This window comes from Achroia grisella, unplaced genomic scaffold, assembly GCF_030625045.1.
Source record: "Achroia grisella isolate CSIRO2021 unplaced genomic scaffold, CSIRO_AGI_Agris_v1 utg1573, whole genome shotgun sequence".
NCBI lineage: Eukaryota > Metazoa > Arthropoda > Insecta > Lepidoptera > Pyralidae > Achroia > Achroia grisella.
In genome coordinates, this window is record NW_026712655.1 from 1,247,367 (window position 1) to 1,319,455 (window position 72,089).

The window sequence follows — 72,089 nt, forward strand, 5'->3', positions numbered from 1 at the left end:
GATCGGAATTGAACTCTATTTGCAATCATAGACTGAAGTGCCATTCGCTGAATATTTAAATATTTTCAAACTAAGTTAAATTTGAAATAAATTTAGAGAATGGTATTTCAGAATCTGCTTAATACATTTACTTTATTTTTAAATATTATATTCAAATGGAACCCTAAATTACATACTTTAATAACATGTCTGCGTAAGTATATCTTATTTTTTTTCTATAAAGCTGTTTGATAGAAATCTGTAGTAGTAATTTAAAGTAAGGAATATACTCGTGAATGTAGTTTTTTTCTAGGGGAGTTTTTTAATTAACTATAATCGGAAAGGTAGCATTTCCTACTTTTGCAAAATAAAAAAGATTAATCAAAATATACAGTTGGAGAGTTTCTTAATTATTGCGCAAGTCATCTCAAGTTGCAGAACAGGACGGTGAGAATAGTGACTAAAACTTGTAAAAGTGTACAAGTGGCAAAATATATCCTACATGAATAACTGATTTTGATATTGCCGTTGGGGTATTTAAACACCAAATAAAAATAACTCATTCCACTCACTGCATTAGTACCGCATCAGGGGAACTATCATAATTTATTCTACATCACGATTATATCCTTACTTTTAAATACATAATTTCTCACATATTATGCAGAAAGATAATTATAGTCTCGTACATATATGTTAAAGAAGGAAAAATTTCGTAGAAGAGGATCCAACATCAAAATAGATAAACAGGTACTTCAATCATTGTGATATGTACTAGTGGAAATTTGAGAATGTTATCTTAATATTTGTAATGAATTTATTATATTTGGTAACGACAGCAAATACCGAAAATATTAATACGTATATGAATAATATTGATCCAAAAATTTCATAAGACCTCATTACGCTATACAAGCGGGACTGTTCAAAAGTGCAACAATACTTATCGGTATCTATAATATTTTTGGCATTATATCAGTGAATAACAAAAAAAGCAACATTACACAAAAGGCAGATAAAATAATGATAAATATTATAATTATACAAAACTGGCAATCTGTTTTCTCCTGCAATATAAAATCGCTCGCACCTTTTTACTTTACAGTAATATTTATTTTTCCATTATAAATTCGATTGTTCTAGATATTATTCAACCTGCCTTCCGCTCATTATAGTCAAGATACAAAGATAGCAAATTCTTGAGCAAGTTATTATCAGCCTTTGAAATTCATATTCTTATATATTCATACCTTCCGTGTAACATATGAAACAGAACTATACCGTATCCTACGCACCAATTTATATTCAGGAAACATTGGCATACCTACGGTTTATGCGAATTAAATCATAACACACTAAAAAAACATTTTCTGGTTTTTTTTTCTTCAGTATAGAATTGAAATATCTTTGCAATAAGTGTCGATCAAAATAATATTATCTATTTGAAGACTGCATATTTTTATACAATTCTAATAAGTAAGATATATTGAGTAAACACAAATACCACACAACAAATAAGTGTTCCTTATTTTGTATAATACGCATACGTAGAATATAATTAGACGAACGCGTAATGAAAAATTTCTTACTTTCTCGACACAATCAGTAAAATTATATTGTGCGATTTAGTCCGAAATAAAACAAAATCCAAATAAATCATTAATTGATACAATAAATATTAAATTATCTATAGCAAATAAATGCTTTTCACAATGTTGAAAGATATACGACACAGATATTAATACAGATAAAAAACCCCACCAAGTATTTTAAAACAAATGTGGTGCTTTAATAATGTGAAATTATTATTATAGTGAATTTGTAGTTACAAAAATATTGAATATTTGATATTAATATAAAGTTTGAAAATACATTTTTTTTCATATTCATTCACATTGGTTAGATATAAAATTTGATAATCCAATTAGAAGTAACAGGTGTAGACGCAATTATTGTCAAAACATTTATACTACCGAGAGGAAGCTCATTGACTTGAAGTTTGTAATGGTTTGTTCAGACGGCGACAATTTTGCAGCGCTAAATTCTATCCGCCTGCGTTGTTATATAAAGAATGCATTGTCTTCACCAATTTTCGCTCAAATTTATCACTAAATATATAATTTTGCACCAGTGATCTTTGCCTTTTTATTGGCATTCTACAAGACTACTCATTGGGAATCTGGGAAAGATGGGGCTTCAAAACTAATACAATGCCAGGAATCGACCTATAATATATCACGAAATCAATCGTAGACGGTGAGATTTTGAGCTGTCAAAATTGTTACCGGCAAAAGCGGTATAAATAGCTATTCTTCTCTGAAAGCACGAAATGTGATGATTAAAGATAATATATAAAAAGCGTAGGCCACATACATCACTAAGAGAATAATGGATGCAGAACAAAACAAAACAAATCTAAGGTAGTCGTGATTTAATATTGAGTAGTATAAAGCAACTCCATCACGTTCATACGGTTATAATGTAAAATGTTTTTAAATCAAAGGACATTTACGTCAACATTATTATTGTAATTTCAATTTGAAGATTTAATTTTTCATTTTAATTATAAAAAAAATAAACTATAGCTACATAAACGATGGCCTTGATATTTGCATGGCAAGATTAATCATCAACATGATAAGAAAATTTAACAACCGCAAGAAATAGTTTGTTAAAACAAATGTAATTGACGATCTTATAAGGAATCATTATTTTTCTCAAATAGGATACTAGGGACATCCATTGTCTACACATTCCTGTTGTGTCACATATAACATGTCTACTTTGGTTCCTTATGTATTTCTCTGTTTATTGCAAACAATATAGAACATATACCGACAATGCCCAAATTTTATTGACAGATGACCTAAATGTCTAACATTAAGTAATTTTAGACATATACATTTAAAATTACAACGATTATTTGTTATTCGTATTATGTAAGGTCAAATGTGGTCAGGTCGAGTGTTAATATCATATTTTTAACACGATACGTATAGTTAACATTGACTACCCTATCTGCGATTACAAAAGAGAGCACAATAATTATAGATAGATAAACGGGAATGCCTTCTCCCTGCTGTTTATTTTAGTTTATAAAAAGCCATGTGACTTACAATAAAATGACACACAATGTTATTACTAAAAATGGAGTACAAGCATTAGTTGGCAACAAAATAGTTAATTAATATTTTGGCTTCTTATGAACATTGTTTCTAATAATCATATCACTTTGTAAACACAAAAATAAATGTACCACAATACCAAGTAATTACTAAATACACACTTACTGGGTAAAAAAAAAACCAATAAAAAGTAATCATGCTCATATTATAAAACATTACACAACAATTTAACATAAAAAATCTAGCTAATACTCTAAAATTAACCACATCCATATTTTCAACAGACCTCTTCATTAAACTTTAATACATTTGTTTTTCTAACTTTTATATTTACATACAACGTGGAAAAGGTATTCAACATTCGGAACGAAAATAATTATTTACATTCTAAATATTTTCTAAATATAAATGCTAAATGTGTATGTACCGCCGTACATTAGCTAAACTAGTGATGGCCTCACATTTATAAGACGCCAATCGTTGCACGAAAACGGTACATATTCAACGCTTAAAATAATAATTTGTATATATCCAATTCGTATTCAACGTAAACCGCAATAATATTAATATTTCTATATTATTGGTTTGCAATGTTTACCTTTTTAAACATACCTTTTAGGTTGCTATAATAAATTATAACTCTTTTATAAATACGTAGTGTTCTGTGACTTCGTACTTTTGTAGATCGCCATATATTGATGATAATTAAACGGCAATAATAAAAAAAAAACTACGACACAACGCCATTTGTTGTTTACTTAATTATTTAAAATAGTAGGCGGCGTATTGAAGACAACATTTGTAAATTTTATTGATAGTCATAGATATACAATTCAAATATATATATGGCTCCTTTGACATATTCATTATCGCCATATAGCCCATTTTATACCGTTACAATATTATTTATCATACAAAACCTTGTTTTACTACTGTGCAGTGCCAACTAGTGTTGTAGCTAGTAGCCCGTCCCAGCTTCGCTTGGGTGCCCATATTTTTTTGAGAATTGTATATATTATAATAGTGACACAGGCTAATACCATGGCGTTTAATCGAAATCGATGGGCGTAGGCGTCATGACGTCAACGATAATATCCTCCATGTTGGGCAGTACGAGAACCTTTTCGAATTCCTTACTGAGCTTCTGTTCGATCCAGTTGGAGATGTGAGCGAAGCGTAGAGTTCGTGCGCCCACCGCCGGCCGCGCTTTTAGCACCAGGTGTGGGTTTGTGCTAAACCTGCCGTATTATTATATGAAATTAATAATAATAATAATTTATTCAGCTTAGTAACACTTAGTACTTAATACACAGTTCAAAATATATAAGAACTAAAAACTAATATTGCGCTATAAACTGAAAGGACCTCAACTCAGCTACTGTATCGGTGCAGCGCTGATTTTTTATATAAAGACAGATATAAATAAGTTTCGCTCTCCTTTTGGGAAAGTTTGTTTATCTCTAATGGGAAATATTGTTACATTTTTATGAATATAGAATAGCAGACTTAGGGCTACTTTAGGACTAGATGTTGTTCCTTGTATCCTGTAATTTACTGCCTTAACTAGACCCTTCAACAGAAACACATCTTAAAAAGCAAGCTGTTGCAAAACTGAAATATATGAGACTTAGGTAGCCACGTAGACGTTTTAGAAAATCCGGCGTTGTATATAATTTCTTCGACAATCGAATATTGCCAATTCTAGGACTAAGGTTGTCATAACAAACAGAAGTGTATTTATAGCTATATTGGTTACAATTAGAGATTAGTAAGTTTTTATTCGTTTTAAACGTTCATTAAAAAATACGCACCCGATCCAAATCCGATCATGTGGCGGAGGTGGCAGGTTTACAGCGAGTCGGCCCTCCAATCCTTGCAGTTCGAGTTGAAGTTTGATGTCTGTGTTGGACAAGCCTTCCATTGCCCGTTTCACGTACTTATAATCCGTCACCTACACATATATTTTATAAATACATACTACGATTTTATATTGTTGTGTTATTATAAAAACCGGTCAAGAAAATGTCAAACACACGACAATAATATTTTTATAGGTAGATCAAAATATAAATTCTTATATTTAGCATCTTCGTTTTAGTTTTTTTTTTATTTTGTTATACCTAGTGTTTTTGTTGTTTAAAGTAATGTAATTTTATTAGAAATGTTGAAATTAAAAATCAGATAACTTAGGTATATACAAAAATACAATAGAAAATGTCTTGTTTTACAAAAGCAGTTCAAAATAAAATAAATAAAATAGTTTTTTTCGATATATCTAAAAGTTTTACCTGTTGAAAATATTTATTTGTTGCTATTTTATCAACCATTCTTAAAAACTTCTTTTTCGATGAACCTCCTTCAGTTGTTGTAGACCTAAAAGAAATTAAAGACAATGTATTAAAAGTGACAAATAAAAAAGCGGTATAGGGTTCAAAATAATAATTTAATATTGGCAGTTAATATTTACATTGATACGTCGTACGTTTTATTTATATAAATTATTATAGGACTATTTATAGTCGTTTAAAGTAAAAAAGTAATACTATTCCATTAGGGTTATACTCTATCCTATATGCATGTTTCTGAATAATATAAAAATAATATATTGCAGTAACAGAAAGTTCAATAAGCATCATATCAATGAATTATTATTATTAATAATAATAATAGTAATTATAACTTTGACAACTAAATGTAATGTCCTGTACGTAATAAAATACGACTTACGCAGTATCCGAGAGTGGTATGTTATCGGCGCTGTCAACAGGTTGTAGCGGCGGACTCTCGTCGTCGCTACTTGACTCGGCTGAATCTTCCACTTCCGAATCATATATAGCTGGTTTCCGTTTCTGTATAAGTAGAAAGAGAGACAATTTTAAACCATTTCCGATCGGATGTTTTGGTATACTAGTTTTGGTCGAATGTTATTTATAATAATGACGGTAGATTTGACATATCATAAGAGTCTATAATAGACCTATATGAATACAGATATTTTAAATTTGAATATAATCAAGGAGACGATGATTGCTTGTGAATGATATCAGACAGTTTACTATAGTCTGATTAATAACATAACCCTATGTATAGGGACACGCTATCATAGTCTATTCTTGGGTTGTTAATTAGTCTAAACGATACTAACCCTCAATTGTTTTTCAGAGAACACAACGCCAGTCACCGACGTATTCAAATCGTTTTCTACAACGTTTTCGTTATTTGCTAATAGTTGGTCTTCTAACGTCAAATCTGTAATAATTAATGAATAATCTCTGTAATTATCATTAGAAACATAGAAGTTCTCAATAAAAAAGGAAATATTGTAATGTTTTCAAGAAACATAACTGTATATATAAATAATTTCTAAAATGACTAAGATATATTATAAAAATAATAATAATTCCTACAGTGCTATATAGTCCCAAGCTAAGTAGAGCTTGTATTATAGGTACTAGACAACTATTATAAATACACAGATATACACATTTCGTATTCAATGAAAGAAGTAACTGACATTGTAATAGATTAGTTTGGACACTGACTCTTCTTGAGTTTTATTACACTCTAGGGAAGAATATCTATAGTAGTAGTAAACAGTAAAGGAACAAATGCACACTATTTTTTCCGCTAGAGCTTCATTACACTCAAGAATAAATCTAACTATAGTACATGCAGTCCTCGTCTTACGGCACGTTAGGTTCTCGAAATACACGACGTAAGTCGAGACATATTTTTTCATATGTTTACATGTAAAACTCAAGAGTTAGGATCTAAACTAACCGAAAGAACTTAACAAGCATGTGCGGGGTTATCCCTGCTCGACTGATCCCGCGCTTCGCCGGCCTCACGGACATTGACCTCCCGACAAGTCAATTATCTTATGCCGGAAATCGAAACAATTGACGTACGTTAGTGTCAAAACATTGTTCGACGTAACTTGAAAAGACGCAAGTCGAGGATTGCTGGTATATAGTAGAGCAACAAATCCTAAAACACTGACTCTTCTCCTTGAGCTTCATGAGGTTGAGCTGCGTGAGTATGGTGATGTACGCGCCGCCGTCGTAGCGCAGGTCGGCGTCGAGCCACACGCCGCGGTCGTCGCAGCGCGGCGCCGCCACGCCCTGCACCAGCGGACACGCGCCCCGCAGCGACAGCTCCGTCACCACCAGCGGCGACATGAACGCCGGCAGCTACCGTACCATCATACACAATCAACTGCTGCCATTCGACACATTCTTTTATGCACGACCAGGACCGCGCGTGATTTAGTATAGGAAAGTCAGCGCGCGCGATCGTTACGGATTGTATTTTACTTATTTTTTGTCATCACTCTTTCGTGCGTGATAGCGGTGATCAAACGCTTTCAAGTTATTACACTTTCTTTTAAAATTTATTTTTTATTCCACATATTTTATTTTCAAAAACACATGCAAGATTTATAAATAACTATCTTATCTCTTTCTTATTAACTAATTGTCTCTTTGCTCTATAATCAGATGTCCTCCATATTTTTTATATTAATTGAATATTATAAAAAAGCGCTAAAGAATACACTTTTGTCGCTCACTTTTGATATGTCCTGTGACTTTTAGACAATTAGACATTATATTGTGTATCAAACGACACAATGGCATAAACGAGAGGCTAAATGCTATATGATATGATGTAACAAACGGTTATAGTTAATCGTTCTCATACACCGTCTCATATATATGTAAAATGGTAATTAATAAAGATTAATAATAATATACGTAGTCTAGTTATATAGCGTAATAAACTATGCTTTAAAGAGGATGATATGATAATATAAAGATATTATAAAACTTTATCTTGACAACAACAATTCTCAGAATATTATCTAACGTTAGTCGAGTATGTGCACTTTAAAATATGTATCAATTTCAAATTATGTCTATGCAATTGATTATTTCAAGAGTATATACATCTATTATGGCAAATTGATACAAATAATTTATTAGAAAATCTTTCAAAGTTCTATAAACTGTATGTAAATTGTTGACGAACATATAACAAACTATTGTATATCTATTATAGTTAGAATAGGTTTAGATATTAATAGTCACTACATACCTTGAGGGTGTTTAATTTCCTCTGAATGCGGCTTTGTAGTTTGGTGATCATGATGGGATCCCGCATCACGTCAAATACGAGTCGCGCCAACAGTGTGTTCACCCATGATATTTCAGCCGGCAGCGAGCGGCACTCGCACTCCCGGGTACCGCTTTTTGCCTGTTCGTATTGGTTTATTACAATGTGTAGTAAAATATATAACTATTGAATGTATTACATGGTACCTTAGTCCCAAACCAAGCAGACCGGGACGATACAATAGACAGATATACACACAGATTTTTACGTACTATCGGATTACATTTTGCATAATAAGCAAAAAAGCTGACATTACACCTGACGGTAAGTGGCACGTGGATAAGTAATACATAAATGCCCTGGTACCACTCACATTTTGAGGATTCCAGAGGGCTAAGATATCATGCTTTAGTATCTGTAATGATGAAAGCTTGTCATGAGTATAATTAATATCATGTATCTGATATCATAATATCACATACATTTCGATAATGAATTCTATGAACTTATATGAATATTTCTGCTCTCTATCAATATTTTACCAAGTTTTGCTATGATTATTAAAATTTAGTTAATTAACAATACCAATTCATGGGACTATTCGTTAGGTAATATGCATGAGCAACACACTTCAGTTTTTCTCTTCTTTTTATTCTTAGAACGCTCATGAGGTGTCGGTTCTATCTGACACGTAACGCCCACATCCGATGTCTGTTTGTATGCTGTGTCGTGCGACTAAAAAATTGTGATATTTAATTATTATAAGAAGCTATGTACAGTTTCATATACCGGATGACTTTTACCGTGCGAAAATAAATGTACATATTAATACATAGGTACATGATTGTGAAGTTATAAACATTTATTATTTATGGTCTTTGGCGGATGTCCGTTTCATTGTTTAAACTGTTCTCTGGCCTGAAACTTAGTTTCAGTCCGTCACTATCGTGTCATTGCAGATTACTACTTACTGTATTTTTAGCAATAAATAGAAATGGCTCTCTACTGATAGTAATGGTACTTTAGTTGACTACCACTATAACGATTTTATTGTATACAGCATATATTCTTCACTTTCTCCAAACGGCAAGAAAAGTCATCCGGTATAATAAAACATTAATATAAATGTTTACCTGTATAATTTTGAGAAGATATGGCCAAAAATTCTTCTCGTATGTCTCCATATCGAGCGACAATGGCTGTGATGATGTTGTTATCGTCACACCTTCTGATACCGTGTCGTTTGTTTTATTCTGCAACGATATAAATATATTATAATATATAGATAGGTATAAGAATTACACTACATTAATCTTACTATTTGTGAGTAATATGTAATTACGTTATAACATATATCTGACTCTACTTTACCAAACTTTGTTTTTAAACTATTACTGGTTGCAATATATTAAATAGTTAGAATAGAAAATATTAAATAAACATATACAACTGATTAAATTAAGTAATATTTAAGATTTAATGGACAGCACTGACAAATGAAGTGGAAAGGAAAAGCATGATTGACCATGTGTAAATGGTACATATCAAGTGAATTGAACGTTCATGACAAACAGTATATAATATTAATATATAGTACATCAGTATGTATCAGTGACATAGTATTATTGTTATTGGTACTAAACTTACAGTAGTCTTGGCGAATGCAACGGTGTCCTTCTCCGATAGCTTATAAACTGCCATTTCGATTCCGTCCTTGCTCTCTGTTACTGGCTCGCTGACCGACTTGTCTTCAGCTGCAGATGTGTCAGCAGATGCATTCGCCTCTGATATGGCTATGTTCAGTCGCCGAAACCTTATATAAAAGTATACGAATAAAAGTTTAATTAAACATTATAATATTTAATTAAATAGAATATTTTTTCATAATAATTTAATTAAATAGAATATTTTTATGTAATTAGAATAGCAAGCTAGCTGACGGTCCAGCTATTGATATGTCGTAGCCATCACCTATGTACATGACTTACACAGATATACATCATGCGTTGTTATTCTTGGAGAGTCCGAACTAAGATGTGATCCCCGTATTCTGTAATTTTACTGTCATATACTTCAAACAAAACACTTCTTACAAAACAAGTTCCTAGGCGGCTAAAATGGGTGAGACAGATGACACCAAATGATGACTTTATTCAAAGATAATTAAAATGAGTAAGAATTGAGTATAAGATCAAATGCTAATGGTCCTCTCTGCCTAGTGTCCTTCTCTGTAAGGGATCTGGAGCAAAAATAGATATATAGATAGGATAATTGTATTAGGCATAGGTTCATAGAAAATACTCAAAGACGTATACAGCCATATAGAAAAGTATAGATACATATATAAATATTTATCTTGTATAATGTATCTTTCAAATAATGAAAGATTTTTCAAATTGGTGTACGGTTTTCAGAGGTTATCATCCAGCTTTGAATAATCATAATAATTAACAAATTGTGAAAAAAATATATGTATCTAAGTAACATAAATACAATAGAGATTTTAAATATGACTGAAGCCTATTCAATTATTAAATTCAATGTCTATATAATTCTTCATTACAAAATGAAATCAGTATTGTATCACAATTATTATAAACCGTTTAATCATTTATTGGATGTTTAAAAGTAACAATTTATTGTTTATGTAATAATCACATAGAAGTGTAATCTCATGAATTTGCAGGAAGGAAGGAAAAATATTATATTACATTACAGTAAATTTAAACTCTGCTACAATATACGCTAAGTCGCAGGTACAAAGTACTATCAAGATTATAATGAGTATTCCGACATTGAACCAAAAGAGTAATAATCGTAATATAGCAGACCATTCATGCTTATCGCGGCCGGTGCGTGTGAAAAAGTACAAGTGTGAATGTTTGTCCTTGGAATGCTTCACGTGCACGCTCCATTCGCCCTCTACATTGCCTTCGGTCGCCGTATCCAATTCCTAGAACAAACACATATAGAATTTATTATAAAAAATATACATAAATATCCAGTCACGATTGTTATGTCAGATGAATTAATCTGAGATTGTAAACCAAATATTGCCTTCGAATACAACGTGCGAACCTACGGCATATATATACAATTAATTATTATCAGTGATTTCATCACAAGAGAGTCAGTTAGAAATATAAATTAACACACTAAGTTGATGATTTCGGCCATATTCGAATTCAAACTCCGTTTATTTAACTATCTTAAAGTCCTATCCGTCAGACAGGAGTTGGTCTTCAACCGATCCATAAGTCCATACGCGGGTTAAAAATATCCTTCGCCCCTATTTTAGACCGTGAAGACCAGAATGGATGAAGGACGGAACACAGCATTTGACTATAAGATCAATTTACCTAATTAAGAATTAAATAAAAAGAATGATTTATTTAGTTTCATAAGAGAATAGAATCGAAACAATCTTTTATTTAAATAAAATATTAAGTTTTGAGTAGTCTGCTTTTTTATACTATATAAGTATATGTTCACACGCGATAATCAAATTAACGTTCAGCTCAATATTTTCTATTACTACTTTTCAAAGATTATTTTATATCGATACTTTGTCTAAAAATAACAGTTGCACAGATTAAAATAAATCCATTTTACTTACCGCTTCTTCTAGGAACTCCTTGATCCTGCTCAATTCGTTGTCATCCAAATCTTCATCGTCTTCCTTCGTACTGGTGGCCGATTTGCTGGTAAGATCCATTTCCGCGTCAAAGAATGACGGCTCCTCAAAGTGGATCGCCCTCTCTGATGGTGTTTGACCTTCGTTGGGCTCTGTACATGTCGACACGCTGTCCGTCTTTTTATCTATATCGTATACAAGATTTATATTGTACACTACTGACTGACTCACGTGACTTCGTCTGCGCCACATATTGTTCGGTGCTTTATGTTACCATGACAATATATTATGGATAATATTAGAAAATAATATTATGGAAAATACATACATTATTTTTAATTCTAATAGAATTACCTGCTCATAATAGTTATCAAACTTACCTCTTTGTATTTTTCTAACAAATCTATGTCGTAGGCCTTCTTTTCCCGTTTCTCCTTCAGAATGTGATGCACTAAAATAATATATTAATTTTTAAAATATATGGAAGGATAGAGAACATATACTATATTTGGATAACCAAACATTGAATATAATTATGTAAACTAAATGTAACGTAGACAAAAAAGTTAAATTGTTCATTCATATGTTACTAATTCATATGCAATTTGAATGCATTCACTCAATTTGACAATACAAGATTGTGAGAAAAAAACAATTATACTTATTAGATCAATCTAATACATAAATGACTCTGACTCGATAAATCTCATTAAATTAGACTATCATACGCACGGAACCCTAGAACAACAATAGTGAAGAATATCAGTGTTCCCAACGTGGGGCCCACACCCTACAGGGGGCGATTCAAAAATGAACTCTTTATAAAAATGTATTTAGAATTTTAATAAAGATATAGAATTTTAGAAAGGCTAAGGAGGCATGGCTCTTAATAGGTTGGGAAACACTGGTCTAGATAATCTTTGTCGTACACAAAGATACCCGACATGTAAACGAGTAGTAGACAAAAACAATAGTCACTAATTTAATTTGCGACACATTTGAATGATAAGGTGCTGCCATTGTCATTTATCAATCGCATAATGTAAATATACATACAAAGTATCTTATATTTTTATTGTTTGTGCTTAACTTTTGTGTTCATTTATTATCACACCCTAATTTCCTTCTAACCCAATTGAACCACCTACAGTTTCCTTGGACTGTCCGTTTAATATTATCACTAGGTACAATAGCTGGAAAGTGGGAACTGTATATGTTCATATACAGCCCAGTTTTTAACGATTAACCAATGTGACGACGACGCTAGTCGTAGTAACAATTAAGTGTTAATTAATAATTTTCATTAAATATCTTTAAATTATAATAATAAATTAAAACAATTTACATATCGCCATTTAATTGAAAGCAAACCATTTAATAGACATCTGATAGAAATACTTAACATTAACATATAACATTTTACATTTTTGTAATACTCATAGAAAACAGCCAAACCAGTACAAATACGACTATAAGTATTTGTACTGGTTTGGCTGTTTTTTATGAATATAAAATATTTGCATCGTCCAAGAAATCATCGGAGGAATGGTGGTGTGCGAAAATCCGCTAAACCACCGATGTTGTCAAATATAATATTAGTATTCCAATCTTGTTACCTCTTGTCTCGTCTTCTCCATACAAACTTCCTCTTCTTCTCCGGACTAGTGTTAGTGTCAATACTTTCAACTTCGTGCTGTATTTGCTGATCTTTACTTTTCTTATCCGACCCGCCCTCAGCCTTCTTTTCTGCATTCTCTTTTTCTAATACTTGAATCTTCTCTTTTTCATTGAGTATTATACAGATTGGATATTTTTTGCTCCATTGTCTATAACATAATATTTACGTTCAAGTAATCCTGTAAAATTATGGATACCTTACAAAAAAAGAGCAATGTAGTTTTTTTTTATGTAATGGAATAGTTGATGGATCGCATCAGATTTACACAACCAAAAATAATAACATTCATTAAGAAATGTAACAATTTATAACTTGTTAACAAAGTCCTTTCCCTTCATATCATCTAAAATTATTTGAATTCATATTAAAATAGTACGAATGTGTTATATTATTGTAGGTAATAAAGATAATTTAGTATAAAAAATGCATAATCTGTTTGACTATGCTTAGCATATTTAGTAAACAATTTTATCGTTTTATCAAAATTATTCATTTTAAGTAAGACCGTTTTAATGCAATGTTATTTAGATAACATGAAGTACATACTATTAAAACTGTTAAAGAAATATAGCACGTCTCTTGAACAAATTTACATAAATAAAAATGGAAAAGTATGTATTTCCATACTAATGTATACTATTGTTATAAATAGGAATGTAAATATTTTTTTTGTAAACCACACTAACTTGATCACTTCACGGAAAGAATGTATGAATATTTTTAATTTTGACTATAGTCTTTCTAAAAAGTGTTGAGCTGCCTAAAAACTATTTATTGTGTTTAGGCACAGTATCACTACATACTCAATAGATATAAGGCATAAATTATACAGACATACGTAATTGATTAAACAATATATTAATGTACAACAAAAACATAGAACAAAAACATATCGTGTATAGTAGATAATAGATTCGGACAAGTATAGACGGTCATTAACCCAATTGTTTTCGGTTGAGCAGTTCGCGAGCGAAGGTTACCTAAGGCATGACAATGAACGTCTTAAACTAGACTTTAGAAGTAGAGTTTACCCGATAAACGTTGTACTAAATACATAGTTAAGTAACATTGAATATTTTAAATTAAAATAAACATTCTAGGCATAAAATTAAAATAAGTTATCGTTTTTCCTGTTTTATTTATATACAACTTTTATAATTATTTATTTCTGAACATCATTGTATTCAAATTGTCAAGTTAAGAGATATTTTTCTATTTTAATACTTGATTTATACTAAAATTATAAAAAAGAAAAAGTATGATTTCGTTATTTATTGACTTATATTAATAAATAAACAACAAATAACATAAATAAGTCTTTAAACTTGGTGTAAAATGTAATGTTATGTAATGGTATGTTATCAGCGAAGAACAAAGTATTCTACGCGAGTAGCGCCGCGGGTACCGGTAGTTTCTAATTCAACGTAAACATAATTCTGACTGTACAGTTTTAATCCTATAATGTAATTAACAATACATTTTCTTCATCATATGAGATTCATGCATATATTTGGTTAATGTTAGTTTTAAGGAATCTACATACGAGTACAGGGTTGACCTCGCCAGTTTGCTTCTTGTTAAGTCAAACAAAATAAAAACATAACAATATCGTTATCTATTCTATAATAAAGATAGACAGGTGAAATCAAATCAGTAAGAATGTGGAGTTATGGTTTTCACTATTATTCAATTTTAGTCGAAAATATTAATTTTTTTTTAAAGTTTATTTTAGATTCTAATTATATTTTCAGTAAATGTGATGTAGATTTAACTATAAAATTCTGAAATAAGATTTCACAATTTTTTTTTAAAGAATTCTACAAAATTATTGCTATTGCTTTATATTTTAACCAAAGTATCTTAACTTGAAATCGATTAGATAACGCTCCACGAACTATTGCAATGTATGAGAATTGAAAAGAAATAGATGACCATAATGATTTCAACGTAATTTAAACTTTAATTGCAGATGATAAAGCACAAATTTGGCTTGTGTCGCAATAAAAGAAACTAAATATCAAGAAAAAATCAAACTACAAGTGAGGCGAATATCTCTGCCATTTGCAACGCTATTACGAGACACCTATCAAGTGGTATTGCTCATTGACTCAATTGTGATATCTAAGGATACGGACGAATGAAACGCGGTCAGTCCGGATAATTCCAGACCTGTACTTATGCTACGCTTCTTGGGCACCAGAAAGTTGATAGGATGAGGATGAAGTCAAGTTAATTAGCCCATCGCAGTGAATTCAACAGGGATTAGCCATAATACTTTCCAGGGGACTGCATGGAGGTTAATCAGTTAGGCTATAGAGGGACAAGTGGCCAATAGTAAAAATCCTTTATAAATAAGTAACAACTCTTCTAAATACCTTCTTCGCACAAGTCCTTTAGGTAATAATATGACTCGTGCTCCAGTCAGGTTATACAGTCTATGCTGGTAAAACACAATATTTTCAATCTTTTCATCCCACAACGCTTTCTTTGGCACTTTCGTTTTTGTGTACGATATTCTCAAGTTGCAACCTGTTGAAGTTCAATAACAATATTTTAAAATAATAACAGCCATTTCTGCTTGACCAGAAACTCTTCATACTCTTATAATTATACCTTTTAGTTATATACATTCTATACATATTCCAAATGAATATAGTCTATTATAGTATGTATGTTAGGCAGAACGCTAATTTTCATATACACTTGTCAATGACAATAAAATTAAATTACTCACCTTCCAGTTTCATAAATGCTGTTGTTGTCTTATTAATATGGTACGCATATGGATCGTAGTCTGGGAATCTGTAGTGATTTATCCAGCCCTGTGAAAATATTCAATAATTTATAATTGTCGATTATATTAAATACACATAGTTATAGTATACAAAATTGAATCAATAAAGTGTCAAAATTAGGCAACACTAGCTGACCAGCGCAACTTCGTCTGCATAACACTTACTTGACATTTATCATTATATTTCGCCCAATTTACATAATATCTTTTTAAGTTATAGCCTATGTTTTATTCTGATGTATAAGTTATATTACTGTAAAGTTATTAGTGAAAAGGTAACGAACATTCATAATTATAAACTTTTGCGTTTTAACATTGGTAAGATACAATAAAGCAATATCATTGCATTTTTAAAAATTATAATGTGTTTGCAAGAATTTTATATCTTTACATTGTAATACTGCGAATTTTGTCCTAATAGCGTACTAAGGTGTTCCCCAGATTTCAATCAACAACAATATCTCTCTAAAGATAAGCTACGTCATTTCCCGTTACTATATAATCCTTACTAATATTATAAATGCGAAAGTAACTCTGTCTGTCTGTCTCGCTTTCACGCTAAAACTACTAAACCGATATGATTTGATGAATGACATTTGGTACACACATAGATTAGACCCTGAGAAAGGACATAGGCTACTTTATAATGCGAAATAAGGGTTGTAAGAGGTTGAAAGGGGAGATGAAAGTTTGTATGGAAAATCGACATTATTGGTAGCTAGAACAATGACACTTTTTTGTAGTATTTTGGTTTAGGTTATTGAATATTTTTTCTTTATTTGGTCAAGGCCACTATAACACGCGGACGACGTCGCGGGCACAGCTAGTTTAATATAATTGGAATAATAGTTTTGCATTTCTTACCTCATACTTCTTTAACGGCGTATGCTCCTTGACAGAAGGTATAATATACGACACAGGCACAGTACTGTTACATTTCAAGTGGAAGAAACTATTTTTTTTTGGTTCATCGGTAAAGTAATTATCTAATAACCACTGCTTGAGATTGCTAGCAAAACAAAAGAACCATATACCTAATATAAATCCATTCCAAACATTCCATTTAGGAAATAAAACATAGTTTACGAGTAATAAAAATGTTAAGAAATACATAGAAAAATTTAGGAAATAAGTCTTTTGTTTAGGCTCGTGTGATTTAAGATTGCTCTTGCTTGGAGGCAGACTATTTGGCGCGGGCGGCGTTCGTTTAGGACTATTCTCTATAGACTTGGTGCCCTGTAGATTTTCTCCTTCCATATGCGTGATATCGCCAAAACCATCTGTTGTATCTTCTAAAGCCTCAACACCAGACTCTACATCCATCAAATTGCCATCATTTAGGAAGTCTTTTGAAATGTCAGCTGAATCACTGTGAACTGAAAAATATTTTGAGCCTTACTGTCTGGGTAACAGTCATCAAATTTGATTACTACACAAGTATTGTAAGTGATGATGTAAAATGTCAGTAACAGTTGTTGATTTCTACAACAAAATAGAAAACAACCTAGTTTTCTATTTTGTTGTAGAAATCAATGTCTGAATAATCATACCTAAATTTTTGTGTGTATCATCACTGGAATCTGAATAGTTTTTGGTATCGACAGGAAGACTTGATTCGCGTTCTGCCGCTTTTGCAGTTATGGGCTGGGTCATCTCAGACAAATTCTGCATGCTACTATCAAGCGAGGACACCTAATATGTGATAGATAATTACTGAATTAGTTTCAATATCATTGCTTTTATGTAACTAAAATGGCAATCAAGTACGGCAAAGAAGCTGATGGTCCATCGGGTAGTATATGCCAACAATATATATGAAAATCGCCAGGGATACATGTGTCCCCCATAGTACATACCCCTCAGGCATTGCTATTCTGGAAAACTAACATATTATGGCTAAATACCCTCTAATTTCACTGAGACTGACACATCTCACTTTTCAACCATAACAAAGTTTATAAAGAAGCTGGTTTATGGTTCATTTAAATGGATGAGTCAGAGGATTTATACACAGTCTACCTCTATAAATCTATGGCTATATAAGAATCTATGGCACATCAATAAAAGTGAGAGTAGGATGAGGTAGCAGACCAGTGATCATACCTATAGCCATAAATAATGTATAATGGATGTATAAGATATATAATGGAGACATTTTAATATATTATAATAGAGCACACAAAAGAAGCAGGGGCAGGACCAAAAGATGGGAAGATGACATTAGGAAGGTAGCAGGGAAAGTTTGGATTCAGAGTGCAAGGAACCGAACCCTATGGAAATACTTGGAGGAGGCCTATGTCACATGACAGATTGTTGGCATTCAGATGTGGAAAAAAATAAAATAAAATAAAACTACTAAATTATAGACTAACAGGACCACAGTTACTGCTGTGAATTTGTAATGTTAACAGTAAATAAAGGCTTTTATTATTATTATATATATAAATACAATGTTATACATGTATTATAGAGAACATAGATTTGACGAAGGATGTAAACTCTAGAGCTGCACTGCACTAATTTAAGAAATTCTCTGACATTCTATGACAAACAAAAACAAATTTATGAAAGAATGTATTTATTTGTCATTAGTAGAAAAGGTTTGTTATCAATATAATATATGTATAGCTATTGTTCTATGAAGTATGATGGTAATAGAACATTTAATTTATATATGATTAGCTAATGTGGTCTTTACGGTCTTAGACTAAATATGAACATGAATAATATTACCAGGAATGGGAGGTTTTTAAATTAAATGAATTTTTTTACCTGGTTGTCAGTGTCCCCAATGCTCTGCTGATCAGAATCTTTGATGGCTGAATTTTCTTCTGAATCAGACATAGAATTGTCTCTAGGGACACTTTTCTCTTTTGTTTCTATTGGAAATAAAACACAATTTAAGAATTGCTGTATATTAGTACCTGGATAATTAAGAATGCTCAAGATTTTATTACTTTCTTCAAATAATTACACCTCAAGTATACAATCAACTTTCATTGGATTTAAAATGTTTCAGGACAAGTGTTTAAACCTAGACTAAGGTTTTAGCTGTTTGAAAATGTATTTTATGATATAAACTAATATTTTTGTACAATAACTTAAATTGAAAACATGTAATAATATCATTCGTAGACATTCTTCATTATGATATAATGTAAAATCATAAACCACAACCCTTGTAAATTGTTGCCCAATAGGGTGTGATTGTTGATCTATTGTATATATATTGTTATACCACCTACAAATTAATAAATCCACACAGTTAGCGATAAAGATTATATTCTATTGTATGCAGGGTAGACTTATATGTGATAAACTAAAAAAGAAAAATTTGTCTTGTCCAACTGATCATTTTTTCTAATTAGACGAGGATTATATTTACTTCTGGTAACATGTTTAAGCCAGTATACAAAACATCAACAAACACTATTATTAGCAGGTTAAAACCAGTGTTAAAAACTACTTACCATCAACAGACCGTGTCTTCATATCTTCTACTGCCTGAGCTATTTTGAATTTGAAATCATGGAATATCTTCCATGTTTCATTACTTTCTTTTGCATCTGGGGCTGCTTCAGAGGTGCTTCTCTTTCCCAAACGGTTTAAATATTCCTTCATGGGGGAAGATGTCACTTCCTTAGGTGGTTTTGGCTCATCTATTTGCTTAGAATCTACAGGTTTCACATCTTCATTCTTTTCTGAAGGTTTCTCTGCCCTAATAGACTTGAAATATTTTTCTAAAATAGATGCAGACTTGTCACCACGCTTAGGACTAGCATTTTCACTCTGGGTGCTAGATGGTGCATCACATTGAGGTGTGGGAGGATCATCATCACTAATACTATACAGTTCTTCCAGTTGTTCATTATTTGCATTGTATTTAAATGATAGGGATGCATTAGTTGACTTCCCTGGGAAATGGCAGATAAACATTATAATTCTAAAAATATTGGACTGTTAAGAAAATATCTTTAAATGATACATTATAATAATACATTTACATCGTATAAGAAACAAAAAAGATCTAATACGAGAATTAAAGTGGAAATGAATATACTATTGTTTGTTACCGTCTTTGTTGTTAAATATACATTGATGTATATACAAACTCATCAAGAGAACGTACACAACTAGTTTTAAAATTAATTGAATAATTGCGCAATAGTGGGATAATGAAGCAAGTAGATGAGACTTATAAAAATGTGGCCATATGTTGAGCAATTTCGAAACAAATTGTTGTCAACATACCTGCGCCGGAGACCTCCATAGTCGAAAACAAATGACAAATTCCAAATACTACATACTCTGGAAATTGTAAAATAAATATAAAGGAATATCACAATTCACACTCAAAATATTATTCTTAATTATCTCGATTATGATTCATAAATATCAATATTCAATTCGTTTAAAATTAATAGAGTTAGTACTATGAGTATGACAAGAAAATGATAGTAGTAACTAAATTGGTAAACAGTAACTGATTGACGTCTGCCTGACGTAACAGACAGTGACTGCACAGTCACGTCACACGTCAGCACATTATCTTCAATAGTAAATTACTCTGTATGACTTTTTTTTCTTTTTGTTTTTCTTAACCTTTCCACTGATACATTCACCTAGAAGAATACTCTCCTAAAAAAACCTTTGCAGATTTTTATGGATGATAAGATGAGCATGATGTCATGTTAGTTAGCCTCGCGCAGTTACAAATTTATCACGATGGTTTTCAGGGAGAATCACGTGGAGGTCAACCTGACAATGTACCATGCATTGTTTGCAATGGGGACATTGGTCACATCACTATTCCCCCAGGAGTGTGTAGTTTGGTTGATACCAATATTGTCACAGTGGTTGTTTAATTTCAAAAACTTCTTTTATAAATTAATCTTCATTTTATATTTAGCAATTGAAATTTTGAAATACTTTTAACCAAAATATTAATTAATATATATTATTATTATTGAACAACTACATTGATTTAATTAGAATTGTATTTCACTAATAATTAATTAATATTTAAAATTTATTTTTAAATACATCTAAATCCAATGACGGTTATGATATTATTTAATATATATATTTAGTATTTTTATTTAGTTGTCAGAATATAATTTCGAGACAAGAATATAAGAAACTAGCTACTTACAATGGCATCCACAAATACTATCTCACTCATGTCATGAGTATATTAGCACCTTAATAATTTTCAATCCAATACATCTTTTTTAACTCAATACATCTTTTTTGTCAATCAATTCGGAAGTACTCTATGATAATCTCAGTGTTCTGACGTCTGTCGTTTTGATTTTGTCAGGTGTCATATTAGTGAATAATGCAATATTATTAATAATCGCAGAGTACATTTTTATATCAACTTATATTATATTAATTTTAATGCTGTTCGCTATTCTTTAATGTTTATCTATTTTAGTGTTATTGTGAATAATGGGCTGCTCACAATTTAAGTGTTTTTATTGTGATTAATATTGTACCGATGATGAAGTTATTGTTTATTACGTTGTTTATTTTCGGATCTTGCGGCTTTGTGTCGCTAGAGGCTAAAGGCGAACAGGTGAGAATCTTGAGAGCCACACTAATTATACATAAATTGTAGTAAGGAAATGGATTTCACAATTAAATTATTTCATGCTGTTTATCACAGGATAGTACGGAGTTGTCTCAGGTGTTGGATGATCGACCACTTTTATTTGCCACGTTAGGGGGCGGCATGGTTGCTGTGGAACTTCTCACAGGAAATATTATATGGAAACTTAAAGACGGTAATTTTATATACCAATTGTTTCTCAAGGTATACATATATATGTATGGTCATAGATTTTTGATCTAAATACTATATATTTTTATAATTAGTTATTTGAATGTAATAGGTAACCGTAACTAGCCACAGCTTTACTGGCATAAGCATACACAAAAAACAGTAGAAATCAGAATAATTAGCTAATTTATAGCATATTGGGATCCATGACCTGAAAATTATTTAAGTAATTTAGGAGATTGACCCATATTAATATATATATATCACAATATAAAAGAAAGGATGTAAAAACAAAACAAAAGGGTGAATGATACAATTGATAGAAATTTTGAGTAATACTATTAATAATAATAATAACACTGAACAATTCCCACAGTGCCAAGTCCCAAACTAAGCAGAGTTGGCATTATAGGTACTGAACAATTGGTTATAATACATACATAAACTATGATTTTTTAAATATGTAACATACAAAGAAATTTTGCAAATCAATACAAACAATTGTACTCATGTATACGATTGTTTGTATCAAGACAAGAAACATCAGAAGTAATGTGTTATGCTAAACTTCTAGACCACAGAGGCTGTGGGAACAAGAGACTTCGTAAAGATATGTATGGGAATTTAACTTAATTTTTATGTCTTTATAAAAGTATACTATTTGGAAGTAGTTGGATAAAGAAATGTAATATTTATTGTCTGTATGTACATATGAGCAAATTTCACAGCATAACAAATGGCCTATATGCTTTGATGGATTGTAACAATAATTATTAATACACATATTTTTAGTTTAATTGGAGGAAAAGTGCAGAAAATTATGAATAAAAAATACTTAATGTAGTTTTTATATATTAAAACATACACACTACCATATATTTAATGTTAAATTAATTATGGTAGAGTTTCAACCAATGGGTGACCTCTAGTATATAGTTATTATGCATACTATATGACCTCGGTCACACAAACTCAATAATAAAAAGGGGCAATAATATTTTTATATAACCTGTTGTTTAATGCATGCATGAGTTATATAACTTTTTTACGTAAGTTAGTATTGTACTATTGTATTTATGAGGCCTTGTTGCAAATACACATTTCACTAGTGTATTTGAATTTTAATTATTTACATTTCTTTAAATATGACATTTCAATGTTGACACTGGTTTTACTTTGTACTTTTTTTATTGTTTGTAGTGTTTTTTTTACTATACCTGTAAAGCAAGACTTTGGATTAGTCCTTAGGAATATAGAAAATATACATTAGAAAAGTGATATTGTAAAACAAAACACAGCAAGTGAGATCACATTGCGGGTGATGGTGCATTAGGTTTGTTAATAACATAAATATATAAAGCTCATTTTCTTTTCAAGAACCGGTGGTGAAAGTCCCCAGTCAGCATGCAAACCTGATGCCGCAGTTCTTGCCTGATCCTCGGCATGGCTTTCTGTATATGTATGGGCCGCGTGGCGACCAGCAAATGCTTAAGAAATTGCCCTTCACGATTCCTGAGCTGGTGGCAAATGCCCCATGTCGCTCTACAGAAGGCATATTGTATACAGGGAAGAAAAGTGACACATGGTTCAGACTAGATCCTTTAACTGGTTCAAGGGAACATGTTTCAGGTAAGAGTTTTAGTAATATTGTAAACATTACCAGGTAAATTATAATATTCTTTTAGTAGGTATATTCATATCAATATCAATATCATCAATATAAATATATTAAAAATATAACTGATCCTGACCTGTCTGTGCTTGGAAGGTATGAGGAAAACTGTTATTATCAACGTAATAAGAAACTCAAAATATTTTTTTGTCTTTTTGTCTATTTGTTTGTGTGTTTTAGTTGCGATTTTGGACAATGTATAAGCTTATTTAAAATTAGTATTTGTTTTATTCTAGTCGGTTTACAAATAAAAAAGTTATATTATTACAAAGCACCAGGCTTCATTTAGTATGTAATATGAGTGTGACTTGATGATCAAGGACTATTACTTCTATATGACGGAAGGATGTTATTTTTTCTACATTACACATGTTTTCTTTATGTACTGCCCTTGTTGGGAACAAGTTGCCTTTCATTTATATAGTAGTATCTCATCTTTCAAACAAAAACAGCCTGTTATACAAATTGCTAGGTAGCAGTACTTTCTACAAACTATCTCTGTAGTCAGTGTATGTCAATTTGCAATTAATCATGAGATCGTAGGGAGCAGATGCAGTTGTATAAGAGCCATGAATCTCTGGAGTCCTCTGGAATGGCAATATATGAGTGGTATTGCGGGTGACATGATAACGTGATGTATGTAATGCTGTTCATGTATATGCGCCGTTTAGCGCCTACCATCAGGTGTTTGCCTTTCCAATTATATAACAGGAATGCCTATTTGTAGGTTTCGATAAATCCAAGATATTCAAAAGCGACGACGAGGAGACGTGCGGCACAGACAAAAGTCGAGGCATATATGTTGCTCGCACAGAATATAACATTCTCATGCATGACTCCAAAGATTCAAATCAAAAATGGAACGTTACCTTCTTTGATTATACGTCTCATGCTATGGGAAAAGAGATGCTAAACGATTATGGTAAGAAACATATAAATATCTTATAGTTTCATATATTTTTGAAGTAACGCAAGAATAAACCTTTATAACTGTTTACACAAATGGATAACTAAACAACCTTTACATGTCTACATTTCCATGGACATAGGGCGGGTCTACCGTCGAATGAGTATAATTTTTATAGGTGTTGTCATAACCTAGGTAGTCAGTCAGAATTATTAATAGTTATGTAATTTTTTTGATGTCGTCCAGATTCGAACTTCGATCTTTCGATGTCACCACTAAGCTACAATACACTAAAGTCTTATGAAATATGTTAATTTGGTATAATAGTCGGCATCGATTAATTTTCCGTCTGTATATTTATATAATTTTCCATCCATATTTGATTAGTAATATTTACTTTATGCAAACTAACCATGAAGTGAGTGTATTGAATATTCGCATATTAGCTACAATTCATTATAAATTAATATTGCAAGAAATTTATATTATTGTATGTGAAGTTAGACATAGCTGATTTAATTTAGTTTCGTGTAAACATAAACTAGAGAGATTTTTTTGTTTTCCAAAAAATGTTGGCTTTATATTTTGTTACATGATATTTGCCTCTTTTGTCTTTAAATGTTTATCCTCAATATGTTACTTTATCTGGCCCATAATACATTTTTGTAAATCTTAATTATTATTTGAAAAAATCCTACATTATATTTAGTCAAGTTTTTACTACAATCTAAGTACTATTTATAACTATATTTTGACTGCCTAGTTTTTATTGTGTTGTACATATATATTTTGAAGTTTTGTATGTATTCGAATCGATTAATATTTATTTTGGTGATACATAATTTTCCAATTTCCAACATTGGTAATCTCTTTATCAGGCATAATACATTTCACGTCGACTTCAAATGGACGGGTAATGTCATTTGACCGTAAAACGGGCGACCTCGTGTGGTCACATAACTTCGAGACACCCATCGTGGCCGCGTATCTGCTAGACAGGGAAGGCCTTATATCAGTACCTTTCAACTCTATCGGGGATGACACCCTGGATCACATTATGGAGGATGCAAATACATTGAGTAAAGGTCAGGGAATAAAAAACTCTAACATCGAACTGTAGTAAGTACAAATTTATGATCATAGAAATTATTTACATTTAATTACCCATGAATCATGATCATGTTGTACACATATGAGACGTCATAATTTTGCAAATATAATATAAAAGTAAATATCTGTCAGTTACTTTCAATCTGTTTGTAACACGAATTGATAACAAGTGCATTATAAAATTTATCGGATACCTATAATAATTCATAAAATATTTTTTTTTACATATGCGGTCATAGACTACCGTAATACCTATTCACATGACCGCAAATAGGCTGAAGACCAATTTTGATTTTACGGTTACTTTTCCTTTTTAAATAAGTCACGTTATCCTTTTAAATATATTATCAATATTTGTTCGAAATTGTGTAAAATATAAGTAATAGCACTATAAAAAATCGAATTCAGAACATCAGGTTTTATAGCTCGTTGAAAATATTGTCTGACAATATTCTCAACGATTTCAATTAACCAAGTAGATAGGAAATTAACATAATAATATATGTGGAAACAATTTGCCTATGTATAATATCATAATACACTATCTATGTTTTGGAGATGGTTTGTTATCAGATTGTATCAGTTACGTTAATTTCAGCCCTACATTGTATGTAGGCGAGCACAACCATGGCCTTTACGCACTATCGTCACTAGTAGACAAGAATACTGTTACTATATCAACTGGACATACGCAGCCATTGTTGATCGAGGGCCCTGTGTCTGAGGATGCGAATAGCGAAGCGCTTAGACAGGAAGCATTTACAAATGTCCATTATCAATTAAACGACTTAAATTTGCATGTATCAGCACCGTATTTATTGTTGGGACACTACAAAGTCCCTGAACTGACGACCTCCTGGATTCCTCAGCTGCCAAATACGCACTTTTTGAATACGCGCCAACCGAAAAGTGATGCAATCAAATTAATTAATGGGCAAGTTCACTCTGACGCAGATAAGGATGTGGAAAACGAAACTAATCTGAAATCTAATTCAATCAGCGTGTCCGTACAAACAGATGAGTTATTTGAAAAATTAAATTTTAGACCTGATTTATGGTACAAACAGGGCTACATATGGCTCCACCAGCAGGAGAATAAAGTATTGAAAGTGGTCCTCATCATATTGGTCGGATTGGTCATCACGCTGTTTTGGTATCTGAGATATCAGGTAAATATGATAGCGTTGTTTGATATGGATGTATATCAGTTGGTAATTACTCTTATAGAATTTTGTTGTCCGCCCTCCACGCTATTTCACACGTGCCTGCGTTGTATAATGACACATACGGCATGCTAGGATGGAGATTATTTTTTGTAAAACATTGCAATCTCGTTAGTGTAACTTATCGCGTAATATATAAGTCATATTTTTCTTTGCTCGGTTTTCTGCTTGTAATTTGATATGTACAATGATAAAACTGTCAACTGCATATAATCGTCCATTTTTTATAAATAGTCTGATGACGACTCTACTTTTAGATTAGGCACTCGGGTCATTATTTCGTTTTAGGGTTGGATTTGCCTACATTTTAATATCCCTAGCACATTTCAATTCATCCTATTAAATTAAAATGAGGTAATGTTTTAGTTAATTTTTATCATTACTCGAATATTACAAAGTATTAATCAATTTATAGAAAGATATTTGTCACATGAGTAGCTAAAACTATTATTTCGAGTCTCTTTTATACATAAATAAAAATACCGGCACCATCTGGAAAAAAATGTTTTCATTGTAGCATACCATTGGTACAAAGTCAACATCTGTTGTTTAAAATTCACGTCATTCTGTGGGTACATTACATGGTAATTTCCTCTAGTTGTTTTAGCAGCTGTGCTTAATTGACTCATAATGGTGATGTGGAAATTGAAAGTAGTTGAATTTAAGCAAAAGTGGCTATTTAATCAGTATTAATTAATTAGGTATATTTTTATGGATATATATGCCATAGTTTATCCGTCTCGCTAACGATATACCCTGGCAGAACACCAGTGGAGAATGATATGGTGAGGATGAAGATAGGTCAGTTAGCCTATCGTAGCGAAATTATTAGTATATAACCTCAATGCTATTCAGGGGGACCGCGTAGAGTTCAACCTTACAGTATATTACTTGCAATGGGGCCACTAGTCACTAGTGTTGACAATCCTCTTCATCCATATTATTTAGGTATTACAATTACAATATTAACTACTTAATACTATTTTGTACTGTCTGTTTTTCACGCAATAGTTAATAATTTGAGAAAAATATGATTCTATTCAGACGTAGGCCTTATTTACACTATTTCTATTTATTTAAATTTAGATGTTATATGACAAATATCATTTTAGTTTAATTACAATACCTATAAAATAACTTCAATAAATTGATAATGAACAGTAGATTCTATATTTTAGTTATCAAGTGTTTATACAGATATTTAGTTAGTCCTTAATTTTAGTTATGTTACATTCATAACTAAGATTGTATTATTACTAATACGATTGTTGTTCTGGAAAAAACATAATCGCTTCAATGTATTCCATATAAGAATTGAATTTAGAATCTTTCACCGGGTAATAGTATTTGCAATGTACCTCTTCTTAATTCTTAAATCTTACTAATATTATAAACGCGGAAGTTTGTGAGTGTGGATGGATGGATGTTAGTTGGTCATTCACGCAAAAACTATCAAATGGATTTTAATGACATGGAATCAGAATAACATGGAGGCTATAAATTTCACGCGGAAGATACTTGAAGCACATCTCGTTGAAGAATACATGAATTGCTAAGTAAAATCCTTACAAAACTTGATACGTCGAGATGAGTCGACCCTTCGTACAGAGTCGAAATATCGGTATCTCATAAATAACATAATTACGATAAATATCCCGTTTATATAATAATAATGTGTACAATTGTAAATAACCGTAAAAAAGTTTAAAATAGTTTTTATCAAAACGGTACGGTTTCAGAGGTGTAAAATAAAATTGAAATCTAAAACTAGGTACATATGTATTTTGTATTCATCATGTATGCCTATTTAATATTATCTTTATCACGACATAAACCATGAAAAAATATGATTGCTTGTGGCTAACCGTACAAACTATGCCAGTAGGTACATTAATGTAAAACGTTTTAATGGCATTGACGTACCATATATTTATACGGTTATATTTCAATATCTATGTTGCTCATGAAGGTTTCTGAATTACATTGTATGAAGTGAAAACAATATAATAATTATCTTTATGAAATTACTCGAGTAATATAATTTTGGTAATAATATTGAATTAAATTTTGAATAGAAATTAATTAAACTGTTTCTTAAAACTGTTATTAAATCAATAAAAAATTTAGTCCTTTAAATCAGTATTTGTGTGTTCTGTGAGATTTTTCAGATTTATCATGCATTTAGCATGATTGCTTCTCATTTACTTTTTGGCATTTACTTGCATTTCATAACTAACTGGGATATTAAATAGACAACAATTTTATCTCTAACCACGTGGCCGGCCCTTAATTAATTTTATAACATAGTTATACTTTATAGACTAAAGGAATCAGGTATATGTTAACAAAAAGATAGTATGATATCTATAAGATTAACAGTAATCTGTGTATTTGTTACATATAAGTAGGTATTGTAATTTAACCTAGATACGATTGGAATATTCTACGCGTTAGTTGCAACGCGATAAGATGGATTATGATAGTCAAGTTGAAAAACCCGTAAAATGAGACAATTACATTCAATATATCAGTACGCTGATCATATTAAACCATTACACTGGTCATATTAAAGATTTAGCAAATTTATATTGACGCATTCTGTCAACATATTGTGTTTATTATAAAACACAATATGTTGACAGAATGCGTGGGTTTTGATGTTTAGAAAGTATACATGAAGTAAGGTTCCTAATGAGATACATCAAGTGCCAATGATAAGTGAGACAAAGAAAATTAAAGAAAGGTTGGCTGCCTTACTGCCTTAAAAATACGTATGTCAGGCAAAAGATAAACGACATAATTATGTCTTTGGTTTCGTTTTAAGGGATGATGTTAAAAACGGGGACATACTGAAAATAGGAATATAAACACATTTGGTGTTCTGTTGTGTCTGTCATTGGGAGCGAAGTCTCAAATATATGTAAAGCCATACGTCCTTCTCCTCTATTGTCATTATATGTACATGTAATGCGTAGAAATGAATAAAAGTGAGATAAGGGAAAGAAGATGAAAATATATGACTTCTTTAAATTTTATAGTGAAATTCACAATATTTAATAAGGCTATTATTTTGTACTATAATAAGAATAAAACCTATTCGATAACCTACGTATAAAGAGGTCATTCCTTCTTAAAAGGAGGGCAACGCACTTGCTAGGTAACAAACATACACTCTTCCGTATTTATAGTATTTAGGTTATTACTATAAAATGCCTTAAATTAGCCTTTATATTACAGGCTCGCGAGTTCCAGCAATTGTCACAAGGTGGCTCCCGAGGGTCCACTGCCTCGACATCCTCCAACGGGGAAGTGACAGGCCAACTTGTCGAGGTTGGTGACGGGGAAGTGCGCATTGGCAGGATAAGTTTCCATACCGATCAGGTCTTGGGAAAAGGCTGCGAGGGTACCTTTGTGTACAGGCAAGTTTATGTTTGTATTAGAGTTTGCAGTCGTCAATTTAAAATGGTTGTCTAGCGATTTTAAAAAATCATACATATGACATATTATATAGTTATTTTTAAACTTTCGTGTTTAATATACAATATTTAAAATATTAACCGGGTTTTGACACTTGAGATGACTGGAGTAACAGCGATGAAAAAACTGCTGTCATGTATCTACATTGATAGATGACAGAAGTTTTTTCATCTACCGTCACAAGATTGTTCAACGAAACTCGCGACCACGTGAATCGTCGAGATAGGTTAATAATTTAAATCATTTATTTTATTTATTCTTTAAAGCACAATATAACTTCTACAAAGGCGAGCTTAATGCCGTATGACATTCTCCACTTTAGGTATATAGAAAGCGTTGTGGGGCAGTTATGTTGAAAAGCAATCACAAAGTAACTAATAAATATTATATAATATATATGAAATGCAAATAAATATATACATATAATAATATATATAGTACCTGATATTACATAATGTCATACTGAATAAATAAATACATTTATGCTAAGTATAGATAAATATAATACTAATACAATGCAATATAGTTATAACTCGTTTTGGTGACTCAAGAGAAAATTAAATAATTTCTTTTTAAAAATGGGCTTATTCGATGCTTAATAATGTATGACATATTATTCTTTGGAAAACATAAAATATAGCACAAGCACTGTTTTTCGGGGCTTATTTTTATGTCATGTGTTGCTATTAAGTGCAATGGTCTAAATCATTCTGCAATAGTAATAATTACAATTGTAATACAATATTTTTTTTATTGAATGAAAAATATTTCAATTAATATTAAAAATGACTCTGGACAGTTCACATAGAGCCATCCCAGAGAATACAAAAAAGCAGAGTAAAAATACTTATATAATTTTTTTTTGGAAATCCTTACATAATATATTTAGGAAACATCCAGACTAATACATTCATACTCATGAGTATAAATGTTTTGCATCGTGCAAGGAATCGAACCCGCGCCCATCGGGAGTAAAGCGGTGTGCTAAACCGCTACCATCGAGGTTGTCCTAAATAAATACAGCTTCTATAGGTAATTGTATTATTATATAATTATATATTTTTAAATAATTCGTGTTGTAGGGGTACATTTGATAAGCGTGACGTAGCAGTGAAGAGACTGTTGCCTGAATGCTTCACGTTCGCCGACCGCGAGGTGACGCTGCTGCGCGAGTCGGACGCACATGCTCACGTTGTACGCTACTACTGTACCGAGCGTGACAAGCAGTTTAGGTATGTTGCACATCTATGAGACATAAATATTTGAAGTTTAATACTCGTTAATGTAGAGTTTGATGCCGTTCTAATTCTCAAACTAGCGTGAGCTGTATATCAGAAGTCAGTTGCTGCCCAATAACAAGGATTTTAAAGTGTTAAGTTTGTCATGTATACCATACTAGTGACCTGCTTTTGCTTCGCATTGGTATATGGAGTATGTGACAGAGTTTGTGTATGCATTTTAATTATATATCAGTTAATTATGCCAGTAATTTTAGAAAGAAGTAACTAGCTGATAGTTATAAAAATATGTGATGAATGGTAAAAAATATAAATGAATATTAGTTATTAACATAATTTGTTCATCAAGTCGCAATATATAATCATTATTTCTTTTATATTTCAAGGTACATTGCATTAGAGCTGTGCTCAGCTACTTTACAAGACTATGTGGAGAAAAAGTTAAATTTTGAGTGTCGGATAGATGGTGTGGAAGTGTTAAGACAAGCTACTATGGGATTGTCCCATTTGCATTCCATGGATATAGGTATGTACACTGTTCATATTATATTTATACCTATTTAGATATCAAATGCTCAAATCAATCAATCAATCTAAATATATTTATTCATTTAGGTCTATTCAAGCAAAGAAGACAAGAAATTCAGCTGTTATTCATTTCAATGTACATATTTACAAAAATAACGATTCATTTTTATATCAAAATTAGGGAGAAAAATCTGACCACTAGCATATGCTATTGCAAATATTCTAATCTTCTGTTTCTTCTGTTATTCTGTTTCTCTGGAATACTCCATAGAATATACGCTGGCGTCTTATTTTCAAAAGTCAGTCAAATATAAAAAAGTTTAGTTATTGTAATCATAGAGTTAGATGTAGACGGTAAAAAGTCGTCTACGCTGTTACCTCGGTTTCGCCTATTTTAACTGCCATGCGAATTACTTTGTAAGCTGTTACCATTGTAGGGTGTAGATTAGGCAGTAAAATTATAGGATTAGAGGCATGGTATCTTAGTCCTCAAAAATGCCAAGAAATGATTGGTGTCGCGGGTGTCACCCGATAGCGTCATGTCCGTTCATGTATATGGGTCATGCTTTTGCCATTCTATTCAAACATATAAATCATTATCTATTTCAGTACATAGAGATATAAAACCGCACAATGTATTGCTGTCAATGCCAACCGGGTCTGGCGAGGTGCGCGCTATGATATCAGACTTTGGTCTTTCTAAGAAGCTGAACATCGGCCGCGTAAGTTTCTCTCGCCGCTCTGGAGTCACCGGCACTGACGGTTGGATAGCGCCCGAGATGATAAACGGGGAGCGGACGGTACGTTACTGTCTATTAATCTCTAATAATAACACATAACCCTAGTCTTTTTTGGATGAACTGTGTGAATGATGATATGGCAAGACAGGGAGTAAATAACAAGATGATTGCGAACAGGGATGAATGGAGAAGAAAAAGATTACGCTGACCCCAAATGAATGTTATATGGAGGAAGCGGCAGCAGCACTAGTGCTAGCTAATAGTCTACCTACTTGCCTTTACCTCACTCTTCTCTCCAAAGGTCAGTTCTCAGTCTCTATTTCAGTCAGCCTTGCTTTGTATACTGTGTAAAGACTAGGTCTTTTTTTATGCACAAATGAATGACTAACAAGCTAGGTAGTCCATCTGGTGGTGAGTGGCAACCACAGTGAATATATAAATGAATACCACCATGCTTATCACATTACCACATGATGCTTGTGATGCCACTAATGCATTGCCATTCTGGGTGACTAAGATGTTCTGTCTCCATAGCCTATAATTTCACTGCTTTGTCTCACTCTTCAACCGAACCACAGTATACAAAGCAAGGCTGACTGAAATAGAGACTGAGAACTGACCTTTGGAGAGAAGAGTGAGGTAAAGGCAAGTAGGTAGACTATTATCTTGGATATTATCATTACTTTGAGATTAAATGGCAACACAGCGCCATTTAGTCATATAATAAACAGATCTCGTACTAAATTACTGGTGACTAACTGAAATTACATGCATAATATAAGTAGGAAATACTCACATACCAAATCAACGGTCATTTTCTAAGTTGTTGATTCGGTTGAAAGTTCTTTGCAACATGTTATAAAAACATCTTAATAAAATTGATAGTTTATATTTTATTGTAACATAAATTTCTCAGACTATATTTAATTATAATTTAATTGAAATGTATTTATTTATTTTAACACTTTATTAATTAATTAGTTAAGTGTGAATAAAAATATGTGTTATATAAAAATAATTTACACAATTTATAAGAGTATATATACCAGTAATACGGCAAGTATATATACAATTGTAGATATATTAAGCTGCTTTTATAATTAGTCGTATATTTCATCTATTGCAGACTACATCAGTAGATATATTCTCATTGGGTTGCGTATTTTATTACGTCTTGGCCAAAGGACAGCATCCCTTTGGTGACGTGTTGAGAAGGCAGGCGAATATACTCACAGGCGACTACACTTTAGATCAACTAGAGTGAGTAATATATTTTATCTATTTAATAAAGAATATTTATCATCTCTATCAATATGCCATATATGTGTTTATGATGCAGTATTAATATAATAAAAAATGTTACAGTCTTTTGTGTAGTGAAATTACTTTTAATTATCATCTCATTGACAGTAATGAATCTATACTCCATTCTAATAGAATGTACTAAGGAGGTAAACAAAGTGTTTTGAAATTTATAACATCAGTACTCTCTTAATAGGAATGACATTTATCCGAATCTTGAGGGTTTTAATTGCATGTAACAGTATTGTATTCACTTGGATAATAATATTAAAGGCATTTTTTTTCTGTTATAACTTTTAATAGGTACTCTGTATTTATACTCTTTCAGTAAAATGCTACCAGATGAAGAAGTGTTATTAACGAAAATACTGATCCGTTCTATGATATCAGCGAAGCCTCAGGCACGACCACCTTGCGAGACTGTATTAAAGTATCCCATGTTCTGGGGCAAGCAGTGCATCCTTAATTTTTTGCAGGTAGGATATAATTGTTTATAGTATATCTTTCAGAATCGTATGAACTTAATATAAAATCTTTTATATCCGTTTTGACAAATGTCGAGTTAGTAACTTTATTGCTACTCCTAATTGTCTTTACTTAGCTAATTGCATTTTCTTATAGCTATTAAATCTTTTTTCTGAGTTAAAATGTCATACATGGAAACACAGAGACGGTCTTTTACGCACTGATTTGTTACACATAGAAATCCAGACCAGTTAGGTGGATGCAGACAATTCTAAATCTATAGATACACACACATCGCATATACAACATACAATAAAAAAAACATTTTCACATTTGTTCGTATGGAGTATTGTCACTCGATTGTTACGTCGGTCTGAGTTCTAGCTGAATATATTTCGGGGCAGGATGTAAGCGACCAGGTGGAGAATAGCACCGGCGGCGCTGCAGGCGCGACTCACCCGGTGGAGACGGGCGCACGTGGTGTAGTGCGCGGCGACTGGCGACTGCACGTGTGCGCCGCGCTGGCAGGAGACCTGCGCGCGCGCCGCTCCTACCGCGGAGACCGCGCCGCGCACCTGCTGCGTGCCATCCGCAACAAGGTGAGCCCCGCCACCGCCGGCGACTGGCGCCTGCACGTGTGGCCGCGCACCTGCTGCGTGCCATCCGCAACAAGGTGAGCCCCGCCACCGCCGGCGACTGGCGCCTGCACGTGTGGCCGCGCACCTGCTGCGTGCCATCCGCAACACGGTGAGCCCCGCCACCGCCGGCGACTGGCGCCTGCACGTGTGGCCGCGCACCTGCTGCGTGCCATCCGCAACAAGGTGAGCCCCGCCACCGCCGGCGACTGGCGCCTGCACGTGTGGCCGCGCACCTGCTGCGTGCCATCCGCAACAAGGTGAGCCCCGCCACCGCCGGCGACTGGCGCCTGCACGTGTGGCCGCGCACTTGCTGCGTGCCATCCGCAACAAGGTGAGCCCCGCCACCGCCGGCACCGCCGGCGCACTGCTGCGTGCCATCCGCAACGTGTGGCCGCGCACCTGCTCCGCAACAAGGTGAGCCCCGCCACCGCCGGCGCCTGGCGCCTGCACGTGTGGCCGCGCACCTGCTGCGTGCCATCCGCAACAAGGTGAGCCCCGCCACCGCCGGCGACTGGCGCCTGCACGTGTGGCCGCGCACCTGCTGCGTGCCATCCGCAACAAGGTGAGCCCCGCCACCGCCGGCGACTGGCGCCTGCACGTGTGCGCCGCGCTGGCCGGCGACCACGCATCATGTCTCACTGATATAGGACATTCAAGTAAAAGATCTCCTGCCAGACATCTTATTTTCTGATTAACGAAATGTATGAATAGTATGTGTGTGTATTAGTGATGTGTGATGATATGTGCTAGTTTGAGCATTTGTCCATATTCCAAGTATCAGGGAACGATGGTACACAATCTTTGCCCTATTATTCCAGGGATCTTGTTCTATTCTTCTTATGATACTAATTGATTTTAATGATTTTTATTTTAGAAACATCACTATCGGGAGTTAGAACCTGAAGTTCGAGAGAAACTAGGAAAGCTACCTGATGGTTTCGTAACGTACTGGCTACGACGGTTCCCTCTGCTTCTGCCCCACGTGTGGCTACAGATGCAACCGTATCGACATGAGGATCTCTTACAAGGTTACTATCCGCATTCATTTACATTTAACAGAGAAGATGTCATTGAACTTAGTAATGATAGTAATTACGAAGAAGATTTAGCTTTAGAGCTGTGTGATTCTGAAAAAAATGATTTATTCGTCAAAAGCAGGGTATATTATGACGAAAACGATAGAGAGAAATCCTATAGATATTATAGGAAAGACGGCTCGCCTCAAAAGCGTGCCGATTGGAGAAGTGAGGCCAGAGATTTCAAAGCGAGACAAGATGATGTCAGATTAAGAGATCGACATCATTACAAAAAGAAGGAGAAAAAGAAAGAAGACATCCCAGTTTGGACATTGCCCCATCAGTGATATAATTAAGAGCACAAACGTAAGTTTATCTGATCAGAAAAATAAGAATTGCTATCAGTTGTTGCGGGCAACACTGAGCATGCCATTTTAATACATGTTTGTTAAGCTAAAAGTTTCTTTTTTCTGTAATAGAATATAGACTTTGTTAGGGACAAATAATATAGCCATGCCAATATAAAAAATCACAACTAGCAAGAACACATGACTATTTATAGTATTAGTATAAAGGACTATTGATTGCTCTTGCTGATTCATGGACTATTGGCTAAACTTGTTTACACATAGACAGAAGACTGTGATTTCTTTTACTGTCAATTACAGTAAAAGTTAATTTAATTTCTTTTACTGTAATTGTGATTAATACTTCTAGCTGTACTATATATTTATTTAGTTATAATTAGGTTTGTTACCGGTGTGTTGTTTAAACACCAGGTACTCGTTGAGAGGATTCTTAAAAATCGACCTGGACCGATCGGAACTTTTTGAGTGGTAAACTAGGGAGGCCCTTCGATAAAATTTTGGTTTCCATTGGTCAAGCCGTTTCGGAGCCGTATTGTTACAACGAGCGAAAATCTGATCTTTAAGATGGCTCCGCGTAATAAACACAACAAAAAGTAACGTAACATGAATAATTTTAATTTTTTTGATCCGATTACAATAATTACGCACAGTTTTATTGTTTACATGTGATTTTTATCTATCAATATACAAAATTCTCAGAAAATTACGTAATAATATAAGTGATAAAAATGTTTTGTACTTAGATCTCTATACTGTTTTATAGTACAAGATGTGTTTTCTTTGTTTTTTTTTTACGCTAATTTATAATTCATAATGGTATGAGTAGTTGGGACCAATTTTGTAGATCGAATAATTTAAGAATTATGTTAGGAACATTTTCTTCATACTCTAATACATCAGGTGAATATTTTTTGTTTTATTTAGCATATTTATTTTATCAATTGAAGTAAAATGTAAATGAAGTTATTAAAAGAACGGTTTTAAGTAATTTTTATTTTAAAATGCTTTATCTAATTTAATTAAATAACAAATTATTGAAATTATTATTTAAATGTCATTAAAATGTTATGAGTAATATTAGTCGTAGGGAAAAAATCTAATCAGAAACCAAATCGCAATTGGATACTATTTATTAAGATTTGCTGTTAGATTTGTTTCAAGAGAAGTTTTGACATTCCTATATATATATATATCTATACTAATATATTGAAGTACGATTGTTGGTGCTATGTTGATTGTAAAGCTGGAAATGTGCAAATAGAATAAGTTTAACGTATAGTTGTAAAGAAATATTAATTGCGCACAATATTGTATATTACTGATTTTAGATTTGTCTATTATACAGAGTTATGTAAATTATAAAATATTAAAACTAGTTATTAAGACAATAGATGCAAATAATGTTATATCGATTGTACTTAAGTAGTTCACTAACTTATTTATTCAATCTGTTAACAGAGACTTGGTCCACGTGGATTAGGATAAAAGTATCTTATATATGTAATATATGCTATGGTCTGTCTTTATACATATTTAATTAAAATTCTTTAAGTTCTAATTAAGAAATAATCCTGTCCAATTATTATAACAGTGTTGGAAATTGTAATATTTTTATTATATATGCTCTCGTTTCATTCTACTACATCCCACAAGGGTAGGAGACTCTAGAGATATAGTACATACATACACTGGTTAAATTCAAAATAACTAACTCTTCGAATTAATCGGTTTTTTATTAAAAATAGTAGTTCGTAGTGTATGGATTATGTTTTTAGTTATTTTGTACTGCAGAAATATGAAATGGACCACCTTTAGTAGATAATTTGTAAAGCACAAATATTTTATTTAGAGTACTAATCATTTTATTTCATTATATCATTTTGTGAATGTAAAGGACGATCGAAAAAAGATGGATGGATGGCGTTGAAACTATAATGCATAAATGGAGATTAAACTCGCATATGACGCTCTAAGAAGACTGGTGGTAGAAGGTGACATACTGGGATGAATGCCATAAGACTTCTAGTGAGTATAGAGGTAGACTTTGTAGAAAGTCGTCTGCGTGGATATTACTCTTTCAATTAATTTAGCAGTTTGCTTTGTAAGTTATATTTCTTTGAATGTCGATGACATAAGTGAAATTACAGAGCACGAAACCATGACACCTTTGAAATGGTGACGCACAATTGAAACTAGCGTATATAATAATCTAGTAAGTAATCTAGTAAATCACTTGTCAGACATGAATTTTTAATTGTCAATGCCGCGTGCTATTGTCAGTTATGCCACTAAGGATTATTTTGTTTCGTGGTCTCAGTAATTGTTATATACATTTGTCTATTTTTGACCGCTTTAATGTATATATACGTTTATTGTTTGTGATCAAACATATAAGTACCTTAATATGTTTAGTAAACATATGTGTAATTATAGTATGATTATGATGTGTCAATGAAGTATACTATTAAAATATAGTTTTAAATAACGATAAATCTATTTTGTCTTAATATTGATATCAAACCTATCATGTCAAAACGTCGTCGTATTGAGATGTATAATGAAGTCGAAGAACTCTTTCTTGTAAAAGAAACGAATTATTTTAAACGTTATAATTTAGGTTAAAAATGATTTGAAGAGCTGTTCCTAATTAAATCGTGTTAAATTAAAAGTGAATGATCGTTTTAAAGTACAATAAAAATAAATTCGGCATTCTCTTTTATAAACACAATAATCTAGTAACATTTTTACGTTTGGGTAATACGAGTATGCTTTAGTATAAGGAACAGTGTAAGGATATTTACAAATGTAGGTTTCATTGGCTTTCGATTCTCAATATATGGCCTACGTTGTAAGGGATTTTTTTGTAAATAGGTAACTTTGTACATAGTTTAGTATGACATAAATTTAAAAATTATATTATATACATGTATGTATACATAATATTATTAATTTATATCACAACAATGCCGAGATCATTATGGATTTTGCTTACCTATAATTTTTTAATAAATAGGCACATTTCTATACATAGTCTGTGTATGTTCTTGAAAATAGATTTATAAGATTTAATTAATTTAAAAGAAAAATATGCACAGATGTGATAAATGCTCAAAATGTTTCTATATTTGTATTATGAATGGAATAAAACATAGGTAAATTATATTTGTTTTTTATTTCAAGAACAGTTATTATAGCTGCTGTATAACTGCATTCTCTGTGATGGGATAAGGTTCGTAGGTAGTATAAAAAATCCAAAATATAAAACATTATTTATTGTCGACTTCAATTGTCAATTATTTATAAATAACTACATTCATACATTTGTGATGTTCCTAATTTAATTTCATTGATAGACAAAACAATATTATCAACAAGATATACACAATGTTAAAAGGTTAATAAGTCAGTCTTTAAGTATAAAAATAAAGTGGGTTCGGTACATCATGGCACGAAGAAAACATATACTTTTGCTTCTCAACATTTTGGCTTTTTACAATCATAGAAAAATATTACTGTTCTGTGCTATAATACCTCCTGGTAATAACGTATCGTAATGTACGTAATAACGTGGTATACCCCTGATAAATTTGTAATAACGGGACCTTATCTCATGTTCATTTTAAAATCCTAAACTGGTGCCCTGCCAGTGTATGTTAGTAAAGTAGGTGGGTGCACTATAATATTATCTATAAAAAAAACAGATATACATACTAACATTAATAGCATTGTTGCATCAAGGAATATATGTAGACATGTTATTGAAATAAATACTTGTGGAACTAGTGTTAAAACCGGTATGACCACATATTTAGGTAATATTCATTAACAGCATTGAGCATGTATAAGTGCCTCATTGTCATTCCATTTAAAAATGCAATTTTAAAGATTCGAGAGTTTAAGTGATGAAAAATTCCACTAGTAGTAGACTAGGACAGTCCTGAGATTTTAATTTGAGTATATATAATATTAATTTAAGAAGCAGTTGTACTGTGCAGCAAGAACTATGATTAACTTTTGATTTAGCTACTAATAATATAATACTTTATTAATACCTTTGTTTTTAAAAATTGAGAGTTGCTAGACTTTGGTAAGAAATGCTTTTTAAAACATAATTATAAACTTAAAGCTAAAATATTAAGAATCCATTTTTCCCTTTAAGTTGTTTTAATACTTACCCCTATTAACTTTTGAGCAGATCTTTTACATGCATTGTTTACATAAAGCATTGTAAAAATAACCTATTAAGATAAAATAATAAAAGGTAAATTAGTTTTAAAAGCATAAAAAGTAATTAATTAATTTCACAATCTTTTGTAATATTGGATGTAGGTGTAGTGCACCAAACATATAATTACTTATTAAGTATGATATTATATGATTTATATAAATTTATTACTTAGTATTAAAATATCATAGATATTTTAATATTAAGTAATAAAATATCTCTTAATATATGCGTATTTGCACAGGTATATTATACTACCTATACTTTATTTGTGTATTTTTCTATTAAATCAATTATAGTTAAATGCACTTTATCTTTAGCTACAGTTAATGCTGACTTTTCAGATCCGTTTAACATACTTGTGTCAGGTTTATAACTAATCAGCACTTTGGTTGCTCCAATATTACCCATTTCACTTGCATTATGTAGTGGAGTGTTACCCATTGAATCTATAGCATTTATATTAGCACCATTGTCCAGAAGTATGCGGATGACAATAATTTTGTTATTCAATGCAGCTAAGTGTAAAGGTGTTTGACTTTTTTTATTAATACAATTTATATTAGCTTTGTTAAGTATAAGTATATTGCATAACTCATCCAATCCATAGCGGGCAGCATAATGTAATGGTGTAAAACCAAATGAATCAGAGATGTTTACATCAAAGTCATTAGTAGCTTCACATTTTTTCTTACAAGTTCCACATTCACACAGGGGATGGCACAAAACTTTGGAATTTTCGGTGTCTATGAAAGCTTCATAGTCAATTTCCATATAAAAACAAGCAAGCTTAACATCTCCATATGATATAGCTTTTAATATTCTTTCAATGAGTTTTAGATTTTCTACAGCTTTTGATGATTTATTTTTGTTTGATTTTAGATATAATTTTTGTAACTTAAGACTTATGGCATTGTCAGATTTACAATGCAGTGAATTTATATTGGAACTAGTTATATGTATATACTCATATAAGTTAGGTGTACATGATTTCAAAACATTCAGTATTTTCAGATTGTGTGCATAATCAAAAGCTGTTTTATGATTTCTGTTTTGCAAGGAAGGTTCAGCTCCATTTTCTATAAGTAACCTGGCTATCCCTTCATATCCCCATTTGGAAGCCAAATGTAAGGGTGTGTTGCCACTTTCATTGACACAATTTATTATAACCTTTTTTCTGCTATGTTCTGCAAAATATATTAATGCTTTAACACAATTCATATGTCCATTATTGACAGACAAATGTAGTGGTGTGTTCTTGTCAATGTTAGTTTGATTAATGTTTGCCCCAGAGTGTAATAATAAAAGTAAGGCATTTTGGTGTCCTCTGGATGATGCATAATGCAGTGGTGTACAGTCATTAACATCTGTAGCATTGATATTTGAGCCCATATCTACCAGAGACTCCACAATAGTTGCCTTACCATGTATACATGCTATATGCAATGGTGTAAGGCCATGACTGTCTCTAGAGGTTACAGTGGGAGATGTTTTCAATAGATTCTTTGATATTTTGGAACAGCATTTTTTACAGTTACATAAGGGATGACAAAGTTTGTGATAAATATCAACATCATCATTATCATCATCATCATTTGATGTATCACCTTCTAGTGTTATTTTTAGGATAGTTTCATTATGTTGAATGCTTGTTAAATGTTTTTGATTTCTTTGCAATATAGATTGTACTTGTTCTGAGTGATTAGCTTTAATTAATTCAAATACGTATTCTAAAGTTTCATCTTTATCATTTGTATCAGATGTTGAAATAGACTCTGTCAGACTACTCTTCCTTTGATTATTATTAATATTCTCTTCAGAAAGACTACTTTCATAGTAGTAAGCTTCAGGGTCTGGGGGTCCTGCTAAAGCTCCTGACTGAATATGTTCAATCACAGCTTCTAGGGTAGTTATGAGAAAGGCACTTTCATCACCATCACCTTTACCTACCCCACTAAAACGAAACTCCTTCATAAACATAAGTTGGCTGTACCAATTTGGCAACCCTGACTTAATTACTAGAAAAACAAAAACGGGCAATAAATCATCAGCAGTTAATAGAATTACATTATTACTTTTGTCTATTTCAGTAATTGCATTAAGGGCTTGCTTTATACATAACACTTTTTCTAAAACGGTTTGATAACTATCAATTTTGGATAAAATTTGTTTTGCCTTAGGAACTGCATGATACAGCTCCTTTTTAATATCCAGATCTCTTAACTGTATGTCACTCATATTTCGAATCTTTTTATTAAGATGAGAGTCTTCATATGCACAACATGTACATATTGATTTGAACAGAATATCAAATAATAGTTGCTGCATATAACATTCTACAGCTAATTTTATATTTTCAAGAACCTGTTTACAAGCCTTAGACTTTTCTCGAAGCCTTCTGTTCTGTAATGCAATTTGAAGGCACTGAGTGTATAGCTCACTAACAGCATCCCTTAAAGGACTCAAAGCTACAGGTAAAGTAGGATTTTTTTTCAAAAACGTTTGAATAACATGTTCAATTTGATCAAGGACTTGACGACCAGCTGCTTGTGTCCAAAGTAAATCAATACAGTCATTAATGGAAGTGAGATAATCTTTATATATGGTATGATCATCTGTTATTGAGGCTGGTTCAAGAGGAGTTTCAATACACCATACTTTATATTTGATGAAATCTTCAGTGTAAAATGTCTCTTCAAACAATATATGGCTCTGCAATGGAAGGCCTTTTGTAACTTCTAGAGTGATCACTTTATTAGTGACTGTTACCTGTTTCTCTGTAAGAGTACTATAATGTGTCTCCGGGAGTTCGTCGCTAGGAACTAGTATATGTGCGCAAAAATCTTCTATGGTAAACACACGAGTGTTCAAACTGCCAATACGCGGCACACATATAATCCATGACTGCGCGATGCAGTGATGAAATAAATTCATATACTTATTTTTTAACTCGACAAAAAATGGGTTATCCGAGAGGATTTCGTCGTAGGCTCCGTTCATTTTTCTGAAAAGAATTAATAAGGAATTATATACGAAACATGAGGCTATGGCGACTTAATCTTATATTATTCAACATTCTTCGGCTTACCTAATTTGAATATTACACGTAAACAGAATAACTTATCAATAAAGTTTCACGCAACAAAGTAAACACTAAACTGAAGTACAGACGGCACGGATCGAAACACATGATTAGTTAAGTAAATTAGAAAAAATATATTTTTGGTATAGTCAAGTAAAACTAGTATCAAAATAAGAATATGACATGACATCGAACGAATGATAGGCATTACTTGACAGTGACAATCAAATTGACAACTTCATTGTGAATGTCATTCATTTTATTGTCACAAAGAATGAGAACATAATCACATTTTATTAAATTATATGTCTTTATGATGTACCCACCTTTATTTTGCTTACGTGATAAAATCCGTTATGAAAACCCACCCCCCTATTGGTGAACGTGTACTGTTGGGTTCCTATCGGCTATAAACCTTACCGTATTTCCTTTTTCGCTATATTGCCAGGGTTGCGTGTAAAGTTAACATTCTAGGCACCGCAATATTGGTGCCGGTTGCCCGCGGTTATTCCTCAACGCGTGTGGTCAACTCTTTCCTATTACGAGTCCTCCACCCACCTACGGAGAGAAACAATGGAATACGGGTTGTGCACGTGCATCTGACTAAAGTGACGTCAGTTAGCCCATTATGGCGAATTCATTAGGAATTAATAAACCATGATAGTTTCTAGGAAGCGACCGTGGAGCTCGGCATGTCTTGGTACTTATCTACATTATTAGCAATAGGGTTTTCATTATTCGGTATTAACTGGCTTAAATGGACATATTTCAATTGTATATGTATATTGACAAGTATATTCACACCAATAATTTTATTTCTAAAAAATGTAGTAACAAGTAAGTACCACTTTCATTATAGTAAGATGCCTATATATTGTTATTAAAAAAGTGAAAATGTTTACATGAAATTTCTTTTTATTAAATGTGAAATGTGAATGTGAAATTTTTATTAAATGTAAGTAAGTACTAAGGAAAATTTGGCAATTGTGAATAATTAAATTAAAAACAGTTTTCTAATGAAATATTTATTATAATTAAACTGTAGACACATTGAACAGTCATCACAGTGAACGTAATATAGAGAGAGAACAATGACATTTTTATAGACATCGTAAAATAAACAGTTTATAATTATATTCTATCCCCTCCCGCCATGTCCGCCTCCAAATCCACCAATACCTCCTCTACCACCTAGTCCGCCTATACCTCTGCCACCGAAACCTCTGCCCCCAAGTCCACGACCACCAAATCCTCTTCCCCCAAAACCTCTACCGCCAAATCCTCTGCCATATCCAAAACCAGGTCCTATACCAAAACCACCTATCCCTACAAATACTGGTAAAGGATATGGACGATCTGAAAAGACATATAAAATTAGTTACACAGTTCAAAACCGTAAATTATTGCTGGCAGAATGCATTATGCGTTTTGTAAATCTTTTAGATATTATTCTTTTTTAATGTAATTCTGATTATGGATGCATTTTAGGATGAAACACTAAAAATACTTTTTACTTTTTCTTAAATAATTTAGCTCCAGTCACAGTGATTGTTAGACCTGAATCATCTATGTACTTTAGTAATAATTTTAATAATTTTTCCATACTAAACTATAATGTTTGTTTATCTGCTTATCGATTTCTAACCAATGAATTTTTGGTTTGTTGTATTGATAACGATGTTAGTTGTTTCATTGACCATGAAATATGCATTGGAATTAGTTTCGAGTAAACATTTAGAAAGGCTCAGTGTTTCACATTACTAACAATTATCTCTTCTTCTTCGATTCGACTATTTACCTTTTAATTTTTAAATTTAACAAAACATATGGAATTGTCATACTTACATCGTCTGTAATAGGGATAGTAATCATAATAATATTGCCTTTTTGTTCGTGACAATGAAACTTCGGAGCTCTTATTTCGATTCCCAAGATTAGTTGATGCTGCAATTGGATTTATTTCTTCATTTGTTTCTTTTGACAACTCCTCATTGGTACTAATTTCTGTACTCACTAATATTATTATTATAAAAATTGAAATTGCGTAATTCTGAAAGAAAGAATTTTACATACTTAAATTGTAAGTCAATCTTAAATAGTGGAGAAATATATTAGGTACTTACCTACACCTAATATATTTCTCCACTAGTCTAATTGTGAAAATTAACTAAATGATTTATTAAATAAAAAAAATACCAAACATAATTTTTATCAAACATTGTTATTATTGTAATGATATGTGAACTCACATATATTTCCATATTTGTACGATACGTTTTCTTCTGAGACTGAAATAGAATACTTTGTTTTTGTAATATATAGTCGCCGGCACGTAGTTGCTAATTGGTAGTTACCTAGTTGTATGATGCTGTTATGGTATCCATCAACAACAAAGTCATTCATATTTATAAAAGTAATATTTATCTGAAAATTATATAGTAAACATAAGTGTAAATTTTGGCAGACTTTCCGTGACATTAGTAAGCATGACAGGTATTTATATTAATGTTGGGTTTATCCATATTACAAATACTACACAGAAACTTGCCGATACAAAATATCTCCAAACAAGTGGTCTTATAAATGTATCTAATAGCATTGTTGCAAATCGGAGTGGGTAATAAAAAATACGCCAAGATAATGTACAGTGTGTGTACCTAAATGTAAGAAGTATCAGCTAAAAGCATATTGTAAGAAATTTGTCTGGCAAATATATGAAGACCAATTTGTTGACTTGGTTTGGCTGTGGCACTCTTTCCCGGCTTAGCCAGACTTGGCTGAATTTCTATGGTTTTAGGGAAGGATGTAGCTTGGCATGCATGCTTGGGTCTGAATACTTTTTATTAACATTTTTCATCGTTCCTCTTGTAAACAAAATTTTTTTAATATATAATGATTGGGATAGCAGTATCTAAAATGTATTTCAAATTGTGAAACATAGTGTTGTGATAGTCGGATAGAGTTGCATCTTAAGATGAAGATCTATTATAAAAATTATAATAAGAATAAGTTGTTGCCGTACCTTTGTTCGTTCTATAATGGATATTCTTGGTAACCCCTTGTTTTATATTTTAATTTCACACTAATCCCAGAAAATTCTATACTTAGGAATTATTCGAAATGTCTAAATTTTAATTGATTTGTGACTAATCTTTACGTTTTAGATTTATAAACTAAAATAAAAATTTACTCGTCAATTCATATCCGTTGGGATAATAATATATTAAGATTAATAATAATCGCGCCCAAATTTAGTAAATATCATATCAAGTTCGTTCGGGTACAATACAGTTATAGGTAAATTAGTACTATAATAAAAGGTTATTAAAATTCCTCACAGAATTATGGGAAATATGTTCTGCGCAGGCAAATCCACAGTAAGATCATATTTCTTTCTTACGTAGGTAGGTCATATAAATTACATCGCCAATTCTCTTCTACACTTCAGAAATCCTCTCAGTGTAATAAGTTATGAGTATATGCTAATCGTGGCTCTTTGATGTTGTGTCTACCCATTTTTAGGGTTCGGTAGGTAATAAACAAAGCGGAACCTCATTAATTTCGATAAGTATACCCATCCCTGTCTGTCCGCATAAAAAAATTTCACAGCAAGTTCAATCGTAAAACTTTACAGAAAGTTGCACGATGTTGCACGTAAAAATTTCAGTGGATTTTGCTATGACTGATATAGTTTCGTTGTCATGTTCGCCTATTCAGAACTATGGCCACAGTATTCTTAGAATTTTTTACAGGCTCATAATTCCGTTATTAAAATAATTAAAATACTATGTCGGTTTATAGAATTTTATACAAAATTAGCTACTGAAATCTCTTTATTAGGGTCATATTCATTTGATATTTTGTATTAGGTCCATATGAAATATCATTAAAAAATTGACAACATCATTTTCCAAAAATTAATTTCATAACGACAATATCATTAGAAGTGCACACAGTATGGATCTATTATTGAAATAGAAATATGTGGCCATTTAAATTGATAAAAATGAAACGATGCAAGAAATAAAATTCTTATCAATATTTTCCAAGTCCCTACCTATTTTAGGTGATTAAATGGGATGACGATGTTACGTTGAGCTGGAGGTTTTCTAATATTATGTAAACCCCGCATAACTTTGTTACGTTTTCCGACACTCTAGGGTCGAGACGAGACGAATAGAATTATGTGCAACGTAAAAGGGTTCGAGGTGATTGACCGTTAGAGGTGATTTATCGGCCCATACGTTTTTAGAGAGTCATGTCTTTGTAATCTATATTTCCACGCCGGGTCCCTGATAGGTTTAAAGAAAAAGTATTCATTTTCTACGGCCATCCTTTGCAATTGCTATCAAGCGTTAGAATAGAAAAATATTTAAAAGCCGACTTTTGATGCCATGATAAACAGGGATCGAATATACAACTGCCTGAATCGAGATTCGAAACGTCGAAGTCTTTCTGTCAAGCAAGATTTGGTCTGTAACCCGCGGAAGGACATCTTTCGCGGGTTTGAAGTATTCTCTGTAGACGCCCATTTTTTTTGGTAACGCTGAGCCAAGGCGTTTGCAAGCATTATTTAATAAAAATCATATTACATAAAATAAATATGATTTTCTTCATCCCACAACATAATCTATGCGAACATATATATTTGTAAAATTATACAAAAATATAGAAATGTTAATAAATGTTTCATAATTTCAAATGGGAAGAGACTAATGTTTCCGTGGTAGCCTTTACTATACTTGCTATTTTGTATTAAAATAGGTTTTAGACTATAAGTCATTCGGTAGTATAAATTACAATTATTATTTAACTAGGTACAGCATAGTATATCTTATACAACTGGTTTATGGTGCGTTACATAATAGATAGTACAATGTATGGAGGGTTAAATTTGGCCTAAAAGGGATGACTCTATTACAGATCCGAATTATTTCGAATAATTATTTAGTTTAGAAATACTTATGTGGGAGATATTAACATACTCTGTTATTATACGGGTCATAATTATGGCTTTGTCTCCTAACTCTCAAAGTTTCTCTTGTGGACACGTAGAATGGCCGACATTTCGAATTTCATTCCAGTTAGTATTAAACTTTCTAATGGATTAATTTCTGGATTTTAGGGTATTGTTAGATCGGAATTTGTGTTTCATTCCTTCATTGAGTGAGCTTCTTGTGTATCTTAATGCTACGAATATATAGTCAGGTAATAAATATCTGAATAGGGTAATCCTTGAATTTAAATGGTTAGAAATGGGTTTTTTTTGTTACCGATTCATCGAATTGTGGAATTCCAATACCATCCCAATCCCGAGTGCATACTCTAGGTAACAACTGAGTGTAGCGAGTTCATCAGGAATTAACTGTGACTGTTTCCAGGGAGCATGTGGAGGTATATGACTAGTCATTGCTAAAAGTGGGTCCAATATTATTATTATTTAAGAGTATTACTGATAATGTTTTTACTCTATGCAATGCCTTGCATAAAATAGGTACTTATGCGTAATACTGACCGCTATCAGTATTAAATGTCACAATCTTGGAAGTAATTATATCTACAACTATTACAAAACGTCTATAAGCATTTAGGGGAAAAACTTGATCGAAAAGTACTAGAACATGTCCACTAGTATTCAGGCTGCGAAAAGCAGAGAATTTGGGGAAGGCCTATACACAACGTGTAACCAAATTATCTGTATTCTCTATCAAAATTGCCTGCTATATGGAATTGCTAGTTATATATGTATATTAGCATTATAAAAGAATTGACTGTTATTAAATTATGAACACATACAGACACATATTAGTCATAGATACTAAACTTTCTTCACTGGGTGTAAATTATATTTATTTAAATAATTCTTTATTTACATACTTACACAGTTTATCGATTTCTTACAGTACCTAAATTCAACTTTTGTCCACATACAAAGCAGTAAAAGCTTTTTTTTAATAGCTGTTGTTTATACAAAATGGAATATTTGCAAATGCATGCAAATTTTACAGGTACTTTTTTACATCATTGGCGTTAAATTTCGTTATTATCATAGTTTAGTAACTTTCTATATATATCTAGTAGGTAATAAGTATTTTATATTTAAAAACTGTCTATGGAAAATTATGATTAGGTACATATTGGATTCCATCGAGGAGGTTCAAGAAATCGTAGTATGTAATATTAACATAGAAGAGAATTAATATGTCAATATTTAATAAATTAATTTTGTATCTAAGTACTTGCAATTAATGCGCACGCACAAGAAAATATTTGAATAATTTTTTCCGTATAAAGCTGTGCCTTTTTATTTGAAATACCTATAATTTCTTTGTTAAGAAACTCGTAAGTATTCCTTAGATTTATACGAAGCGCCGTGGCTTTAATGGTTGCGTTCATTAACAATTACAAAAGGAATTCTTTGAAAATGCCACGCTTGAGGTACTCCTGAAGAAGTTGCGAAAAGAAAATACGTTTTAAAGCAATATGTTGACGACTCATCAGGATCGTACAATAATATTGACAATCGTAATTCGATCATATCAATTATTTTGTAAATATTATTGTTTTCATACATACATATGTTCAAAAGTTAAAAGGATTTTCACGGTATGTATGCGTAAAAACAAGACAATATATTTTTTATATTTACTACCCACTTATATGTATAATACATACGAATGGATATACCATAACCTAGATTTTATTTAATACATAATGTATTGAATGAAAGTATTCCTGACCATAATTTGTTTGCTTTACTCATTTAAACCCTATTTAAAACTACACTTATTAAAAGTACACTGAGACATATTTGTCTACCTTTACCGGAGCGAACCGGCCTTAAATTTTATCAATTTATTGTTTATTTAAAATTTCAATGCCGGGATATGCATACTTCTAAAAATTATTTTAAACTTGAGACATAATCAAAAATAAAAACTTTGAGAACCTATGATGCAATAGAGATGACAAAATACCACGTGAGGCCTAGTACATATTTTAAGAATAGCTACTCCTATGCATGGTATGTTTATTTATTATTATTAAATTAAACAAATAATAAAAAATAAGATAATAGAGCCCCAGACTGTTATTTGTTTTTTGGTATTTGAATTTTTTTTATCATTCTTCTATCCTTATCTGTTTCATATTTCTTCATATTCTCTCATCATAATCACGTATTAATGTCGTTTCTACTCGCATGCTTAGAGCAAAATACACCTACAATTTGTCTCTGAGGAAATCGTATCTATAATAACTCGTAAAGTCATAACTAGTTTCTAAAGTAAATCGTCATCGTTTAGAATTTAGTAAAATACTCCTTTAAGTTGCTGTGTAGGTAGATTCTGTGAATGGCCGATTCGTCCTGTTAACCTGAGTGCCGAGATATAAATAAATGCTTTTGACTGTGCTGAAATAATGTGTAAAATACTTCAACAGTTTGAATGTCAACAACATTTTGTGTCATCGGCAGACTTCTAAGTTTTGACTGTTTATAAATTTCTTAAAAGCGGCGAATGCTTACAATATGTATATCATTTAAGGGACTTATCTTAGCACTATGTAATAGTATAGTGCAATTGACCCGATTAATCTGAAAAAGGGTGGTAGGTTCGAATTTACGCTTCTATTTTATATACATAGTATGTATGTAGTGTACTAAGAGTGGCTCTTTCACGATTATTGTGTTTTATACTTTTTGGAAGATTCTCTTTGTAATACAAGTTTCAAAGGATGCACTCATGAATATTAGAGCGGTGCTACGTCATAAAAATATCTATTTAATGGAGTGTCCTCATTACTTGACCCTTTAACAGCAGTTTCGTAAAAGGGTTAGGCTTCTTTTATACGAACATTTATATTATTGCCTACAGCCTTTTAGAATCCTGTGGTTGTATTCATTCACATTCATAGAATTAGGTTTCAATGTTATATGTGGCAGAGGTTGGAAAATATTCATTTGCTTATTTTATTACGAAATTCAGGTCGCGAGTATAGTAAATACCTACAGAAATGGACTTCCAAAAGCTCTCGGGCCTTGTTGAAGAAAGGACTTACGTTTTTATGTTCCCGCTGGGAGCTTGTTGAGTGCTGGCATGAATACAGTGGTTGCTGAAGTATTATGAAATAGGTATTGTAATAAACAAAATTGCGGGAAAATATGCGTTGGTAGGTGAAAATGAATACAAAAATAGTTAAAGCTACTTTTATATACGTTTTAGGCATTATTTTTGTTGTAAGTATATCGTGGGTACAATGCTACAGCTATTTTAGACATTTTACTTAAAAAAACACTCAAAACTCTAATGTTTCTTGTCACCTCGCCGTCAAAACGAGGTACGAGTAATTAATAACTGAATAGTTTTTAGATCATTACATGTAATAAAACTAAGTCGCTGTCGCTGTCTGTCACTATATATGCTTAAATCTTTAAAACTATGCAACGGATTGCATTGATGAAGCATTTTGTAATAGATACGAGTGATTCAAGATTAAGGTTTATATGTATAATACATGTACATCTTTGCGAAGCCGAGGTGGGTAGCTGGTTATAAGTATATAGAAACAATATAATTATATAAACTTTTATTTAATTTAGACTTGAATATTATTGTAGTAACAACATATTATATATGTACATAGTTTTCGGGAACCATTGCGTTATATCGTATCGACCTATGTATTGACATTTTAAAACGGGTCATTTTGCAGTGCATTATAGTGTTTGTGCCTCGCATGCAAGTGCGATCGGTCTTTGCATTCTACAATGTGTCGTTTCCCTCGAGTGTCACTCGGCGGTTGCAGTGAATAGAGGCCATTAGACCCCTCGTGAAGGATTGTGGCGTATCTTTGCCGCTTCATGCGGTAAATCGCATGGAATAATGCGCAATCTATCTTTAAATGTGAAGAAAACACTTCTAAGTAACTGGTAGTAGCACTTTTACCTGTTTGTACGAATCGTGGAATAACAAGTTATTTATAGATGTTTTATTATTTACGGAAGCTCTCAACCAAATATTTCACTGTTGGATATAGTATTTTAAAGCAGATAATGGATCTCTGCGAGCTAACAGAGAGGGAAAGATCATACGTAAGTAATAACACCGTACATGCAAAAGTATTTATTTATTTCATCAGTTGCATTACACAATTATAATATGGGATTAACCCGTATAAAATGGACTGCAGTCTGAGTCAGTGTTCATTATAAAACATATTTATTACAATTTGATTATAATAGAAATATACATATGCATGTAGATACTATAGTTTTATACGACGATCTCAGTGGTCTAGCGGTCGAGCACACCGCTTTACGGCCGATGGTCGCGGGTTCGTTTCCTCGCACGGCACAAACATTTGTATTCATGAGTATGATTGTTTGTATCGGTCTGGGTGTTTTCTATGTATGTATTTACAAAAAAAAAAAATATCTATGTATATGTATCAGTTGTCTAGTACCCATAACACAAGCTCTAGCTAGCTTAACTTGGGTCTAGATGGTTCTGTGTGAATTGTCCTGAGATTATTATTATTATTATTATATACATAATATTATTGTTAAATTATTATGATACACAAAAATGACAGTGATAAAGTAATATTTTTATACTAAGCGTAATAGTTTATTAGTATTTAATCATATGAATCTATTATGTATTAAAAGTATATTACTACTAATATCGCAATTGATACAAATTTTGTGTGAAATAATATTTTTTTATAAAGTACACATTACTCATTTTATACTTTTAGGAATTTCATGTACGTATCGTAGATACACAGCAACACGCTCACAAATATTTTTTCTCCGCTAATAAAATGTTTACTAACAAAGAAGTTACAAAAGAAATGGATAATGTCTGAGGTATATTCGTTTAGGATATACCATACAGTATGTATAAATTATTCAATATGAAACATATTTATAGTAATAAGAAAGTAGAGAAGGTTTTCTAAAAGCGCTTTATATTTGATCTTTATGCTTTACTCAATAATATTTAAAATAATTCTCACTATTTATTCAATTTGAATAAATAGTGCACGAATATATAAGATTTTTCATGAAAATATATATTGACATTAGTATCTTTTATATATTGTGTTAATATACGTTAAGTAATAGAGTTACAATTATATAATATGAATCCATAGGTAGTACAAGATTCTTATGATCTCCTAAAAATCAATCAATTTAAAGAATGTATTGAGATGATAGGTCTGTTCCGAATAACAAATGTACATTTAGACAATATTATTTAACGTAATTCTTACATAAGACAATTATTTTAACTACGTTTAAAATCTTGTAGAAACTGCAATGTTGAAGTGGAATTAGGCCAGACATATTTCTCATAACTACATATGTCGAGTGAACTTTGAGGGAAAATCTTGTAGTAAATCGCTTGAGTGGACGGCGTTGGTGCTAATAGTTTGACTAGAATATTAAAGAGTTCTAGAATATTTCATAAGGAGAAAGTTATTGAAAATATCTTTATACATGTAGCACGTTAAGAGGTAATACTACTATAATATTATCTCATCTGTGCTATAGGTATTAATAATGCACAGTAATATAATAAATACAAAAGTGTTTTTGTCTATCTGGTTTCCTCATTGTAAAGTTTTTGACGACTAAACGACACAGATATGTACAGATATTAATGAAATTTCATAGGGATAAACTATTTTTGGTGTTTTAATGAGTGTTAGACAAGTCGGTCAAGGTTACCATCCATGCAATGAACAATTACTAATAATTATAAAAACATTAAATTATTACTGTTAAAACTTTATGGGTACATATGAAATTTCTATACACTTTCGTCACAACTAGGGTTCATGGGTTTTGTTCCCGGGAAATCAAGCTCGAGAAAAGTCGAGAACTCGAGAAATCATGTACCTACCTATATAGAAATTAAATTGCCCTTTGTTTTGTTGCGAGGCGGCGCAATAATTTAAGATATTAACGTTTTTGTTTTCTTTCATGTTATTTTTTTATTTTGTAGAAACTATTTTTGTTTACGTTGTTTCTACATGTTTGTACGTGTTTTCTAAATAAGCAGCCAAAAATAGTGCTGTCTTTATAAATATAAGTCTGAATAATTAGGTCCTAAAAAAATTAAATTGGCGTTTTGTAAGGGAATAACCTGAAGTATTTATTTTCAAAATATAATATATATATTTTTTCAAACCATTTCTATTTATGCACTTTTGCCTTTTGTTTTTGCACTTTGGACTGCCCCATCGGAGTTTAATTTTTTCCCTTGCAAGAAGTTATGCAAATTTTGAAAAAAATGGTAATTTTTCCAATTAAAACTCTTCTAATTTGGTAACTGTCTGTTGTGCAGTATGTGGTCAAGCGTTCTTGGCGATTGACCAGCCTCGGTTGTTTAGCAGCTAGCTTTTCCATCATGGTTTCTCAATTGCTGACAATACACATTTGCCGTAATCGTCTGGCCAGACTTAAGAAAGCTGAAGTGAACAACACCGGAAATAGTCCACCAAACGTTCACAAGTAACATTTTTTGAGCCAATTTTCGCTTGGGGCAGGATTTGGTTGGTTCGCCAGGGTTTAGCAATTGCAATGAGCATTTCCGATTATCGTACAAGATGCACTTTCCATTACAGGAAATGATTTGATTTAATATCCCTTCATTATTATGCCGGTTGATTAATGTAACGCAGCAGGCTACGCGCGTTTGCCGATTTACTCCATTCAATTCATGAAGGACCTACTTTTCAAGCTTTTTCACCTTCCCAATTTGCTAAAGGATTAAAACAATTTTGTCACTAACACCGCAGCCTGCAGCTAACTCGGACGGGTTTGCGATGGATGCGCTTCCACAATAGTCTTCAATTCTTCATTATCAACCTTGGATTCCGGCCGCCCACAGAGATTGCTTTGCAGGTCGAAATTTCCAGAACGAAAACGTTGGAACCAAAAATGCACGTATTTTCTTTTGCGAGACCACTGCCATACACATCATTAATACTTCGAGCCGTTCAGCACCGTGTAGCACTGGTAGCACTGGTGCCACAGCAGAACTCGTACTCGTAAATAATGCGATATTTTAAGTTTTTCATTTTGTATGCTGTGAGTGACCTAAAGTGAATAGCTGTATAAATTTGCATATGGAATTCCTAACCAAAGAGGAGATATTTAAGATCAAAGTGGCCAGTACGACAAAACGCCAATTTCATATGTAAGGACATAATATTACTTCTCTATTAAAAAAAAAAATATTCATATTATTAATGTTTTTAAATATACTCAATAAAAGTTTAATTTGATACTTTTATTTGAGAGGAAAACCACTGAATTTTTTGACGTTATTGGATCCAAATAATATGAGAAAACGTATGTAAATGTAAATTTCTCGACAACCCGAGAAGACCCGAGAAATTGACCTCGAGAATTCTCGAGACCCGAGAAATTGAAAAGCTCAAGAAATCATGAACCCTAGTCACAACATACACAGCAATTTATTTCTACATTTAAATGTCCTGCTTTCATTAGTCTCAAATTACATATTTTATAATTAATACTTTGTTTCATTCTTGTTTTTAATGTATATCCATACATATCGCTGAAACTTTAGTTATAGTATCTATTGTTACAGTTTCAAGTGAATCCTATCTATTAGTTCATTCTTATTCCAGCCACGTTCACACCAATGGATGCATCGTTGCATCAGTGCCCGTCTCTCTAAAAGCGTATTCATGTACCACGTTAAACTTTTTCACGCAAAGCCATATAACGGGATGGAGTCGGTTACGTGACCGATAAGGTCCTTTTCAATAATTTTATTTTACTATAACGATTCACAGTAAACTTGCCAATTTAGCACTGTTAAATAATGTTAAGAGCAGTTTACATTTATTTATTTTATATCTTATAAAATTTAGACTTTGTACAAAATCGTCTGTGCCTCTGTCTCGCCTGTTTCAGCCGCCAAGCAGCTTGCTTTACAACATGATTTGATGATGCTTTTTCAATTGATTATAGTAAAATAGCAGGGCACTGTGATATCCAGATGGCAACGCATGAAGGGTATAACGGTCATTACGTGATGACATGGTGTTTATTGTGCTGTTCATATAAAGTATTCATATAATTGTTCATATAAGTTCATATGAATTTATATAAAACCTTTATATAAAGGCGATGGTTACAACTTATCAAAGGTGGGCTGTCAGCTTGTTTGGGATTCCAATTACATGAGAAAAGAGAAAATTTGTAATCCAACTATGTAGCATTATGTAAAGAGGTTATATGTAGATATATAGATTCTCATTTTCATTCCAATACAGCAACTTAATATCTATATTGTGTCTAAATGTATATTGTTTGTAGCTGCTGTTGTAACCAAAGAAAAGTTTTACCTGGTTTATTTAGTAATGATCTTAATATATACAGAAAAATTCGTGAGTACAATAATGAGACAAAGAAAAAATTATATGACGTTGTTGAACTGTAAGGCTGTGATGGTATATGTTGTGAAGAATGCGATGCAAGTGGGTAACAGGGTCATGTTCATGACGCAAGAACCGAAGATATGTAAACGTATAGGATGAGTCGCTATCAGTCTTGTGAGATCTTTACTTGCTTGATATTTCCATTGATCTGAAATGATATAACTATGCTCACACGATTAAACTAGTCACCACAGACGTCACATGACAAGGTGTTATTCATATATTACCATCAGGTAGACCGTTAGCTTGTTTGTCATTAAAACTACATATAAAATATAGTGGTGTACAAGTTTCTTATAATATCTATATAATAATATTACGAGTATATGTATATCAGCGCTGGTAACTAAGATTCCATCATTATGCCGAGTTACGGTTCCACTTTGGTTTATTGTGGGTAAATTATGTTATTGTGAATGTGTGCGAGACAAAATTTTTATTCAATTCTATGCAAATTTTGTCATACTCACGGATATTTGCCAGTGCAGTAATGACGAGTTTACTTATTCTACATCGTAATGTATCAGCAGTATTCTGTACTCGTTGAGCGGAATTCGATACAATGTTTAATAAAAACACCATTAGCATGGCCTCTAGAATGTCCATCCATATTTTGGCAAGTAACGGTCCTTCATCCTGTCGGATAGTATTATAACATTAAATCGTTTAAAAAAAGAAACGTATCCTTTATATATAGATATATATAAAGGATAGGATAGGATTAGGTATAAATGTATATAGATATATACACTTATACCTAATAATAAAATTAACTATAATAAGTACTTTAAGAACGTAGTGCGTCGTCTAGAAACCCTTTACAATTTACACAGCTTGTTCTAATTCCCAGCTAAACATATCTGTGTTGTGGGTATTAAACAACTTATAGGAATGCATTTATTTTGTAAATATATACATAGTATACATAGAAAAGACTCAGATAAATACAAACAAACGTAGTCATGAATACAAATATTTACTCGTGTGAGGAATCGAATCCGCAACCATAAAGTGTTAAACGTAGACCACTAACGCTGTCTAGAATAGATAACACTGATGTTAAAAACACTGTGTTTATTTTGTTACGGTTTGCTACATGTTATTATTAGGTCTATCAAGTAAGAAATAATATGCTAATTAATATATATTTAGTTATCTATGAAATTAGTAGTAACTAAAATACTTGTTACCTTCAAGGTGGTAGTTATCGTCCTGTATGTGACCACAGAGTAATACCATATTGTTGATAATATCATTATCACGAGCTAAAATAATATATTTTACATAAGTTCCTCATTAGTTTCTTGGAAGACTAGAATATATTAACGGATAAGAAGTATTCATTACTCCTCTAGAATGGCAGTGCATTATTAGTATCACGAATTTAACAATATAACGTGATGTCCGTATTACGGTTACTGCTTAACTAACCCACCGGGGGTTGTCTTGACTTAGCTTGTTACTTTGCTATTCCGATTATATCTTATCTTACTAATATTAGAAACGCGAAAATTTGTAAGTATGGTTGTTTTTACTGTTTCACGCAAAAACTACTGAATGGATTTTGATGAAACTTTTCAGTAATATAGCTTATATATCAAAATAATATACGGGTTATACATTTCATGCGGGTGAAACCGCGGGATCAGCTAATAAACATTTTTTTTTTGATGTAGCAATATTTCTAGGTTATCTGAAATTTAACGTCTCTATACGTGATGGACACCATCACGCCTGTCAATTAAATAAGCGATCACAGCATAATGATGTACTCATATGTTGCTTATTAGAGGAAGAAATAACCTGGAGGTCATCGCAGACTGTGCCTCTCAGAACACTCATGCGTCTTTCTTTTGAAGTAAAATATCATTATGTCTCTATATGGCAATGTTTGAAGAGAGTATGCATTTATTTAATTATATATACTATTATATAGAAATAACAAAATTATATAAAGTTAACTCTAACCTGCAAGCCGAAGATTGAATTTAGCAGTTCAATCGTATCCTTGAGTCTTATGTATGCGGCAGACCAGACGTTGATTTTTATTCTCACTTCTAACTTATTTTGTGCACATTCCTCAATGCTATTAACTGGCATTTTTACAACAGGTCCTATATTTTTATCAAAGCGTCTTATTATACACAGCAGCTGCTCATTAATTACATCTAATGAAGAGGAGTAAGCTAAATATTGTATCATGAAACGGATGTCAAACAAATAAAACTGTAGTTCGCCAAAAACTCCGAATAATGAAACTGACTGTAGCGAAGAATCAAAATACAAATGTACATAATAGACAAATGTAATTGTTCTCATTATAATAAGGAAAAATAGTTTGACAAGTAACTCGATGAGTCTTTTTTCCATATTTCTAATGTAAATATAATTTTTATGAAAAATTTGATAATTGGTTCTCACATTATTATAATATTTTTCAAACTCTTTGGAAGTAAACAATGCTAATGTTATAAACACTATTGCATTGCCGTGAGTGAATATAAAGTGTGTATTAACTGTTATTTTAGAGGTCTTAGAAATGTATGCTGCGTATATTACGCAATAGTAAAGAATTACAGACATTTCAATGATTATTCGCATCCATATTAATACAAGCCATTTTTTATTGTAAAGACGATAGTTTCTGAACATACAAAAAATATTTTCGATTCGAATAAAATAAAATAACGTTTTATCCGTCGTGTTTACTATGTTCTTCGATATATTTTAGAAAACAGGGCCTTCGATCGAACACGTACATAAATACTTATTACCTATATGTAAGTTATTGGATACATTAGTGACATGCATAATTTAACACTACTTTAGTAATATGATTTAATAATTGTAATGTATTTGTTTAAAATTACACTAATAAGAATGTACAATATTTATTTTCATATATGAACATTATAAAATGTGAGTTAACAGAATTCGGTAATTAAGTACATATTTTTTTATCTTATTTAATCTAAAAAAATATAGATAAATAAATCCTAAAACTATAAACATATGGACAAAAAATACAGGACTATTTTTTATTGAATTTCTTTAACTCAGAACTTCAATGATTTTCAAATGAAAGAGTTAATTTCCGCGTTAGCTTCATGATACAATATTTTCAAAAAAGGAATAAATAATTATATACATCGGTAATAAACTTACTACAGAGATTCATAGGATCCTTTCTATAGTAAATTATTCAATAAGATAGTCATTTATGTATATGAGCAGCGACTCGAGTATTACAATTGCTATGATAAATATTCATTTCAATGTCAACATCACTCATCATTACTGTTCCAAGGTGTGAACAGATATTGAATTTGTCATTTCTAATATATAAATCCTGGTTAAGCATATTTTGATAAAAAAAATATCTGATAGACACATTATTTGATAACGTCAATACCCGATAAAATTTCGTATACTACATAAAAATATTCATAAAATTTAAAAACTTCTGCGTTTTTGATAAAATCAGTATGGACGCTTTGTATGGTCCACTAGTATATGTTTACCGAAAGGCGGAGAATAATAGTGGGATTTTCATAACTTGTGTTCAAAAAAGTCATTATTTCTTCTTTGGTAGATGAAAAACATCCGTCCGTATAAAGATATATGAATGAAGCAATGAAAATGACGAAAGTAACTTTGGTAGTTAGTTATACTGTTATTGAATTTTAAATATATTTTCTAATTAAGAATTTAAAATAGCTTTAAAATAATATTTTGTTTTACTTTTTGTTGATATGTATAAAAGTGGGGTTTTCGTAACATATGTACAAATAAGTTATTATATCTTCTTCGTTAGACGAAAAACATCCATCGTATCAAAATATATGAATGAAGAAATGAAAATGACGAAAGTTACTTTAGTAGTTAGTTGGTCTTATTGAATTTTAAATATATTTGACAATTAGGAATTTAAAATAGCTTTTATATAATAATTTTCTTACTTCTTGTTGATATAAATTTAGATTTCAATTCAGTAGTATAGATATTAAATGTGTGTATATGTGTTATCATTAATCTGCTCTGAATCTGAATGTCATGAGTGTTTTTGCAATTATTACATGTTACGTCCTATTTGTCCCAAAGATATTTAATAATATTTCTATACCTTTCGTTGGGTATTAAATAATTTGTTAGTTGTATAAATGTGCACTTAATTATATCTATTTTTAATATAATATTACTATGCCTTTTTTATCTCGCTATTCCATTCACATGTCATTTCCAATTTTCTGACTTCTCTTCACTTTACAAAGGTTGTCTGGAAGATATTGATTATGCGATAACATCGTCTTTTATATCTTATTACTGTAATTTATCTTCTTTTTACTATAATTTTAGTGCAATACAAAAGTTAATAAATAAGTTAATTAATTAATTTATTTTATTTATTTATTAAAGGAAAACCAAGGCTATTTAAGTATATCTTAAATAAAATAAATATAAAAATCATACTAAGCAACTGGCAGGCTTTCACAATAAACAATAAAATTTAATATATATAAATTTTTTCGTTTGAAATTATACATATCAGTTCTAGCAACAAATAAGAAAATTTGGGATATTACATCTTACTTTCATATATAATATCATAGATATACTAACATAATGGAATTCATGGAGGGAGCATTCCGTTAATGTTTGTCCATGTTTGTTACCGATGTTGACCTAACGGTAACGGTAATATTGCAAGTACAGCAAGAATTCTGAGTAACTGTGAGAATAGAATTTTATTTCAACAACGAATTGGAACTTTGGCGGATATTAATAAAATTTGGTTATATTTCTTTTCGTATGTATTTAAATATTATAATGTTGCTGTTGGAATGGAGTTCGCACGGAGGCAGATAGTGCAGGAAATACAGGAAAGCGCACGCGAGCCGGAAGTGACGCGATGGCAGACCCGACGCGTTATCGCCCCCACTATGAATTGTGCGAAACATTTAAATCGTGGTGGTGGAATTTGTAAGTATATTTTTTTATAGTAGCAGTAATGAAATATAAATTGGTACGTATTCATTAATATTAATAAGCAATAAAATCCAAAAAATCGGAGAAGTAATAAAAGAACAGTCTATTGTAGAATGCTTGCCAATAGCCAAAAACCGTACCAGATGGAGACAAATCACCAAGGAGGACAAAGGGAAACTCTTTCAACTACTCTGTTAAGAGTATAAAAACAAAACAAGGAGGACAAAGAAGAGATTTTTATCATACACAAATAAAAGTGATACTCTGTATATGGTAATATTTCGTATTTATTTACATATGTAATTTCTCATGGCACATACATAATTGTAAAAAAGTAAACAACATTACTAAAAGAAAAATGTGTTGGTAATAATGAAAAGTTTTAACAACTAACGACGAAAGTTTGCTAAATTAATTGTACATATTTTATTTAAACACATATTACACAGTACATAGAAATGGCAACACAAGACGGTAACTACCATTACAAATTTTGAATTGATTGTTGAGTTGTTGACAATGAAAGATAGAAATTATAACATTTACATATATAAACAAAAATTATAGTGGAATTATATGAACGAGGTTGTCACTAAAATGCCGAGCTCGTAAACAGCGTTCATTCATTTCACTCTAAATTATTAAGATCATTAACATATGCCTTTTCGCTTAATTTTGAATACAATGTTTGTATATTCATATGGTACTGTATTATGGACTCCTGTAATATACAACTCCATTTATAGTGATATAACAGTATAGTGAAGATCAGTTAGTCTGTTTTGAAAATATGAATTAATAAACCTTTTATTAATGTACTTACTGTTATCTTTGGAGCTAGAATATTTAACTATAATTTATTTTAATAATTGTAAATTTATAAGAAGATCTTTCCTTGGTATAAGTGATAGAATAATTTTATTTACATTCAAATAACAAGACAGTATCACGTTGTGTAATGCATACTGAATATCCATGGTATAATTATGTATTTTTTGTTTCTAGTTGTTACCCGGGACGTCAGCTGCTTTTTTATGGTTATACATAACAGGTTATCCATAACCATAAAAAAGCAGCTGAAGCATTTGGTAAAATCTATCTTTAAAATAATTGTATTGTTATTAAATAAAGGATAGTATTTGTAACTATCTTGTGTATACCATAGTGTAAAATAAATATAAATAATAAAATTATTTATTAACAATTTATGTAGAAACGGAAACAGAATATCTATTTAAAGTTAAATATATAATAAAGTATATAATCGATATATTTATTTATTTATATAATGATGTAACAACAATATTAAATATAATTTAAAAGAGCAAAACACAAATTTCTTACTCGTTCTTCTGGTTATGAGTCTACATTCCATGAATGGTAGAATATAAAAATATGTCTCAAAATTAAATTGATTTGATTAAAGATAATATTAAATAAGATAATATTTAACCATTTCATATTATTTTTCTAATATTAATATCGATAGTTATATAGGTCATACATGCTTCATGATCGCAGCGTCATATTACATATATTGGAACAGATAGGCACATTGAGCGGAAGCGTTCGCGTGGATAACGTCCCGGAACGCTACCGATTCCGCCGTCGTTGCAATGCACTGTCCCGTTTCCGGTTCCGTGCGCCGGAACATGGACAAGTGAGTCTGTTTTATAATATCCCATAATTATCTCAAATTACTATTATAGTAATAATATCGTAATATTTGATACGTTGACCAATATTTGCATTTTATGTTTGAGATCACATGTTAATAATTTAGAAAACGTATTAATGTTGTGTGTACACTGTATTGGCTAATCAGAAATGTACTTTTTATTGTAATTTTGCATTTAAACTTTCAGTTCTTTCATTGTACATTTTTCTTTATACTTCTATGTTTTGACAATCATTCCTAATATATATCTCCATATTCCAAGTTTTTTTTCTGTATTTTATTTATTACTTATATACATATAAAATAAAACTACAATAATTCAAAGGTATGTAAGTAGTACCTTCAAAGTAATTGATAAAATTGAAAAAATAAAATGTTTAATTATTTTCTGGAGATTATGGATTATGAACAGCATTTTAATAATTACTTTTATGTAAAATTAAGTGGTTACGAATAGATGCGGTTTTATGCTAATTGTAAATTAATATACCGATTACTGGTAGAACCTTTTTCTGTTGGAATTTTGTTAATTAGTTATTTCTTTATACAATAATAAGAAATATATCTTTAGATATTTATTCTTACAAACGAGATGTACTTCAGAAATAGTCAAGTTTGTGTGTTTCGATACTACTATAGTACATCAATGTTTTTACGATGAGCATCACTAAAAAGCAGCACTTTGATGTTCTTTGTTTTAAATAATGTGGCTCAATTCAAAGGTAGAACTGTCAACACATACAGTTTATATTTAGCGAAGTGTGAGGGTGGATAAACAAAACAATCCACTCAAAACAAAAAAACAAAGGTGTCATAAAAACCTCTTTAAATAATAGTCTCCCCATTTTAGCTGATTGCTGTGTTCCTGTGACCCTACACAATCTTTTGTTGAGAACTCTTTTGCTCACAGTGATGTTGACATCATCTCGACAAGTATGTTTTAGTTCTCATAGACTTTAAAACCAGACTAATGTTTTTTAAGTTACAATGTAAGGTGCATTTTAACTTCTGTAACAAGAGCCAACTGGATTTCTGTGAAAAAGAGAACATACATTTAATGGACCACCGCCACAGTGGACCTAACCACAGATAAAATAGCACTATATATTATTTATATATTTCTTTTATATTATAGCTTTAATCAACCTTAATCAATAACACTATCTTTACGGTTTTATTTTGATTCCATTTGCAAATAATCTTTATTTGTTGTTTTGTTAAAAGACGTCATTCTAAATAATTAATAAGTAGAAAAGAATAAGAGTTAACATTATTTGATAATATTTTGATTACTTGTTAATGAGGAATCATTAAAATATAGATTATTTCACAAAATCATTTAATCGTCTTTAACAGAAATGAATGTAAAGTTCTGGCAAAGATAGGATAAGTTTATATTTAAGATGAGAGATATAAAAATATCTGAAATTAGGCTTTTAAAGATGTAATTTTAATATTATAGAGTCACGTGGGGCAAGTGTGCGCACTTAAGGTTTGAAGTATCATATAATAAAATATTTGAAGTTAACTGGAACAAAACAAGGTTTATTATATAAAATATTTAATAATCAACAACTTAAACGCAAAATAAATAATTATCATTTACACAAATTCTTTGGAAATCAACAAAATCAAAACTGTTTAAATGCGCACACTTACCCAAGTATAGGGGTAAGTGTGCGCATAGTGCGGGTAAGTGTACGCAACATGTAACATACAGTAAATAGAGTCAGATCATATTAAACCAGAAAATAGACATCCTCAACCTAATAATACATCAGTTCAAATAATTCCTTTTCAAAGTTATTGCATTGTTCATAGCTCTTACAGATGCTGTATTGGATCCAGTCTTCATTCGGTGGAAATATGTATTTTTCTCCACACAGTGGGCAAAATAATTCCTGCTCATCATTTTATTTATTTTCAGATCAAGTCGTATCTTCTTTTTTGGCAATTTATTCTTCCTTTTGTTTTTTGTTTTTTCCAATTCTACTTTATAAGGACTTACAGTATCAATGATTGACTTTTTGCCTTTTTCTTTCGCCTATTTTGAATCACAGTCCCAGATGAATAACCAAGAAATGCCTATGGCCAACTTCGGTATTTCTTGGATGGATGACAGTCGTACATATTCATTCCTAGACGAAGGTACACTCATTATTGCGGGTGCCACACTGTCGTTTGCTGCTAACCTAATTAATTTAAATTAAAAGAAATTAATCTTTTAACAGCTTCTAGCTGTTCCTCTGTGACAACACTTCTATCCGGCATTTCTTTTATAATCGAGGCATTTTTTATGTATAATTAAACTCTGAAATAACAAATTGCATCATAAATACAAAGTCAAAGCGGAGCGGGGTAAGTATTCGCATGCGCACACTTACCCGACATTCGTATGCGCTACACTTGCCCCAATACATCAAAATAAAATTTAACCAGAACTGAGCAATATTATGTAATCGTCATCACCAAAAGATTAAACACGGCTTATATTACATAAAATGTACTGTTCGATGGTATAAAGCATGATTTCAAAATATAAATATATTACAAAGGAATGAGTCTCTCATTTAAGACAAAATCGCAATATTTCAAGCAAAAAACAATACTCACTTACGGAAACAAAATGGTTCACCGGCGGACAGTGAAAAAGTTGCACTAAGTATAGCCTTTTGTGCGCTAATGAGGAGGGGTGTTATCAGTTCGTACCTATAAACCGTTTTTGAAATACTTCGAGTGCGTACACTTACCCGCTGCGCACACTTACCCCACGTGACTCTATGTAGACAAAGATAATCTAAAGATTATACCTGTATCTAAGTACAGACAATATCTATTTAGGTTTTTGAAAATTTCATATTGTATTAATATTATGAATGAATTCAAATAATATATTAAAAATAAATCGCAATTGTTAAATCAGGGCCAAATATAATCGATCGGCGGTAGTGACGAGTGGCCATTAGTAAGACAGTAGGAGAGTCCGGTCTCACCAGTTGAGAGTACTTCAATGGAGAGCTTTGTCTACCTCTCTCAACTATAGTCACGACTTGTCACTATACGTTTTATTCGGTCAATTGGTTTAAACGAAAGGCGCAAAAGAGGAAAGGTTGTTTGTGAGGGCCGAAAAGGAAGATGTGAGTTTTAAATTTATTTTCAACCGATTTAAAAAAGGAGGATTTTATCATTTAGATCGTGTGTTTATATGCTAATCATTATATAAGTAAATAAGGTATATTGCAAGTTAATTTATATAGAACATTTACAAAATTTACAAAAGAATATATAATAATAAAAAATTCTGAGCTTTCCCCACTTCCATGATTCTTTCCTGCTCGTAGCTAATGTACATAAATTACCATACGAGAGCACTTAACCGCAAAAATATGCAAAATTACTGGTAACATGCATCTCTTGGGCGCATATGTGCGCCAGTTATTAGGAAAAGTGGAGATTGTAATAAGGGACTTTGGATTCGTAACGTTTAAACATAAGCATATGTATCAACAACTACATAACACAATATTAGAAAATGTTAATGTAGAATACATTTTATTGTAAATTTGCGCAAATTTCCAACAAAATAACCTAATGTGGTTTTAGCTGTCTATAGGAAATTAAAAAAAATACAAACTAGCCACTTAATTCGACTGTTTTACTACCGTTATAATTATCTGTTAACCGCAATATTTTTCACTATGACTATTATAGAAAATATTATTAATAACATTTCTTGGAAACACAAATAATTTTTTTTGCTAATTTTTCACTAAGTTGTTAAATATATATTTTTAGTGCGGTGGTAAAATAAAAAGAAAGTAATTAAAAATTAAGTTTATGTAGTTAATAAAGATTTTTTCTATGACATAATTATACTTATAGAGAGAAGCTTTGTGCTTAAAAAGAAGTATATCTAGTGTTGTTACATTTTGATAGTTATTTTATAGTATAATACGCACAATCAACAAGGTATTGGCGAAACAAGTACGCAAACTATAGACACCTAATTAATACTTGTTACATGCGAACCCGTGCATCATGGACATAATGAGAATTTTCAATATTACATCTCGTCATATTGATATACATAGGTATATTCAATTATAATCCAATATAAACTCTATATAGTATGCAACAGGGTACATTGTGTTGTTATTTGATTATTATTAGGTAACACTGCTTTAGATTGAAGTGTACTACAGGGGCACTCCATATTTCGATCGTTGAGTACTTTGTATTCGTGACGTATCTGATTTTAGAATCCAATCAGAGAGGGTTTCTGAACAATTCCATCCGGTTTTACAAAAGAAGGGGAATTGATTTTGTTTGTTTCTATTTAAATTGTTGTAGTTTGTTTCTGGTAATTGTATTATACAGTACAGTATTGGACCAATTAAATTTGTTTCTGATGTATTGCAATTAAGAAAGCCCATAATTTTGTTGATAGTTAAATTGAATTTGTAATAGAAAAATAATGAATTAATCTTGGAAAAGGTTCTATTTCTATTTATTTTAAAAATGTTCTTTGATGTGGAATACCATCAAATTTATTTACATTTAGATACAAAATTATAAAACTTGTTTATCATTAACCGTACTACATATTTCATAAGAAAAAATATTGAAGATCCTTTTTAAAAGTTACTAAATTTAAGTAAGGAATTTGTAATACTTAATACAAATACGAATTTAATGTAGTAAAAATCTTACAAAAAATATTACATTCTATCGGGCGAGTATAATTATAATTATATAATTCATAAAACACCTAGTAACCTATTCACACCATGGTAAGGTGTCAAGGGTGGAATTAGACTTTTGAGATATGTCCTCTGGTGAAGTTCAGCAGTACACTGCTAAGGTTTGCTTCAAAGGTACACCACAAGAGGTCCTCAGTGTGAGCCCCAGGCGTAGTTGCATTCGTGCTGCCCTCTAACGACTTATTCAGGTACCGTTGTAGAGTGATGTAGTACCTTTTTACCTTTTTTCATACAAAGAATGGGCAACCGGCAGACTATACGGTGAATAATGATTTAATTGTGAGAACAGTTTTAAGACAAATATGTAGCATTTATAAGTAAATACTTAATATCTCTATTTTTAAATATTACACCTAAGTAATGTGTATATATAGAACTATAAATAGAATTAGTAGACTTTATTGCAATATTCGGTACGATAATTTTTAAAGTAGATCCCTAGTGTTCTGAATTGTTCAATAAAGGGGAAGGAAATAAATAAAAACAAATATTAAAAATAGAATGATTAAATAATTATTTATTAGGTAATATGGCTGCAAAGTATTATACAGTTTTATACATTACAATATAAATACGACAGTTCAATATCACTAAAAACAAAGTCACATTCTTGACTGGTAGTAGTGTGTAATATGAGGAAATACAAATAATAATAAATGGAATTACAGATTGCATTAACAAGTAATAGAAGTTGTCGACTAGTACCTGGCAATATTAATTACATAAATATTGTGTTTAGTTCATGGAACTATTATTACTACTAATAACTCCAGTATTGCAGTTTAATAGTACGAACCCTCACAGTTTCTATACGATCGTTCGGATTTAATTTTAAGAATTTTGGGACAATATTTTTATTAGGTTTAGATTACTGACAGAAAATGATTGTTTTTTTTGCGGCATAGTGGTCAAATTAGCCTTCATAATGGTAAGTAATTAACGCTACTCATGAATACTTACAACATCAGATTAATTTTAAATTAGTTGTAGGACTTAAGAGCAGAATTATTCTCATTTATATTCGTGAACTGATCTGCTTTGATAACTATGACAGATTTATTTTGTTACTCAAGAAGCTATTATATTTATTTACCTTTTACAATCTTGCTATTTGGAAGTTTGTATTCATACAAAATAATAAATAAGTAATAATTAACAACATTTATTTAAAAGAGCAACAAACAAGTATCTCTCCCGTCCTTTTGGATCTACTTTCGGAATGAGGGGTAGAAAAAAAACTATATGACTATTCAAAAGTGCTTATATTATGTTTATTTCAATGAACATTATTTTTAATGATATTTTATTATTGGAGGTTTTGACATTAAGGATATTTAAATATTAAAATTATGGTAATTCTGAATAAAATTCCGTTATAGAAATAAAAACAAGTAACACGATGTTTATACCTTTGCATCTAGTCATGTTCTATCTATGCGATCTGAACGATGCATTCGAATTATTCAGACGATTGAATCGATTAATCCTGAGGCGTGTTAGCAAACAACTAGCTCGCTGCACCGTCACGACGTTGCACGCATGAACACCTTTACCGGAGCTTTGACGTTTATATTTGTACCTATGTTACATACATTTTATGAGAGCGTCGTCCGTATAAATATATTTATACAAAGCAAACATAATTATTATAAGTTTAAAGTTGGATTACTAGTGATTATTATATTATGATTATGCAATAGGCTTTCTTATGTAAAGTTTCCTGCTGATAGTACATAAAATAAGTAGGAGAGTAATAATAGTTGTTTCCATAGAAGCCCGCTTCTGCCGTGGACTTGTGTCAGCAGCAGCAGTCTTAACGATTGACGTCACGTCTTGGGTTATAGGAGTTGAGATGTCGCTGTGTCTACCATGGTGGGCGGAAGCAGGAGAATTGGGGAACAGCTCCATTGCGCGAGGAGTTGAGAAGGTGCACTATGTTGGAGAGCGGGTCTAAAATAAGGAGAAACGGATGGAAATAAATTGGTGGATTTTGGTCAACAGCAGACTGAAATTATTATCCCCTTATACAACTTCTGACGTGAGTCTCCGTGACTAGTTTTTCATGCAAAAAAATGTAAGTGAATGGCAGAGTGACAAAATATTCTGGTTTTGATTAAGACTAGTGATGTCACTAGTCTTGATTCAACTCAAGGCCGTGTGCCTTGAGTTGTTTATGAAATAATTGTATGTAGCTTTCAGTAAAAACTATTAAAATAGTTTATGTATTTTTTCAGTATATCTATTACAAATTAAAATGCTAAACTTACCTCTTTATGATAGTGTCACTTTACAATAATCTTAATCTAAATAAAAATAATATAAATCTTATAATATTATAACATAAAGGTGAGTTTGTAAAGACGATAGAATTAATGAATTTTACTCGAATAGATTTGGATAAGGTTAATAAAATAAAGTACAATCTCGACTACCACAAAATTCCAGGTTGCAAGTTTCTTATTTAAAGCTCTCAGCCAATTAAAAACTTGGCTAATTATTTCAGGATTTGCTTACAAATCACAGCAATTTTCATTTTTTCATGTAGGTACTTAGCAAAAACGACGATGTTAATTTATAAGGAATGCATGAATAGCTGAGTGTATGTATGATTCTCGCTATGAGCGCCTGCAGTTGGCTCAAGAGGCTCATTTGAAATTCATATAGTAGCCTCCATGGATATAAAGCTACTGAACAGCTTTTGTTCATGAACAATACGGATTTAAAGATTGTTTCCTCAACTAGTAAATAGACGATAACAAATAAATAATGACTAAAGACTACTAGACTGTATTCAATATTAAATCTAATTAAAAAATATATAAATTCGTATTTTCAGATGGAGTTCATAACAATGCTGTTATGCAACATACCTGCTGTATAAAATTCGTTATGCTACATAAAATATTATTTATAAAATACATATAGTGACAGTAAATAATAATTTGTTACTATTATTATCGTTTTTTTAACATATAGTATTAATTAAATTACGAACATTTGAAAGAATGAATGTTTTGTAATGCAAAAAATACGCAACGAATTCAAATTAAATTTACTCCACAAATAATTATTAAAATTGTAAACTGACACATAT

The 72,089-nt window shown here is 31.6% G+C and overlaps 4 protein-coding genes across 5 annotated transcripts; 1 reads left to right on the forward strand and 3 right to left on the reverse strand.

Moving 5' to 3' along the window:
• Window positions 1-3,290: 3,290 nt before the first annotated feature.
• Window positions 3,291-20,735, reverse strand: LOC131841131 (testis-expressed protein 2). Of its 2 annotated transcripts, XM_059189379.1 has the most exons (21): window positions 20,571-20,735; window positions 19,790-20,233; window positions 19,092-19,198; window positions 17,870-18,011; window positions 17,184-17,695; window positions 16,260-16,347; window positions 15,901-16,054; window positions 13,464-13,673; window positions 12,228-12,298; window positions 11,830-12,032; window positions 11,045-11,166; window positions 9,861-10,026; window positions 9,347-9,466; window positions 8,844-8,948; window positions 8,196-8,354; window positions 7,105-7,294; window positions 6,250-6,353; window positions 5,832-5,953; window positions 5,393-5,477; window positions 4,916-5,055; window positions 3,291-4,342 (listed from the first exon to the last, which is right to left on the reverse strand). In XM_059189379.1, exons 1-21 carry the CDS (start codon window positions 20,587-20,589, stop codon window positions 4,153-4,155), a joined length of 3,453 nt encoding a protein of 1,150 aa, XP_059045362.1. In that variant the 5' UTR covers window positions 20,590-20,735; the 3' UTR covers window positions 3,291-4,152. The 2 variants fall into 2 exon arrangements, with proteins under 2 accessions (XP_059045362.1, XP_059045363.1); XM_059189380.1 differs by lacking the exon at window positions 8,844-8,948.
• A 975-nt stretch (window positions 20,736-21,710) lies between these two features.
• Window positions 21,711-37,500, forward strand: LOC131841159 (serine/threonine-protein kinase/endoribonuclease IRE1). The gene is made up of 14 exons (XM_059189418.1): window positions 21,711-21,897; window positions 21,988-22,105; window positions 23,479-23,730; window positions 24,501-24,695; window positions 25,559-25,799; window positions 26,389-26,959; window positions 30,251-30,432; window positions 31,573-31,722; window positions 32,115-32,254; window positions 32,866-33,056; window positions 34,123-34,256; window positions 34,627-34,774; window positions 35,168-35,362; window positions 36,276-37,500. The coding sequence occupies exons 1-14, from the start codon at window positions 21,820-21,822 to the stop codon at window positions 36,762-36,764; spliced, it is 3,084 nt and encodes a 1,027-aa protein (XP_059045401.1). The 5' UTR covers window positions 21,711-21,819; the 3' UTR covers window positions 36,765-37,500.
• A 2,850-nt stretch (window positions 37,501-40,350) lies between these two features.
• Window positions 40,351-44,250, reverse strand: LOC131841094 (ankyrin repeat domain-containing protein 27-like). Its single transcript, XM_059189332.1, has 2 exons — window positions 44,099-44,250; window positions 40,351-44,014 (listed from the first exon to the last, which is right to left on the reverse strand). Exon 2 carries the CDS (start codon window positions 44,008-44,010, stop codon window positions 41,269-41,271), a length of 2,742 nt encoding a protein of 913 aa, XP_059045315.1. The 5' UTR covers window positions 44,011-44,014; window positions 44,099-44,250; the 3' UTR covers window positions 40,351-41,268.
• Window positions 44,251-45,230: 980 nt separating this feature from the next.
• On the reverse strand, window positions 45,231-46,495 carry LOC131841085 (H/ACA ribonucleoprotein complex subunit 1-like). The gene is made up of 3 exons (XM_059189323.1): window positions 46,447-46,495; window positions 45,938-46,105; window positions 45,231-45,448 (listed from the first exon to the last, which is right to left on the reverse strand). Exons 1-3 carry the CDS (start codon window positions 46,493-46,495, stop codon window positions 45,231-45,233), a joined length of 435 nt encoding a protein of 144 aa, XP_059045306.1.
• Between the last annotated feature and the right edge of the window lie 25,594 nt (window positions 46,496-72,089).

Excerpts from the sequence above, each read along its gene's own strand:
- LOC131841131 (XM_059189379.1), bottom strand. Across the intron at positions 9,467-9,860 it reads TTGCATTCGCCAAGACTACT|AATAAAACAAACGACACGGT; the intron begins GTAAGTTTAGTA and ends ATATCGTTGCAG. Across the intron at positions 5,478-5,831 it reads ATACCACTCTCGGATACTGC|GTCTACAACAACTGAAGGAG; the intron begins GTAAGTCGTATT and ends AATTTCTTTTAG.
- LOC131841159 (XM_059189418.1), top strand. The coding sequence starts at position 21,820 with ATGATGAAGTTATTGTTTATTACGTTGTTTATTTTCGGATCTTGCGGC. Across the intron at positions 25,800-26,388 it reads AACTCTAACATCGAACTGTA|CCCTACATTGTATGTAGGCG; the intron begins GTAAGTACAAAT and ends CGTTAATTTCAG. Across the intron at positions 33,057-34,122 it reads TGATAAACGGGGAGCGGACG|ACTACATCAGTAGATATATT; the intron begins GTACGTTACTGT and ends CATCTATTGCAG.
- LOC131841094 (XM_059189332.1), bottom strand. The coding sequence starts at position 44,010 with ATGAACGGAGCCTACGACGAAATCCTCTCGGATAACCCATTTTTTGTC.
- LOC131841085 (XM_059189323.1), bottom strand. The coding sequence starts at position 46,495 with ATGAATGACTTTGTTGTTGATGGATACCATAACAGCATCATACAACTA. Across the intron at positions 46,106-46,446 it reads TAACAGCATCATACAACTAG|TGAGTACAGAAATTAGTACC; the intron begins GTAACTACCAAT and ends TAATAATATTAG. Across the intron at positions 45,449-45,937 it reads CTATCCCTATTACAGACGAT|ATCGTCCATATCCTTTACCA; the intron begins GTAAGTATGACA and ends ATGTCTTTTCAG.